This window comes from Triticum aestivum, chromosome 6A (genome assembly GCF_018294505.1).
Source record: "Triticum aestivum cultivar Chinese Spring chromosome 6A, IWGSC CS RefSeq v2.1, whole genome shotgun sequence".
In the NCBI taxonomy this organism is placed as follows: Eukaryota; Viridiplantae; Streptophyta; class Magnoliopsida; order Poales; family Poaceae; genus Triticum; species Triticum aestivum.
Genome location: NC_057809.1, coordinates 178,575,442 through 178,647,530, shown reverse-complemented (window position 1 = coordinate 178,647,530; position 72,089 = coordinate 178,575,442).

Sequence of the window (72,089 nt, the reverse complement as noted above, 5' to 3'; positions counted from 1 at the left end):
GCAGGAGCAACGATGAGTGGGGGCGAATTGGTATGGGGGAGAAGCAACTCCCCCTGCCCCGACATAACCCCCCGCCGCCCGCCCCGTAGCGGTAGTACCGCTTGGGTGGGCGGTAGTACCGCTTGACGCTTGTCAGCGGTAGTACCACTCACGAAGCGGTAGTACCGCTCTGCCGCCAAAAGGGCCGACCAAACCGGGCAGAACACAGGAGAAGAAACTGAGACAAAACGAGAACACACACACAAAACTGACAAAAAGAAAGAGGACACACACCTCTCCAAGAGAGGACGGTGGCCGAGGCCACCTATGTTTGAGTTCAGAGGTATGGCGCCGCGAAGATTTTAACCTTGGGCCCATGACCAACACTCATCTTTGAAGAACAAGTACCATAAAAATGACTAATGTGAAAGAGTTTGGTTAGTTTATGCATTATGTGGGGAGGGAAAGTTCATTGAGAGAACAACACTCCCCCTATGTCCATGCCTACACCTAAACTAGACAACAAGTTGAGTGAGGTGGGGTGTGCGAGGGTTCAAGTCACATTGCTCGAATCAATGATATTTAGCTCACGCCTTAACTCGTGAAATCTTGCTTCATCCAAAGGCTTCGTGAAGATATCTGCAAGGTTATCATGAGTGTTGACATAGTTAAGCTCGATCTCCCCTCGCCTAATGTGATCCCGGATGAAATGATACCTAATCTCAATAAGTTTTGTCTTGAAGTGTTGCACTGGGTTGAGAGAAATCTTCATGGCACTTTCATTGTCACACCAAAGAGGCACTTTGTCACAAGTGACACCATAATCCTTTAAAGTTTGCCTCATCCATAAAAGTTGTGCACAACAACTACCGACGGCCACATATTACGCTTCCGTGGACGAGAGAGATACACAACTTTGCTTCTTGGAAGACCAACTCACCAAAGAGCAACCAAGAAATTGGCACCCTTCGGAAGTGGACTTCCTATCCACTTTTCTCCCGCCCAATCCGAGTCCGAATAACCTACAAGCTTAAAGTTTGCTCCTCTTGGGTACCAAAGGCCAAAGTTTGGGGTATGTGCCAAATATCGAAAGATTCGCTTGACCGCCACAAAGTGACTTTCCTTAGGTGCAGCTTGAAACCGTGCACAAATTTGCACACTCAACATGATATCCGGTCTAGATGCACAAAGGTAAAGCAAGGAGCCAATCATGGAACGATATGCCTTTTGATCCACCGCTTTACCATTGGGATCAATGTCTAGTTGGCACTTGGTGGGCATGGGAGTGGAAGCCGGATTGACATCACTTAGCTTGAATCGCTTGAGCATGTCTTGAGTGTATTTGGCTTGGTTGATGAAGGTTCCTTCTCTCCTTTGCTTCACTTCGAACCCGAGAAAGAACTTCAAATCTCCCATGGAAGACATCTCGAACTTTGAGGTCATGAGAGCGGCAAATTCCTCATTGAAAGCTTTGTTAGGGGAACCAAAGATAATATCATCAACATATAATTGGCACGCAAACAACTCCCCTTTGACCTTCTTGGTAAAAAGAGTGGGGTCGATTAGCCCAACTTCAAAACCACGGTCTTGTAACAACTTGGTAAGGTGGTCATACCACGCACATGGGGATTGTTTAAGGCCATAGAGTTCCTTATCGAGTTGATACACGTGATCGGGAAAGTAGGGATCCTCGAACCCGAGGGGTTGCTTGACATAAACCAATTCATTAATAGGACCGTAAAGAAAAGCACTCTTCACATCCATTTGTTGTAACTTAAAGTTATGATGAGAAGCATATGCAATCAACATGCGAATGGATTCAAGATGAGCAACGGGAGCAAAGGTTTCACCGTAGTCGATACCCTCAACTTGGGAGTAGCCTTGTGATACCAAACGAGCCTTGTTGCGAATGATAATCCCATGAGCATCTTGCTTGTTCTTGAATATCCACTTGATTCCAATGACATTGTGGTTACCCGTTGGCCTTGGCACCAATCTCCACACTTCGTTGCGCTCGAAGTTGTTGAGTTCTTCATGCATGGCATTGAGTCAATCCGGATCTTCGAGCGCCTCATAGACCTTTTGGGGTTCAACACAAGATACAAACGCGTGATGTTCACAATAGTTTGCTAATTGTCTACGAGTGCTTACCCCCTTTCGTAAGCTTCCAAGCACATTCATCATGAGATGATCCTTGGTGGAGAGCTTGGAAGCAACCTTGGCGGCACGACGCTCCAATTCCTCCTCAGTGGTGAGATGAGGAGTGGTCACTTGATCATCTTGAGCATCGTCTTGAGCTTGTTCTTGATCTCATGGAAGCTCTTGATCTTGAACTTGCTCGGAGGAGGGAGCTTGACCTTGGGTATCACTTGATGTTACAACACCATCTTGAGATTGATCTTGCCCTTGGTCTTGTTCTTGAGGTTGAGGGGCCTCACTTTGTTCTTCCGAAGCGTGTGGGTCTTGGGTTTGTGAAGATTCCACTTGAGTAGAACATTGTCCTTCTCCTTCGGCCACAAGGGGTTCCTCAATGGGTAGGATATGACCAATACCCATTCTTCTTATGGCTTGGGGAGGAATTTCATCACCTACATCACAAGTACCACTTTGCTCCACTTGGCAGCCGTTATTCTCATCAAACTCCACGTTACACGTTTCCTCAATATGTCTCGTGGACTTATTGAGAACACGGTAGGCATGAGAGTTTGTAGCATAACCAACAAATATGCCCTCATAAGCTCTAGCCTCAAATTTAGACAAACAGACACCTTTCTTGAGAATGAAACACTTACACCCGAACACCTGGAAGTACTTGAGGTTGGGCTTGTTACCGGTGAGTATCTCATATGGAGTCTTGTTCAAGCCTTTGCGGAGGTAGAGCCGATTAGATGCATGGCACGCGGTGTTGATGGCTTCGGCCCAAAAGTTGTAGGGAGACTTGAACTCCGCCATCATGGTCCTTGCCGCATCCATCAACGTCCGGTTCTTCCTCTCCGCTACACCATTTTGTTGAGGGGTATAAGGTGCGGAATATTGATGCTTGATTCCCTCATCACTCAAAAACTCATCCAAGGTGTAGTTCTTGAACTCGGAGCCGTTGTCACTTCTTATTGTCAAGATCTTTGCATTGTGTTGTCGTTGAGCTTCATTTGCAAAGTCGATGACGATTTTTTGGGTCTCGCTCTTCCTCTTGAAGAAATATACCCAAGTGTATCTTGAATAGTCATCTACAATCACCAAGCAATACTTTCTACCCCCAAGACTATCAAAGGATGGAGGTCCAAAGAGATCCAAGTGAAGGAGCTCCAAAGGCCTCTTCGAGTAGATGATAGTCGTGGGAGGGTGAGCCTTCTCATGTAGCTTTCCTTCGATGCAAGCACTGCAAGCACGATCTTTGGCAAAACTAACATTTGTTAGTCCACGGACATGGTCCCCCTTGAGAAGACTTTGCAAAGATCTCATATTGACGTGGGCTAAACGGCGATGCCAAAGCCATCCCACGTCAACTTTAGCCATTAGGCATGTCGCGGTCTTAGTGGGTCGCTTCGAAAAGTTAATCACATAGAGACCGTTCTCGACATGCCCAACAAAGGCTACTTTAAGAGTCTTGCTCCACAAGAGGGCCACGGAATCAATATCAAAGAAAGTGGCAAAGCCCATGAGTGCTAGTTGACGAACGGAAAGTAAATTGTATGCAAGGGACTCAACAAGCATGACCTTCTCGATCGTAAGATCATGAGAAATGACAACTTTGCTGAGTCCCAATACCTTAGAAGATGAGGCATCACCCCACTCGACATTGGTGGGCATGGATGGAATCTTTTGCACGTCCACCACCAAGTCCTTGCTTCCGGTCATATGATTAGTAGCTCCACTATCGAGCAACCATGATCCCCCACCGGAAGCAAACACCTACAAGAGATCAATGCTTGGTTTTAGGTACCCATTTTGTAATGGGTCCTTTGATGTTAGTAACAAGGGTCTTAGGAACCCAAATAGACCATTCAATGTACTCATAAGGAGAACCAACAAATTTGGCATAAACATGCCCATCTCTAGCGCGACACAACACATAGGAAGGGTTAAAGTTGCCGGCTTTGTTGGGAAGGGGAGTTTTTCTCCTTCTCCTTAGTAGCACCCTCACCCTCCTTCACAAAGGTTTGCTTGAGAGGAGGAGGTCGTTTGGCCTTGTCATTCTTCTTCTTGTTCTTGGACTTGGGCACGTACCCAATCCCTTCCTTGCCCACAACTCCCTTTTGGTTGGTCAAGAGGTCGTTGAGGCTCTTCTCGCCTTGTATGCAAGACACAAGACCTTTCTCAAGTTGCACCTTTAGCTTAGCGTTCTCCTCAACAAGATGCACATGCTCACAACACGGGTTAGTAGCATTTGCATTATCAATTAACATCATACGAGGAAAAGTGGCTTTCTCCTTGCTTAGCTTTACTTGAAGTTGATAATGAGACTCTTTGAGGCCAGCATGAGCACCCTTCAAGACCTTGTGAGCCTTGTCAAGTAGATCAAAATCCTCTTTGAGTCTAGCAAGATCAACCCCAAGTTTGGCCTTCTCGGAGTTTAGCACACGAGAAACAACAAGAGCATGATCCAAATCTTTCTTTAACTTAGCATGATCAACATTGTGTGACTCCTCAAGAGCCAAAAGAAGACCATGCTTTTCCTCAAGAGCATTGGAAAGATCCGAAATCTCATCGGCATATTCATGACTATGCCCCTCCATCTTGGAGATAGTAGCTTCGTGAGCCTTGATCACGTCATTGGCTTCACCAAGTTGTTCCAAGAGAGCAACAAAATGCTTCTTGGTTTTACCCTTGAGTTTACCCATAAAGGACTCAAACTCATTTTCCTCCACATTAGGTCCCTCACATTCATCAATGCAATCCGTCAAGGAAGGATTATTAATGATGGTAGCTTTGATGTTGGGAGTTACCTTGTTGGTGGCTTTAGCCATGAGGCACTTGGCGGTGATGTTCTCATTGGGTGAGTCGAAGAGAGATATTCGTGGAGTTTTTGCAATGGCAACGGAGGCCATGGCAACCGACTCACCATCTTCATCATCATCATCATCCTCATGGTACTCTTCTTGAACCACCAACACCTTGTGAGGGGTTTTCTTGGTGAAGTTGCTCTTGTTGGGGAAAGACTTGGCTTTGTCCTTTCGAATGAGCTTGCCACCATTGTCTTCCCTCTTCTCATACGGGCACTCCACAACAAAATGAATCACATTGCCACAATTGTAGCAAGTCCTTACATGTTGCTTGCTCTTCGTGCCACTTGAGTTGTTCTTGTTGAAGTTTGGCCTTGAGTTTTTCTTGCTCCAAAATTGCCTTGAAGCAAGTGCCATGTGTTCATGATAGGCATACTTTGTATCTTCGGGGTTCCTTTCCTCTTCTTCCTCTTCTTCTTCTTCAACGCAAACCTTGGACTTCAATGCAAGGTTGGGCTTCTTTGCCCTTTGAGAGTGAAGCACCGCATTGTCGGCGGTCTTGTCCAAGATGTTCATAGCCACAAACTCATCCAACACTTCACTTGAGGTCAAAGTGTGGAAGTCCGGCCTTCGACGAAGACGGAGGACATGGCCTTGTGGTAAGGCATCATCGCCTTGAGGAATTTGCGCTTCATCCAATTGTCATCCATGTCCTTGCTCCCGTGATCTCGGAGTGAGACTGCGAGTTTGGTTACTCTCCGATAAAGCTCACGAGGTTCTTCATCTTCTTTCATTGCAAACTCATCGGCTTCATATTGTACTACTTCATAGTTGGAGTGTTGAATGCTTGCGCTTCCCCAGTAGAGAGAGACAACACAAAGCCATGCATCTTTGGCCAAGGAGAAGGGCCGAAGTTGAGGTAGATCTTCGGGTGGAATTGCATCTTGAATGATGAAGAGAGCATTCTCATTGAATTGATTATCCGCGGCTTCTCGAGGAGTGAAGTTGCTTGGATCATGCGGATGGAAACCTTCTTCAATGATTCTCCAAAGATTATTGTTCACATGATTTAAATGATGCTTAAAGCGATAAACCCAAGAATCAAAGTCCTCATTTTTCACATCTTAGGGGGAGGACTGGCATGATTCAAATGAGTGGAAGGAATCGGTCCACCATAAACAAGTGGTGGTTCCACATGGGCAAAGATGTCGGTGCCATTTTTACCACTAGAAGAAGGAGCCTTTTCACTACTAGCTTCCCCCTTGTCGGAGATAGCATCCATCACCTTGTCGGTGGGATCACCCACTTTCAACGGTGTGGTGGATAGTTTAAGCCCTTCAATGAATTTAGTAAACATGCTTTCAACCTCGGTCGTCATTGAGGTTTTCAATATCTCCAAGGCCACATTGAATTCCTCACGGGAGATCGAGGTTCCCCCATCACCCGTAGACGAGATCGGATTTACACCGGAGTGCTCCTCCACACCGTCTATGCTGTCAACCATACTCTTCAGATGGCAAAGTCCTTAGTAAAGAGACGAGGCTCTGATACCAATTGAAAGGATCAATATGGTTGACTAGACGGGGGGGGGGGGGTGAATAGGCAACTAACAATTTTTAACTTTTCTTTACCAAATTAAACTTTGCATCAAAGTAGGTTGTCTAGATGTGCAACTAGGTGATCAACCTATATGATGCAACAACAATGAATATACATGCAAGCAAGAGAAGTAACACTAATAAGCTTGCACGAGTAAAGGTAAGAGATAACCAAGAGTGGACCCGGTGAAGACGAGGATGTGTTACCGAAGTTCCTTCCTTTTGAAGGCAATTACGTCTCTGTTAGAGCGGTGTGGAGGCAAAATTCTCCCCAAGAAGCCACTAGGGCCACCGTATTCTCCTCATGCCCTCACACAATGCAAGATGCCGTGATTCCACTATTAGTGCCCTTGGAGGCGGCGACCGGACCTTTACAAACAAGGTTGGGGCAAACTCCACAACTCAATCGGAGGCTCCCAACAACACCACGAAGCTTCACCACAATGGACTATGGCTCCGTGGTGACCTCAACCGTCTAGGGTGCTCAAACACCCAAGAGTAACAAGATCCGCTAGGGATTAGTGGGGGAATCAAATATCTCTTGGTGCAAGTGTAGATCGGGGCCTTCCCAACTACTCCTGAGAATATCAACAAGTTTGGTTGGCTAGAGAGAGAGAGAGATCGGGCGAAAATGGAGCTTGGAGCAATAATGGAGCTTTTGGGGGAAGAGGTAGTTCAACGAAGAAGAAGGGGACCCCCTTTTATAGTTTGGGGAACAATCCAACCGTTACCCCACTAAACTGCCCCGCAGAGGGCGGTACTACCGCAATGGTCAGTGGTACTACCGCTGGACCCAGCAGTATTACCGCTCCCCCTTACGGTACTACCACCCAGCTAGAGAGGGCCTGAAGATAGAGGAGGGACTGGCCCAGCGCGGTACTGCCGGACAGGCCCAGCGTGGTACTGCCATGGTGGCAGGGCGGTACTATCGCTTTCGAGCGGTACTACTGCACCTACTACTGCTGCAAGTGCCGCTCAACACAACACGAGAAGTGCCCCCCTCGAGTCGAGGCGGTAGTGGCCCGGCACCGCTGCGGTACTGCCGCTGAGGACACACAAGCAGTACTACCGCTGGGCACCGCGGTACTACCGCTGGGGCTAAAGACTGCCCAAACAGTAGGGAATAAGACCTCCAATGACGCGGGAAGGCCCAAAGGGTGTGAAACGAAAGTGTACGTGATGGTTCCACCCTAGCCATACCAAAGCAGACCCCCTCTTGATAGTACGGTGACTCCTACGAAACTAATCCACCAACAAGAAAGGAAAGAGTTACACCGTCTTGAAAAACACTTCGAGGGGAAAGAAATCGTCTCGAGCCAAAGGATCTCTGAAATGCTCAAACCACAAGGTTAGTCCGCAAATATGTTGTCATCAATCACCAAAACTACATCGAGAGAGATATGCCTTAAAGATAGACCCCCTATACTTGTGGGTCATCAAGACTCTTTTCTGGCGCCGTTGCCGGGGAGTGAAGCGCCGTTGGTAGGTGGAATTTGGTAAGGAAAAATTTATATAATGTGGTGAAATTTACTGTCACTTGTTACTATGGAAAGTAATCCTCTGAGGGGCTTGTTCGGGGTATCTTCACCCCGACCAGTAGAGCAAAGAGTTGCTCCTCAACCTATTGAACCTACTAAAAATGAAAATGTCTACTTTGAGATTCCTTCAGGTATGATAGAAAAACTGCTAGCTAATCCTTTTGCAGGAGATGGAACAATGCATCCTGATGAGCACCTAATATATGTGGATGAAGTTTGTGAATTAAGCTTGCAGATGTGCCCGATGATGTTATTAAGAAGAAGGTCTTCCCTTTATCTTTGAAGGGAGATGCATTGACATGGTATAGGCTATGTGATGATATGGGATCATGGAACTACAAATGATTGAAATTGGCATTTCATCAGAAGTTTTATCCTATGCATCTTGTTCATCGTGATCGCAATTATATATATAATTTTTGGCCTCGCGAAGGAGAAAGCATGGCTCAAGCTTGGGGGAGGCTTAAATCAATGTTACATTCATGCCCCAATCATGAGCTCTCAAGAGAAATGATTATCCAAAAAATTTATGCTCGGCTTTCTGATAACAATCGCACTATGCTCAATACTTCTTGTGCTGGCTCTTTTATGATGAAGACTATTGAATTAAAATGGGATTTATTGGAAAGAATTAAACACAACTCTGAAGATTGGGACCTCTGATACGTCTCCAATGTATCTATAATTTTTGATTGCTCCATGCTATATTATCTACTGTTTTGGACTATATTGGGCTTTATTTTCCACTTTTATATTATTTTTGGGACTAACCTATTAATCGGAGGCCTAGCCCAGAATTGCTATTTTTTCCTATTTCAGTGTTTCGAAGAAACAGAATATCAAACGGAATCCAAACGGAATGAAACCTTCGGGAACATGATTTTCTCACCGAACGTGATCCAGAAGACTTGGACCCTACGCCAAGGCATCAGATAGGCGGTCACGAGGGTGGGGGCGCCCCCCCTAGGGCGTGCCCCCTGCCTCGTGGGCCCCTCGGTGCTCCACCGACATACTCCTTCCTCCTATATATACCCACGTACCCCCAAACGATCAGAACAGGAGCCAAAAACCTAATTCCACCGCTGTAACTTTCTGTATCCACGAGATCCCATCTTGGGGCCTGTTCCGGAGCTCCGCCGGAGAGGGCCGTCATCACGGAGGGCTTCTACATCATCATAGCCCCTCCGATGAAGTGTGAGTAGTTTACCTTAGACCTTCGGGTCCATATTTAGTAGCTAGATTGCTTCTTCTCTCTTTTTGGATCTCAATACAAAGTTCTCCCCCTGTCTTGTGGAGATCTATTCGATGTAATCTTCTTTTTGTGGTGTGTTTGTTGAGACTGATGAATTGTGGGTTTATGATCAAGTCTATCTATGAATAATATTTGAATCTTCTCTGAATTCTTTTATGTATGATTGGTTATCTTTGCAAGTCTCTTCAAATTATCAGTTTGGTTTGGACAACTAGATTGGTAGTTCTTGCCATGGGAGAAGTGCTTAGCTTTGGGTTCGATCTTGCGGTGTCCTTTCCCAGTGACAGAAGGGGAAGCAAGGTACGTATTGCATCGTTGCCATCGATGATAACAAGATGGGGTTTATTTCATATTGCTTGAATTTACCTCTCTAAATCATGTCATCTTGCTTAAGGCATTACTCTGTTTTTAACTTAATACTCTAGATGCATGCTGGATAGCGGTCGATGAGTGGAGTAATAGTAGTAGATGCAGAATCATTTTGGTCTACTTGTCACGGACGTGATGCCTATATACATGATCATGCCTAGATATTCTCATAACTATGCTCCATTCTGTCAATTGCTCAACAGTAATTTGTTCACCCACCGTAGAATACTTATGCTCTTGAGAGAAGCCACTAGTGAAACCTATGGCCCCGGGGTCTATTCTCATCATATCAATCTCCATCACTTTAATCTTGCTTTGCTTTTTTACTTTTCCTTTTACTTTTCACTTTGCATATCTATACCAAAAATACAAAAAATATTATATCTATCAGATCTCAATCTCGTAAGTGACCGTGAAGGGATTGACAACCCCTAATTGCATTGGTTGCGAGTAGCTATCGTTTTGTACAGGTACGAGGGACTTGAGCGTGGCCTCCTACTGGATTGATACCTTGGTTCTCAAAAACTGAGGGAAATACTTATGCTACTATGTTGCATCATCCTTTCCTCTTCGGGGAAATCCAACGCAAGCTCAAGAGGTAGCAAGAAGAATTTCTGGCGCCGTTGCCGGGGAGTCTACGCAAAAAGTCAACATACCAAGTACCCATCACAATCCCTATCTCTCGCATTACATTAGTTGCCATTTGCCTCTCGTTTTCCTCTCCCCCACTTCACCCTTGCCGTTTTATTCGCCCTCTCTCTCTATCCTCCCTCTCTTTCTCTATTTGCCCCTTTTTGTCCGCTTGCTTCTTGTTTGCTCGTATGGTTAGAATAGTTGTTTATTTATTACTAAACAGAGAACCTAAGATCTATGGATCCTCATCCGCTTGCTAATCTTTTTAAGAGGTCCAATTATGATAAACCAATTGCTAGTGAGTTTTGTGCACTAGATTATCTTTCTGAAGTTTTTCTTGAAATTCATGAATTTACAAAGTGTGATGAATTACTTTATGAAGCAATTCATGATAGATCTTTGAATAAAAAGCATGATTGCAATGATTTTACTATAAATTCTCTTGATGTCAATTGTGCTAATAATATGCAAAACCCTAAGCTTGGGGATGCTAGTTCTGCTATGTCTACTACTTGTTGTAATGATCATGATTGGGGTGATTCTTCTCATGATATGGAAAATTTATTTAAGCCCCATGATGAATATGAGATTGATAATAGTGTTTGCAATATTATTGAAAGTGGGTTTGGAAGAATGTCAACTTTAGATCCCACATATTTAGAGAATGTTCAATCTTATGGACTTTTTGATAAAAGTGGGTTTGGAAAGGTCATGACTTTAGTTAATGTTAATCCCACTATTTTGGAAGAGTGTAAACTTTGCATGCATATGGATCGTGTTGAAAATGTTTTGTGTGATAGCTATTTTGTTTAATTTTCTTATGATCCCTCATGCAATTATTATGAGAGATGAAAATATGGTGGTAGAAATTTTCATGTTACTAAATTACCTCTCGTTATGTTGAGATTGCTATTGTCTCTTTCCGCTTCCTTGCATATGCTAGTTTTTGCTTGCCTTGACAATTTGTTTTCCTATAAAATGCCTATGCATAGGAAGTATGTTAGACTTAGATGTGTTTGTCACCTGTTTTATGATGCTCTCTTTGTGCTTCAATTCTTGTCTTTCATGTGAGCATCATTAAAATTATCAATGCCTAGCTTTAAGGATTTAAAGAAAAACGCTTGTTGGGAGACAACCCAATACTATTCCTTGCTGTTATTTAATAAATAAATTATTTAGCCTCTATTTTGGTTATATTTTTTTGTGTTTAATTAGTGTTTGTGCCAACTAGAATGATGACCCAAAAGTATAGGGGATCTATATTAGTCCTTTCGATAAGTAAGAGTGTCGAACCCAACGAGGAGCAGAAGGAAATGATAAGCGGTTTTCAGCAAGGTATTCTCTGCAAGTACTGAAATAAGTGGTAACAGATAGTTTTGTGATAAGATAGGTTGTAACGAGCAACAAGTAACAAAAGTAAATAAAGTGCAGCAAGGTGGCCCAATCCTTTTTGTAGCAAAGGACAAGCCGAAACAAACTCTTATAATAGGAAAAGCGCTCCCGAGGACACATGGGAATATCGGCAAGCTAGTTTTCATCACGTTCATATGATTCGCGTTCGGTACTTTGATAATTTGATATGTGGGTGGACCGGTGCTTGGGTGCTGTCCTTACTTGAACAAGCATCCCACTTATGATTAACCTCTATTGCAAGCATCTGCAACTACAACAAAAGTATTAAGGTAAACCTAACCATAGCATGAAACATGTGGATCCAAATCAGCCCCTTACGAAGCAACGCATAAACTAGGGTTTAAGCTTCTATCACTCTAGCAACCCATCATCTACTTATTACTTCCAAATGCCTTCCTCTAGCCCCAAATAATGGTGAAGTGTTATGTAGTCGATGTAACACCACTAGAGGCTAGACAACATACATCTTATCAAAATATCAAACGAATACCAAATTCACATGACTACTCATAGCAAGACTTCTCCCTTGTCCTCAGGAAGAAACGTAATTACTCACAAAGCATATTCATGTTAATAATCAGAGGGGTAATAATATGCATATAGGATCTGAACATATGATCTTCCACCAAATAAACCAACTAGCATCAACTACAAGGAGTAATCAACACTACTAGCAACCTACTAGCACCAATCCCGGACTTTGAGACAAGAATTGGATACAAGAGATGAACTAGGGTTTGGAGATGAGATGGTGCTGGTGAAGATGTTGATGGAGATTGCCCTCTCCCGATGAGAGGAGCGTTGGTGATGACGATGGTGATGATTTCCCCCTCCCGGAGGGTAGTTTCCCTGGCAGAACAGCTCTGCCGGAGCTCTAGATTGGATCCGCCAAGGTTCTGCCTCGTGGCGGCGGAGTCTCGTCCCGAAAAGTTCCTCCCTATTTTTTTCTCATCGAAAGCCTTCATATAGGAGAAGATGGACGTCGGAGAGCCACCAGGGGGCCCACGAGGTAGGGGGCGCGCCTTAGGGGGGCGCCCCCCACCCTCGTGAGCAGGGTGTGGCCCCCTGGCCTTCATCTTTGGCATGGATTTTTCTTTATTTATTTTAAGATGTTCCGTGGAGTTTCAGGACTTTTGGAGTTGCGCAGAATAGGTCTCTAATATTTGCTCCTTTTCCAGCCTAGAATTCCAGCTGCTGGCATTCTCCCTCCTTATGTAAACCTTGTTAAATAAGAGAGAATAGCCATAAGTATTGTGACATAAAGTGAAATAACAGTCCATAGTGCAATAAATATCGATATAAAAGCATGATGCAAAATGGACGTATCAACTCCCCCAAGCTTAGACCTTGTTTGTCCTCAAGCGAAAAGTCGATAACAATAAATATGTACTCATGTTAGAGGTAGAGGCCTCGATAAAAATAAAATACGGACATGAAGGCATCATGATTATTCTCATAACAGCAACATATATAGATTTTGTCATATGATTACTTATGTTCAATTGATGATCTATTCGCAATGCAAAAGTATAAATCGTAAACCTTATTGGGCTCCGACAAACTATAATCTCAGTCATTGAAGCAATTGCAATTTATCATAACATCGGAAAGAGTCTATGTCAGAGCTAAAAAGCAAGTCCACATACTCAACTATCATTTAGTCCTCCATAATTGCTAACACTCACGCAATACTTGTGGTTACGGAGTTTTAATCGGACACAGAGAAAGATAGGGGCTTATAGTTTTGCCCCACAACCTTTTACCTCAAGGGTAATGTCAACAATAATGGTTCATGCTCCCCTACATCCAATTAGATATATATATATATATATATATATATATATATATATATATATATCATGTTCCTTCCAACATGCTGAGCTTGCCAAAGGATAAAATGAAAAATAAAAGGTGAAGATCACCATGACTCTTGCATAAGGTAGAAGATAATAATAAAATATAGGCCCTTCGCAAAGGGAAGCAGAGGTTGCCATGCGATTTTATGGTTGGATGCACAAAATCTCAATGCGAAAGAACATCACTTTATATTGCCCCTTGTGATATGAACCTTTATTATGCAGTCCGTCGCTTTTATTACTTCCACATCACAAGATCGTATAAAGCTTATTTCTCCCACACCAATCAATCATACATATTTAGAGCAATTTTTATTGCTTTGCACCGATGACAACTTATTTGAAGGATCTTACTCAATCCATAGGTAGATATGGTGGACTCTCATGGCAAAACTGGTTTAAGGGTATTTGGAAGCACAAGTAGTATTTCTACTTGGTACTGAGAATTTGGCTAGCATGAGGGGGAAAGGCAAGCTCAACAAGTTAGAGGATCCATGACAACATACTTTATCTCAGATATAAGAAAGACATAACTCATTACGTTGTCTTCCTTGTCCAACATCAACTCTTTAGCATGTCATATTTTAATGAGTGATCCCAATCATAAAAGATGTCAATGATAGTATATCTCTATGTGAAAACCTCTCTTTCCTTATTACTTCCTATTAATTGCAACAATGACCAAAGCTATGTCTGCCAACTCCCAACAACTTTTAATCATCATACTTTTCTATGTGAAGTCATTACTCTCAATAAGATCAATATGAACTTTTTGTTTCTTTTTGTTCTTTTCTACTTTCTTTTATTCATCCAAGATCATGGCAAAATAATCAAGCCCTTGACTCAACACTAATCTTTATTATATATAGCTCACGGACTCGATTACATAGGGAGATCATAAAGCAAAACTCAAAACTAGATCATGCCATAAACTTTATTCTACTACATCAAGATACTACTAATAGGACCGAACTAAGAAAAATGGTAAAGATAAGAGTTGTGATTGTGATACGATACCGGGGCACCTCCCCCAAGCTTGGCAGTTGCCAAGGGGAGTGCCCATACCCATGTGATTATATCTCCTTGGTTGGTGAAGAAGGTGGTGGTGATGTAGGCTTAGTTGATGGCTTAGGCTTCTCCCTTAATTTGCGCTTGAGGACGGCATTTTGATCCCTCGGATCATCAATCTCCCACTCCAGGGTTAATATCTTTTTGCATAGGTCCTGCTTATTTTCCTGCAAGAGACAAAAAGGGATAAACTCGAACTTGGGTTTCTTTACCCTATCAAGGAGACTTGACTTTTTGAACTCCATGTGCATGTCCCCAGGTTGAGGTAATGGTGCTTCATCTTCATCTGAGCTTGTCTCCTCCTTCCCCTTGGGTTCATAGTCCTCTTCTTCCTCCGTGGTCCATCCATCATGTTCCACATCTCCATAGACCTTTGGATTTGCTAAGTAATCATCCACATAGCTTTCTCCTTCCGAATCCTGGGAACACAGGTTGATTTAATCTGCAATGGGACAGCTCGAAACAAAAATAGAGGATATTCGCGTGATACAGGAGTCAAAACCTTTGGGAGAATATATAATGAATTTTTACCGACCAAAATACGTAACGTGCAAGAAAATGGAGTCCGGAAGGCACACAAGGTGCTCACGAGGTAGGGGGCGCGCCCAGGGGGTAGGGCGCGCCCACCACCCTCGTGGGGCCCTCGTGTCCTTCCCGGACAGCTACTTATTTTTCTATTTTTCTAAATATTCCAAAACGGAGAAATATTGCCTTAAAAATTGTTTTGGAGTTGGTTTACTTACCGTACCACATACCTATTCCTTTTCAGAGTCTGAAACGTTCCGGAAAGTGTCCCTTATGTATTCCTCCGGGGTTACAGTTTCAATAATACTGGTTTCAACATTTATGGGATTACCTGAGATATAATGTTTAATTCTTTGACCGTTTACCACCTTCGGATTTGTGCCCTCGAAGTTGTTGATTTTTATGGCACCAGAACGATAGACCTCTTCCATAACATAGGGGCCTTCCCATTTAGAGAGAAGTTTTCCTGCAAAAAATCTTAAACGAGAGTTGTATAGCAATACATAATCACCTACATTAAACTCACGCTTTTGTATCCTTTTGTCATGCCATCTTTTAACTTTTTATTTAAACAACTTGGCATTTTCATAAGCTTGGGTTCTCCATTCATCAAGTGAGCTAATATCAAATAACCTCTTCTCACCGGCAAGTTTAAAATCATAGTTAAGCTCTTTAATAAGCCAATATGCCTTATGTTCTAGTTCGAGAGGTAAGTGACATGCTTTTCCATAAACCATTTTATACGGAGACATACCCATAGGATTTTTGTATGCAGTTCTATAAGCCCATAATGCATCATCAAGTTTCTTGGACCAATTCTTTCTAGACCTATTAACAGTCTTTTGCAAAATTAATTTGAGCTCTCTATTGCTCAACTCTACTAGACCACTAGACTCTGGGTGATAAGGAGATGCAATTCTATGATTAACATCATATTTAGCAAGCATTTTACGGAAAGCACCATGAATAAAGTGTGAACCACCATCAGTCATTAAGTATCTAGGGACTCCAAACCTCAGGAAAATAACTTCTTTAAGCATTTTAATAGAAGTGTTATGATCAACACCACTAGTTGGAATAGCTTCTACCCACTTAGTAACGTAATCAACAGCAACTAAAATATGTGTGTATCCATTAGAGGCAGGAAAAGGTCCCATATAATCAAAGCCCCAAACATCAAACGGATCAATAACAAGAGAATAATTCATAGGCATTTCTTTACGTCTACTAATATTACCAATTCTTTGACATTCATCACAAGACAAGACAAACTTACTGGCATCCTTGAAGAGAGTAGGCCAATAAAAACCAGATTGCAATACCTTATGTGCAGTTCTATCTCCAACGTGGTGTCCTCCATAAGACTCGGAGTGACACTTGCGTAGGATCTGTTCTTGTTCATGCTCAGGTACACAACGTCTAATAACACCATCTACTCCTTCTTTATAAAGATGTGGGTCATCCCAAAAGTAATGTCTTAAATCATAGAAAAACCTTTTCTTTTGTTGGTATGTGAAGCTAGGTGGTATAAACTTAGCAACAATATAATTAGCATAATCAACATACAATGGAGTACTACGAGAAGTACTTATAACATTTAATTATTCATCAGGAAAGCTATCATTAATAGGTAGTGGGTCATCAAGAATATTTTCTAACCTAGACAAGTTGTCTGCAATGGGGTTCTCAGCTCCCTTTCTATCAACAATATGCAAATCAAATTCTTGTAGCAAGAGAACCCATCTAATAAGTCTAGGTTTAGCATCTTTCTTTTCCATAAGATATTTCATAGCAGCATGATCAGTTTGAATAGTTACTTTAGAATCAACAATATAAGATCTGAACTTATCACAAGCAAATACAACTGCTAAAAGCTCTTTTTCAGTAGTAGCATAATTTCTTTGAGCATTGTCTAGAGTCTTACTAGCATAATGAATAACATTTAATTTCTTATCAACTCTTTGCCCTAGAACAACACCTACAACATAATCACTAGCATCACACATAATTTCAAAGGGTAGTTTCCAATCAGGTGGCTGAACAACAGGTGCAGTGACTAATGCTTTCTTAAGTATTTCAAATGCTTCTACACAATCATCATCAAAGACAAATGGTATATCTTTTTGCAATAAATTATTCATAGGCCGAGAAATTTTTGAGAAGTCCTTAATGAACCTCCTGTAAAATCCGGCATGACCAAGGAAACTTCTTATACCTTTGATGTCCTTGGGACATGTCATCTTTTCAATAGAATCAACCTTGGCTTTATCAACTTAACATAGCTCTTTCAGAAACTTTGTGCCCCAAGACAATACCTTCATTAACCATAAAGTGGCACTTTTCCCAATTCAAGACAAGATAAGTTTCTTCACATCTCTGCAAAACTCGAACAAGATTGCTCAAGCAATCATCAAAAGAGGAACAATAGACGGAAAAGTCGTCCATGAAAACCTCACAAATATTTTCATAAAAGTCAAAGAATATAGCCATCATGCATCTTTGAAAGGTAGTAGGTGCATTACATAAACCAAAAGGCATACGTCTATAAGCAAAAGTACCAAAAGGGCATGTAAAAGTCGTCTTTGATTGATCTCTGGCCGACACAGGTATTTGAGAGAAACCAGAATAACCATCTAGAAAGCAATAGTGTATATGTTTGCATAATCTTTCTAGCATTTGATCAATAAAAGGTAAGGGGTAATGATCTTTCTTAGTAGCTTTATTTAATTTGTGGAAATCAATTACCATCCTATAACCTGTGATAATTCTTTGTGGAATCAATTCATCTTTATCATTAGGAACAACAGTAATACCTCCCTTCTTAGGGACACAATGGACAGGACTTACCCACTCACTATCAGCAACGGGATAGATTATACCTGCCTCCAGAAGCTTTAGTATTTCTTTTATTACCACTTCTTTCATTTTAGGATTCAGACGTCGTTGAGGATCACGAACTGGTTTGGCATCTGCTTCCAAATTTATTTTATGTTGACACAGAGTGGGACTAATGCCCTTAAGATCATCAAGAGTATATCCAATAGCAGCACGGTGCTTCTTCAGAGTTTTCAATAATCTTTCTTCTTCATGCTCTGAAAGGTGAGCACTAATAATAATAGGATATATCTTCTTTTCATCAAGATAAGCATATTTAAGATTATCAGGCAAAGGTTTAAGCTCAAACACGGGATCTCCCTTGGGTGGAGGAGGATCCCCTAAAATTTCAACAGGAAAATTATGTTGCAGAATAGGTTCCTATTTAAAGAATACTTCATCTATTTCCCTTCTTTCATTCATGAACATAACATTTTCATGGTCTAGCAAATAGTGTTCTAAAGGATCACTAGGGGGTACAACAATAGAAGCAAGACCAATAATTTCATCCTTACTAGGTAATTCTTCCTCACGATGTTGTTTACTAAATTTAGAGAAATTAAACTCATGAACCATATCATCCAAGCCAACAGTAACAACATTCTTTGTGCAATCTATGGTAGCATTAACAGTGTTCAAGAAGGGTCTACCAAATATAATGGGACAAAAGCTATCTTGCAGAGAAGTAAGAACAAGAAAATCAGCAGGATATTTAGTTTTCCCACACAAGACTTCAACATCTCTAACAATTCCAATTGCTGAAATAGTATCTCTATTGGCAAGTTTAATCGTGACATCAATACCTTCTAACTCAGGAGGTGCAATTTCATTCTTAATTTCTTCGTATAAAGTATGCGGTATAACACTAGCACTTGCACCCATATCACATAAGCCATGATAACAATGATCTCCTATTTTAACAGAAATAACAGGCACGCCTACCACATGTCTATGTTTATCTTTATCACAGGGTTTAGCAATTCTAGCAGTTTCACCTTCGAACTGAATAACATGCCCATCAATATTATCAGACAAGAGATCTTTAACAATAGCAATATTAGGTTCTACTTTGACTTGCTCAGGAGGTGTATAAGTTCTAATATTGCTTTTACGAACAAAAGTTGAAGCTTTAGCATGATCCTTTATTCTAACAGGGAAAGGTGGTTTCTCAATATAAGAAGTAGGAACAATAGGATCATTATAAGTGACAGTCTTTTCTTCAACTTTAATAGGTGTAGCTACTTTTACTTCTATGGGAGGATGATATTTAAACCACTTCTCCTTAGGGAGATCAACATAAGTAGCAAAAGATTCACAAAAAGAAGCTACTATCTCAGAGTCAAGTCCATATTTAGTGCTAAACTTACGGAAAATATAGGTATCCATAAAAGATTTAACACAATCAAACTTAGGTGTCATACCTGACTCTTTATCTTCGTCGAGGTCCCAATATTCAGAGTTGCATTTAATTCTATCCAATAAATTCCATCTGAATTCAGTAGTCTTCATCATAAAAGAGCCAGCACAAGAAGTATCAAGCATGGTGCGTTGTTATCAGAAAGCCGAGCATATAAATTTTGAATAATCATTTCTCTTGAGAGCTCATGATTGGGGCATGAATATAACATTGATTTAAGCCTCCCCCAAGCTTGAGCGATGCTTTCTCCTTCGCGAGGCCAGAAATTATATATATAATTGCGATCACGATGAACAAGATGCATAGGGTAATACTTTTGCTGAAATTCCAACTTTAATCTTTTATAGTCCCATGATCTCATATCATCACATAGCCTATACCATATCAATGTGTTTCCCTTCAAAGATAAAGGGAAGACCTTCTTCTTACCAACATCATCGGGTATACCTGCAAGCTTAAATAATCCACATACTTCATCCACATATATTAAGTGCTCATCAGGATGCTTTGTTCCATCTCCTGTAAAAGGGTTAGCTAGCAGTTTTTCCATCATACCCGAAGGAAATTCAAAAGGAGTTTCATTTTCAATAGGTTCAGTAGGTTGAGGAGCAACTCTTTGCTCTACTGGACGGGGTGAAGATACCCCGAACAAGCCCCTCAGAGAATTACTTTCCATAGTAGCAAGTGACAGTAAATTTCAGCACACTATATAAATTTTTCCTTACCAAATTCCACCTACCAAAGGCGCTACACTCCCGGCAACGGCGCCAGAAAATAGTCTTGATGACCCACAAGTATAGGGGATCTATCGTAGTCCTTTCGATAAGAGTGTCAAACCCAACGAGGAGCAGAAGGAAATGATAAGCGGTTTTCAGCAAGGTATTCTCTGCAAGTACTGAAATAAGTGGTAACAGATAGTTTTGTGATAAGATAGGTTGTAACGAGCAACAAGTAACAAAAGTAAATAAAGTGCAGCAAGGTGGCCCAATCCTTTTTGTAGCAAAGGACAAGCCGGAACAAACTCTTATAATAGGAAAGCGCTCCCGAGGACACATGGGAATATCGTCAAGCTAGTTTTAATCACGTTCATATGATTTGCGTTCGGTACTTTGATAATTTGATATGTGGGTGGACCGGTGCTTGGGTGCTGTCCTTACTTGAACAAGCATCCCACTTATGATTAACCTCTATCGCAAGCATCTGCAACTACAACAAAAGTATTAAGGTAAACCTAACCATAGCATGGAACATGTGGATCCAAATCAGCCCCTTACGAAGCAACGCATAAACTAGGGTTTAAGCTTTTGTCACTCTAGCAACCCATCATCTACTTATTACTTCCAAATGCCTTCCTCTAGGCCCAAATAATGGTGAAGTGTTATGTAGTCGATGTAACACCACTAGAGGCTAGACAACATACATCTTATCAAAATATCAAACGAATACCAAATTCACATGACTACTCAAAGCAAGACTTCTCCCTTGTCCTCAGGAACAAACGTAATTACTCACAAAGCATATTCATGTTCATAATCAGAGGGGTAATAATATGCATATAGGATCTGAACATATGATCTTCCACCAAATAAACCAACTAGCATCAACTACAAGGAGTAATCAACACTACTAGCAACCTACTAGCACCAATCCCGGACTTTGAGACAAGAATTGGATACAAGAGATGAACTAGGGTTTGGAGATGAGATGGTGCTGGTGAAGATGTTGATGGAGATTACCCTCTCCCGATGAGAGGAGCGTTGGTGATGACGATGGTGATGATTTCCCTCTCCTGGAGGGAAGTTTCCCTGGCAGAACAGCTCTGCCGGAGCTCTAGATTGGATCCGCCAAGGTTCCGCCTCGTGGCGGTGGAGTCTCATCCCGAAAATTTCCTCCCTATTTTTTTCTCATCGAAAGCCTTCATATAGGAGAAAATGGACGTCGGAGAGCCACCAGGGGGCCCACGAGGTAGGGGGCGCGCCCTAGGGGGGGGGGGCGCCCCCACCCTCGTGAGCAGGGTGTGGGCCCCCTGGCCTTCATCTTTGGTGTGGATTTTTCTTTATTTATTTTAAGATGTTCCGTGGAGTTTCAGGACTTATGGAGTTGCGCGGAATAGGTCTCTAATATTTGCTCCTTTTCCAGCCCAGAATTCCAGCTGCCGGCATTCTCCCTGCTTATGTAAACCTTGTAAAATAAGAGAGAATAGCCATAAGTATTGTGAGATAAAGTGAAATAACATTCCATAATGCAATAAATATCGATATAAAAGCATGATGCAAAATGGACGTATCATAGAACCATTGGGAAGACTTGGGGAAAGTCTTGTTGAACTTGCTGTAAAAAACAGAAACTTTAGCGCTCACGAGAACTGCTGTAATTTTTACTTGAAGAGTGCTATTTAGTTAATTCTTTTTGCAGATGATTAATAGATAAATTCCTCACGTCCAGCATTTTATTTTAGAATTTTTTGGGTTCCAGATCTTGCGCTAACTACAGATTACTACAGACGGTTCTGTTTTTGACAGATTCTGTTTTTTGTGTGTTGTTTGCTTATTTTGATGAATCTATGGTTAGTAAAATAGTTTATAATCCATAGAGAAGTTGTAATACAGTAGGTTTAACACCAATATAAATAAATAATTATTTCATTACAGTACCTTGAAGTGGTTTTTTGTTTTCTTTCGCTAACGGAGCTGACGAGTTTTCTACTTTAAGTTTTGTGTTGTGAAGTTTTCAAGTTTTGGGTGAATTCTTGTGATGGATTATGGAATAAGGAGTGGCAAGAGCCTAATCTTGGGGATGCCCATGGCACCCCCAAGATAATCCAAGGACACCAAAAAGTCAAAGCTTGGGGATGCCCCGGAAGGCATCCCCTCTTTCGTCCACTTCCATCGGTAATTTACTAGGAGCTATATTTTTATTCACCAACATGATATGTGTTTTGCTTGGAGCGTCTTGTATTATTTGTGTATTTGTGTTTTAGTATGCCACAATGAACCTTGCTGTACACACCTATTGAGAGAGCCATACATGAATTAAAATTTGATAGAATACTCTATGTGCTTCACTTATATCTTTTGAGCTATGTAGTTGCTCTATGTGCTTCACTTATATCTTTTGAGCTATATAATTTTGCTCTATGTGCTTCACTTAGATCTTTTAGAGCACGGTGGTGGATTTGTTTTAAAGAAACTATTGATCCCTCATGCTTCACTTAATTATTTTGAGAGTCTCTTAATAGCATGGTAATTTGCTTAATAATAATATGCTTGGTATTCAAGATTTGTGAAACTTTCTTTTGAGTGTGTTGAATACTAAGAAAAGATTGAAGCATGATAATTGTTTTGAGATATGGAGGTGATAGTATTAGAGTAATGCTAGTTGAGTAGTTGTGAATTTAAAGAATACTTGTGTTAGAGTTTGTGATTCCCGTAGCATGCACGTATGGTGAACCGTTATGTGATGAAGTCGGAGCATGATTTATTTATTGATTGTCTTCCTTATGAGTGGCGGTCGGGGACGAGCGATGGTCTTTTCCTACCAATCTATCCCACTAGGAGCATGCGCGTAATACTTTGCTTTGATAACTTGTAGATTTTTGCAATAAGTATATGAGTTCTTTATGACTAATGTTGAGTCCATGGATTATACGCACTCTCACCCTTCCACCTTTGCTAGCCTCTCTAATACCGCGCACTTTTCGCCGGTATCATACACCTACCAAATACCTTCCTCAAAACAGCCACCATACCTACCTATTATGGCATTTCCATAGCCATTCCGAGATATATTGCCATGCAACATCCCACCGTTCCATTTATTATGACACACTCCATCATTGTCATATTGCACATCCCGGTACACCGCCGGAGGCATTCATATAGAGTCATATTTTGTTCTAAGTATCGAGTTGTAATTGTTGAGTTGTAAGAAAAATAAAAGTGTGATGATCATCATTATTAGAGCATTGTCCCAGTGAGGAAAGGATGATGGAGACTATGATTCCCCCACAAGTCGGGATGAGACTCCGGACGAAAAATAAATAAAAGAGGCCAAAGAAGCCCCAAAAAAAGAGAAAGAAAAAGGCCAAAAAAGGAGAAAAGGCCCAAATAAAAAATATATATATAAATAAATAAATGAGAGAAAAAGAGAGAAGGGACAATGTTACTATCCTTTTACCACACTTGTGCTTCAAAGTAGCACCATGATCTTCATGATAGAGAGTCTCTCGTTATGTCACTTTCATATACTAGTGGGAATCTTTCATTATAGAACTTGGCTTGTATATTCCAATGATGGGCTTCCTCAAGTTGCCCTAGGTCTTTGTTAGCAAGCAAGCTGGATGCACGCCCACTTAGTTTCTTTTGAGCTTTCATATACTTATAGCTCTAGTGCATCCGTTGCATGGCAATCCCTACTCACTCACATTGATATCTATTGATGGGCATCTCCATAGCCCGTTGATACACCTAGTTGATGTGAGACTATCTTCTCCTTTTTGTCTTCTCCACAACCACCATTCTATTCCACCTATAGTGCTATATCCATGGCTCACGCTCATGTATTGCGTGAAGATTGAAAAAGTTTTGAAAAAGTTAGAGTATGAAACAATTGCTTGGCTTGTCATCGGGGTTGTGCATGATTTAAATACTTTATGTGGTGAAGATAGAGCATAGCCAGACTATATGATTTTGTAGGGATAACTTTCTTTGGCCATGTTATTTTGAGAAGACATAATTGCTTTGTTAGTATGCTTGAAGTATTATTATTTTTATGTCAATATAAACTTTTGTCTTGAATCTTTCGAATCTGAATATTCATATCACAATTAAGAAGATTTGCATTGAAATTATCCCAAGTAGTACTCCGCATCAAAAATTCTCTTTTTATCATTTACCTACTCGAGGACGAGCAAGAATTAAGCTTGGGGATTCCTGATACGTCTCCAACGTATCTATAATTTTTGATTGCTCCATGCTATATTATCTACTGTTTTGGACTATATTGGGCTTTATTTTCCACTTTTATATTATTTTTGGGACTAACCTATTAACTGGAGGCCCAGCCCAGAATTGCTGTTTTTTATCAAATGGAATATCAAACGGAGTCCAAACGGAATGAAACCTTCGGGAACGTGATTTTATCACCGAACGTGATCTAGGAGACTTGGACCCTACGCCAAGGCATCAGAGAGGCGGTCATGAGGGTGGGGGCGCGCCCCATGCCTCGTGGGCCCCTCGGTGCTCCACCGACATACTCCTTCCTCCTATATATACCTACGTACCCCCAAACGATCAGAACAGGAGCCAAAAACCTAATTCCACCGCCGCAACTTTCTGTATCCACGAGATCCCATCTTGGGGCCTGTTCCGGAGCTCCGCCGGAGAGGGCCGTCATCACGGAGGGCTTCTACATCATCATAGCCCCTCCGATGAAGTGTGAGTAGTTTACCTCAGACCTTCGGGTCCATAGTTAGTAGCTAGATGGCTTCTTCTCTCTTTTTGGATCTCAATACAAAGTTCTCCCCCTCTCTTGTGGAGATCTATTCGATGTAATCTTCTTTTTGCGGTGTGTTTGTTGAGACCGATGAATTGTGGGTTTATGATCAAGTCTATCTATGAATAATATTTGAATCTTCTCTGAATTCTTTTATGTATGATTGGTTATCTTTGCAAGTCTCTTTGAATTATCCGTTTGGTTTGGACAACTAGATTGGTAGTTCTTGCCATGGGAGAAGTGCTTAGCTCTGGGTTCGATCTTGCGGTGTCCTTTCCCACTGACAGAAGGGGCAGCAAGGCACGTATTGCATCGTTGCCATTGAGGATAACAAGATGGGGTTTATTTCATATTGCATGAATTTATCTCTCTACATCATGTCATCTTGCTTAAGGCGTTACTCTGTTTTTAACTTAATACTCTATATGCATGTTGGATAGCGGTCGATGAGTGGAGTAATAGTAGTAGATGCAGAATCATTTCGGTCGACTTGTCACGGACGTGATGCCTATATACATGATCATGCCTAGATATTCTCATAACTATGCTCAATTCTGTCAATTGCTCAACAGTAATTTGTTCACCCACCGTAGAATACTTATGCTCTTGAGAGAAGCCACTAGTGAAACCTATGGCCCCCGGGTCTATTCTCATCATATCAATCTCCATCACTTTAATCTTGCTTTGCTTTTTACTTTGCATTTTACTTTTCACTTTGCATCTCTATACCAAAAATACAAAAAATATTATATCTATCAGATCTCACTCTCGTAAGTGATCGTGAAGGGATTGACAACCCCTAATCGCGTTGGTTGCGAGTAGCTATCGTTTTGTGCAGGTACGAGGGACTTGAGCATGCTCTCCTACTGGATTGATACCTTGGTTCTCAAAAACTGAGGGAAATACTTACGCTACTCTGCTGCATCATCCTTTCCTCTTCGGGGAAATCCAACGCAAGCTCAAGAGGTAGCAACCTCGACGAAGGTAACAAGTCAGGTATGACACCTAGGTTTCATTGTGTTAAATCTTTTATGGATACCGATGTTTTTGGTAAATTTAGCAGTAAATATGGACTTGACTCTGAAATAATAGTTTCTTTCTGTGAATCTTTTGCTACTCATGTTGATCTCCCTAGGGAGAAGTGATTTAAATATCATCCTCCCATAGAAGTAAAAGTAGTTGCACCTATTAAAGTTGAAGAAAAGACTGTCACTTATAATGATCCTATTGTTCCTACCGCTTATGTTGAGAAACCACCTTTTCCTGTTAGGATACAATATCATGCTAAAGCTTCAACTGTTGTTCGTAAAAGCAATATTAGAACCTATACACCTCCTGAGCAAGATAAAGTTGAACCTAATATTGCTATTGTTAAAGATCTCTTGTCTGATAATATTGATGGGCATGTATTCATTTCTGTGATGAGACTGCTAGAATTGCTAAACCTTGTGCTAAAGATAAACATAGACCTGTGGTAGGCATGCCTGTTATTTCTGTTAAAATAGGATATCATTGTTATCATGCCTTGTGTGATATGGGTGCTAGTGCTAGTGCAATGCCTATTGATATGTACAACGAAATTATGCATGATATTGCACCTGCTGAGATAGAAGATATTGATGTTACCATTAAGCTTGCCAATAGAGATACCATATCACCCGTTGGAATTGTTAGAGATGTTGAAGTCTTGTGTGGGAAAACTAAATACCCTGCTGATTTTCTTGTTCTTGGTTCCCCACAAGATAGCTTTTGTCCCATTATATTTGGTAGACCCTTCTTGAACACAGTTACTGCTAAGATAGATTGTGAAAAGGATGTTGTTATTATTGGTTTAGCTGATATGTCTCATGAATTTAATTTCTCTATATTTCATAGACAACACCATGAAGAGGAATTGCCTAGTAAAGATGAAATTATTGGTCTTGCTTCTATTGCCGTGCCTCCTAGTGATCCCTTAGAACAATATTTGCTAGACCACGAAAATGATATGTTTATGAATGAAAGAAGGGAAATAGATGAAGTATTCTTTAAACAGGAACCCATCCTGAAACACAATTTGCCTGTCGAAATCCTAGGGGATCCTCCTCCACCCAAGGGTGATCCCGTGTTTGAGCTCAAACCGTTACCTGATACTCTTAAATATGCTTATCTTGATGAGAAAAAGATATATCATGTCATTATTAGTGCTAACCTTTCAGAGCATGAAGAAGAGAGATTATTGAAAAATCTGAAGAAGCACTGTGCTGCTATTGGATATACTCTCGATGATCTTAAGGGCATCAGTCCCACACTATGTCAACACAAAATAAATTTGGAGAAAGATGCCAAACCAGTTCGTGATCACCAAAGACAATTGAATCCTAAGATGAAAGAAGTGGTAAGAAAGGAAATAGTAAAGCTCCTTGAGGTAGGTATAATTTATCCCATTGCTGATAGTCAGTGGGTAAGTCCTGTCCATTGTGTCCCTAAAAAGGGAGGTATTACTGTCGTTCCTAATGATAAAGATGAATTGATTCCGCAAAGAATTATTACAGGTTATCGGATGGTAATTGCTTTCCGCAAATTAAATAAGGCTACTAAAAAAGATCATTACGCCTTCCCTTTTATTGAGCAAATGCTAGAAAGATTATCCAAACATACACATTTTTGCTTTCTAGATGGTTATTCTGGTTTCTCTCAAATACCTGTGTCAGCTGATGATCATTCTAAGACCACTTTTACTTGCACGTTCGGTACTTTTGCTTATAGACGTATGCCTTTTGGTTTATGTAATGCACCTGCTACTTTCCAAAGATGCATGATGTCTATATTCTCTGACTTTTGTGAAAAGATTTGTGAGGTCTTCATGGACGATTTCTCCATCTATGGATCCTCTTTTGATGATTGCTTAAGCAACCTTGATCGAGTTTTGCAGAGAGGTGAAGAAACTAACCTTGTCTTGAATTGGGAGAAGTGCTACTTTATGGTTAATGAAGGTATTGTCTTTGGGCATAAAGTTTCTGAAAGAGGTATTGAAGTTAATAAAGATAAGGTTGACGCTATTGAAAAGATGCCATGTCCCAAGGACATCAAATGTATAAGAAGTTTCCTTGGTCATGCCGGTTTTTATAGGAGGTTCATTAAGGACTTCTCAAAATTTTCTCGGCCTCTGACTAATTTATTACAAAAAGATATACCATTTGTTTTTTATGATGATTGCGTAGAAGCATTTGAAATACTTAAGAAAGCATTGATCTCTGCACCTATTGTTCAGCCACCTGATTGGAATTTACCCTTTGAAATTATGTGTGATGCTAGTGATTATGTTGTAGGTGTTGTTCTAGGACAAAGAGTTGATAAGAAATTAAATGTTATTCAATATGCTAGTAAAACTCTAGACAATGCTCAGAGAAATTATGCTACTACTGAAAAAGAATTTTTGGCAGTTGTATTCGCTTGTGATAAGTTCAGACCTTATATTGTTGATTCTAAAGTAACTATTCACATGGATCATGCTGCTACTAAATACCTTATGGAAAAGAAAGATGCTAAACCTAGACTTATTAGATGGGTTCTCTCGCTACAAGAATTTGATTTGCATATTATTGATAGAAAGGGAGCTGAGAACCCCATTGCAGACAACTTGTCTAGGCTAGAGAATGTTCTTGATGACCCACTACCTACTGATGATAGTTTTCTCGATGAACAACTAAATGTCATAAATGCTTCTCATACTGCTCCATGGTATGCTGATTATGCTAATTACATTGTTGCTAAATTTATACCACCTAGGTTTACATGCTAGCAAAAGAAAAAGTTCTTCTATGATTTGAGACATTACTTTTGGGATGACCCACATCTCTATAAAGAAGGAGTAGATGGTGTTATTAGGCATTGTGTACCTTAGCATGAACAGGAACAGATCCTACGCAAGTGCCATTCCGAGGATTATGGAGGACACCACGCTGGAGATAGAACTGCACATAAGGTATTGCAATCCGGTTTTTATTGGCCTACTCTCTTCAACGATGCCCATAAGTTTTTTGTATCTTGTGATGAATGTCAAAGAATTGGTAATATTAGTAGACATCAAGAAATGCCTATGAATTATTCACTTGTTATTGAACCATTTGGTGTTTGGGGCTTTGATTATATGGGACCTTTTCCTGCCTCCAATGGATACACACATATTTTAGTTGCTGTTGATTATGTTACTAAGTGGGTAGAAGCTATTCCAACTAGTAGTGCTGATTATAACACCTCTATTAAGATGCTTAAAGAAGTTATTTTTCCAAGGTTTGGAGTCCCTAGATATTTAATGACTGATGGTGGTTCACATTTTATTCATGGTGCTTTCCGTAAAATGCTTGCTAAATATGATGTTAATCATAGAATTGCATCTCCTTATCATCCAAGTCTAGTGGTCAAGTAGAATTGAGCAATAGAGAACTCAAATTAATTTTGCAAAAGGCTGTTAATAGATCTAGAAAGAATTGGTCCAATAAACTTGATGATGCATTATGGGCCTATAGAACTGCATATAAAAATCCTATGGGTATGTCTCCGTATAAAATGGTCTATGGAAAAGCATGTATCTTACCTCTCGAACTAGAACATAAGGCCTATTGGGCTATTAAGGAGCTCAACTATGATTTCAAACTTGCCGGTGAGAAGAGCTGATAACCCACAAGTATAGGGGATCACAACAGTTTTTGAGGGTAAAGTATTCAACCCAAATTTATTGATTCGACACAAGGGGAGCCAAAGAATACTCTCAAGTATTAGCAGCTGAGTTGTCAATTCAACCACACCTGGAAATTTAGTATTTGCTGCAAAGTATTTAGTAGCAAAGTAATATGATAGTAGTGGTAACGGTAACAAAAGGTAACATTAGTAAAAGTGATGTTTTTGGTATTTTGTAGTGATGATAGCAATAGCAACGGGAAAGTAAATAAGCGAAGAACAATGTATGGAAACCTCGTAGGCAATGGATCGGTGATGGAGAATTATGCCGGATGCGGTTCATCATGTAACAGTTATAACCTAGGGTGACACAGAACTAGCTCCAGTTCATTGATATAATGTAGGCATGTATTCCAAACATAGTCCTACGTGCTTATGGAAAAGAACTCGCATGACATCTTTTGTCCTACCCTCCCGTGGCAGCGGGGTCCTTACGGAAACTAAGGGATATTAAGGCCTCCTTTTAATAGAGTACCGGAACAAAGCATTAACAAATAGTGAATACATGAACTCCTCAAACTACGGTCATCACCGGTAAGTATCCCGATTATTGTCACTTCAAGGTTAACGGATCATAACACATAATAGGTGACTATAGACTTGCAAGATAGGATCAAGAACACTCATATATTGATGAAAACATAATAGGTTCAGATCTGAAATCATGGCACTCGGGCCCTAGTGACAAGCATTAAGCATAGCAAAGTCATAGCAACATCAATCTCAGAACATAGTGGATACTAGGGATCAAACCCTAACAAAACTAACTCGATTACATGATAGATCTCATCCAACCCATCACGGTCCAGCAAGCCTACGATGGAATTACTCACGCACGGCGGTGAGCATCATGAAATTGGTGATGGAGGATGGTTGATGATGACGATGGCAACAGATTCCCCTCTCCGGAGCCCCGAACGGACTCCAGATCAGCCCTCCCGAGAGATTTTAGGGCTTGGCGGCGGCTCCGTATCGTAAAACGCGATGAATTATTCTCTCTGATTTTTTTCTCCCCGAAACACAATATATAGAGTTGGAGTTGAAGTCGGAGAGGCCCCAGGGGGCCCACGAGGTAGGGGGCGCGTCCCCCACCCTCGTGGACAGGTGGTGGGCCCCCTGGCCTTCATCTTTTGCAGGTATTTTTATATTTTCCAAAAAGTTGCTCCGTGAAGTTTCAGGTCATTCCGAGAACGTTTGTTTCTGCACATAAATAACACCATGGTAATTTTGCTGAAAACAGCGTCAGTCCGGGTTAGTTCCATTCAAATCATGCAAGTTAGAGTCCAAAACAAGGGCAAAAGTGTTTGGAAAAGTAGATGCAATGGAGACGTATCAACTCCCCCAAGCTTAAACCTTTTCTTGTCCTCAAGCAATTCAGTTGACAAACTGAAAGTGATAAAGAAAAACTTTTACAAACTCTGTTTGCTCTTGTTGTTGTAAATATGTAAAGCCAGCATTCAAGTTTTCAGCAAAGATTATAACTAACCACATTCGCAATAACGTTAGGTCTCAAGATTACTCATATCAATGGCATAATCAACTAGCGAGCAATAATAATAAATCTCGGATGACAACACTTTCTCAAAACAATCATAATATGATATAACAAGATGGTATCTCGCTAGCCCTTTCTAAGACCGCAAAACATAAATGCAGAGCACCTTTAAAGACTAAGGACTAACTAGACATTGTAATTCATGGTAAAAGAGATCCAGTCAAGTCATACTCAATGTAAAGTAACAGTAATGAATGCAAATGACAGTGGTGCTCTCCAACTGGTGCTTTTTAATAAGAGGATGATGACTCAGCATAAAAGTAAATAGATAGGCCCTTCACAGAGGGAAGCGGAGATTTGTAGAGGTGCCAGAGCTCGATTTTGAAACAGAGGTGAATAATATTTTGAGCGGTATACTTTCATTGTCAACATAACAACCAAGAGATGGCAATATCTTCCATGCTACACACATTATAGGCGGTTCCCAAACAGAATGGTAAAGTTTATACTCCCCCTTCCACCAACAAGCATCAATCCATGGCTTGCTCGAAACAACGAGTGCCTCCAACTAACAAGAGTCCCAGGGGGAATTTTGTTTGCAATTATTTTGATTTAGTTTGCATAAAGTAGGGGACTGGGCATCCCGGTGACCAGCCATTTATCTCATGAGTGAGGAGCGGAGTCCACTCCTCTTGAGAATAACCCACCTAACATGGAAGATACAGACAGCCCTAGTTGATACATGAGCTATTTGAGCATACAAAACAGGATATTTATTTGAAGGTTTAGAGTTTGGCACATACAAATTTACTTGGAACGGCAGGTAGATACCGTATATAGGTAGGTATAGTGGACTCATGTGGAATAACTTTGGGCTTTAAGGGATTGGATGCACAAGCAGTATTCCCGCTTAGTACAGGTGAAGGCTAGCAAAAGACTGGGAAGCGACCAGCTAGAGAGCGACAATAGTCATGAACATGCATTAAAATTAATCACCACCGAATGCAAGCATGAGTAGGATATAATCCACCATGAACATAGATATCGTGAAGACTATGTTGATTTTGTTTCAACTACATGTGTGAACATGCGCCAAGTCAAGTCGCTTAAATCATTCAAAGGAGGATACCACCCTATCGTACCACATCATAACCATTTCAATAGCATGTTGGCACGCAAGGTAAACCATTATAACTCATAGCTAATCAAGCATGGCACAAGAACTATGATCTCTAGTTGTCATTGCAAACATGTTTATTCATAATAGGCCAAATCAGGAACGATAAACTAATCATATTTACAAAACAAAAGAGGTCGAGTTCATACCAGCCTTTCTCATCTCAGTCAGTCCATCATATATCATCATAATTGCCTTTCACTTGCATGACCGGACGATGTGAATAACAATAATAGTGCGCGTGCATTGGACTAAGCTGGAATCTGCAAGCATTCAATAAACAGGAGAAGACAAGGCAATATGGGCTCTTTTGTCAGATCAACAATAATGTATATAAGAGCCACTTCAACAAATTAATCATGGTCTTATCCCATCGACCCCAAAGAAAAGAAAAGAAATAAAACTATTTACACGGGAAAGCTCCCAACAAGTAAAAAGAAGAACAGGAAATGTTTTTGGGTTTTCTTTTTAATTACTACTACAAGCATGGAAATTAAAACTCGCTAAAAGCTACAACTAATTTTTTTATTAAGGTTTATTAAAAACACAAGAAGAAAGCATAAAAAGGAAAATAAACTAGCATGGATGATACAATGAAAAAGTATGAGCACCGACATCTAACAATGAGTGTGTGAACATAAATGTAATGTCAGTGAGAAATACGTACTCCCCCAAGCTTAGGCTTTTGGCCTAAGTTGCTCTATGGCTACGGCTGGCCTGGCGGATATCCATAATAATAGTTGGGGTCGTACTGCGATGCAGCAGCTATCGCCTGCTGAGCTGGAGCGTGGCGACGAGCGGCCTCCGCTCTCCTCTCGTACTCATGTGCCTCCTCTCTGGTAATAGTATATCTTCCTTTTGCCTGATGATCAAAGAAGGCAGGAGCAGGGAGAGTAATATGGATAGCACGGCGTCTGTCAAAGATTAGTCGATACTTGAGAGGTGATTCATTCCTCTCGACAAACTGGTGGTGAACCATAGCATTAAAGTCTAGGTAAGCAGGAGGTAATTCAATATCATCTTCGCGTATGGCTATACCAAGAAAATTAGCTATGCGGGTTGCATAAATTCCTCCAAAGAAATCTCCATTAAATCTATTAAGCAACCTACGTGCAACAATGGCTCCCAAATTATAAGATTTATCTCCTAACACAGCACTCCTAAGAATACTGAGGTCAAGAACACACATGTTACATGCCTCATCTTTACCATTAATGCATCTAGCTATGAAGAGAGCAAAATAATGTATAGCAGGAAAGTGAATGCTCCCTATGGTGGCTTGTGTTATATCTCTAGATTCTCCCACAGTTATGCTAGCAAGAAAATCTCTAAATTCAGATTTGCGAGGATCCCTTATACTACCCCATTGTGGAAGTTTGCAAGTAGTGGTAAAATCCTCTAAGTCCATAGTATAAGAATTTTCATAAAGATCAAACAGGACGGTTGGAGAATTACGTGAAGATGAAAATTCAAACCTCCTCACAAAGGTACTAGTGATATTGTGATACTGACTGCACTTCTCTTCCTCGAAGCTCACAAGATCGGTGTTACGCAAATATGCGTTGAATTTTTCCTTAATTCCTTCTCGATCCATAAAATTTTTAGAAGGCCACTCACAAGGATGCACTGGAGCGTCTCTTGGTGGCTCTTCATCAGCATCACACATTGCAAGCCTGGGTCCTTGCTTCCTTGAGGAACCACATTGGAACATTTTCCTAAGCATTTTTCTTCCTCTGAAGAATTCTGAATTTTTTTAGTAACTTCAAAGTAAAAGTGAACCAAACTCAATAATATTGATAGCAACTACTCCTACAAGTGCCTAGGGCCTATATCATGCATCAAAACTACTTTGGACCATATAAATTTGACATGTAAGCTCAAGAACAGGGTCACCTAAGCAGCAAAAATTTGCAATGAATAAAGCACTATAACAAAAACTAATTGGAAAAATGGAGGAGTCACATACCAAAGAACAATCTCCCCAAGCAGTTTTGTGAGAGGTGCTTGGAGCAAGGAGATCGAAAATGGCAGCAAAACGAGCTTGGACTCAGGTTTGAGTTGGTTATTCGTGTTTGGGGGAGGAAGAAGGAGTGTGTGGGTGAAAGGATAAGTGGGGGAGGGCCACCGTGGGCCCACGAGGCAGGGGGCGCGCCCAGGGGGTAGGGCGCGCCCTCCACCCTCGTGGGCAGGTGGTTGACCCCGCTGCTGTGTTCTCAGTGCCAAATATTCTCAAATATTCTAGAAAAAATCATATTTAAATTTCAGGGCATTTGTAGAACTTTTATTTTCGGGGTATTTTTATATTGCATGGATAATCAGATAACAGACAGAAAAATATTTATTTTTATTTTATTTAATATAAATAACAGAAAGTAAAAGTGGGGTACAAAAGGTTGTGCTTTCTAGTTTCATCCATCTCATGCTCATCAAAAGGAATCCACTAACAAGGTTGATCAAGTCTTGTTAACGAACTCATTCCGAATAACATGGAACTGGAGAAATTTCGAATAACACTATGTTACCTCAACGGGGATATGAACATCCCCAATAATAAGAATATCATATTTCTTCTTGACGGTAGGAAGAGGAAATTCAAAACTTCCCAATATAATCGATGGAATCTATCCAATAGAGTTGATACTGTGGACTTGAGGTTGTTTCCTCGGAAAGTGTACCGTATACTCATTACCATTAACATGAAAAGTGACATTGCCTTTAGTGCAATCAATGACAGCCCCTGCAGTATTCAAAAAGGGTCTTCCAAGAATAATAGACATATTATCGTCCTCGGGAATATCAAGAATAACAAAGTCCATTAAAATAGTAACGTTCGCAACTACAACACGCACATCCTCACAAATACCGACATGTATAGCAGTTGATTTATCACCATTTGCAAAGATATTTCAGTAGGTGTCAACTTATTCAAATCTAGTCTACGATATAAAGAGAGAGGCATAACACTAACAGCAGCTCCAAGATCACATAAAGCAGCTTTAACATAGTTTCTTTTAATGGAGCATGGTATAGTGGGTACACCGGGATCTCCTAGTTTCTTTGGTATTCCACCCTTAAAAGTATAATTAGCAAGCATGGTGGAAATTTCAGCTTCCGGTATCTTTCTTTTATTTGTAACAATTTCTTTCATATACTTAGCATAAGGATTCATTTTGAGCATATCAGTTAATCGCATACGCAAAAAGATAGGTCTAATCATTTTAGAAAAGCGCTCAAAATCCTCATCATCCTTTTTCTTAGATGGTTTGGGAGGAAAAGGCATGGGTTTCTGAACCCATGGTTCTCTTTCTTTATCGTGTTTCCTAGCAAAAAAATATTTCTTATCATAACGTTGATTCTTTGATTGTGGGTTATCAAGATCAACAACAGGTTCAATTTCTATATCATTATCATTACTAGTTGAGTATCATCATGAACATTATCATTAACATTATCACTAGTTTCAGGTTCATTACCAGATTGTGTTTCAGCATCAGAAATAGAAATATCATTTAGATTCTCAGGTGTTTCAGTAATAGGTTCACTAGAAGCATGCCAAGTCCTATCATTTTTCTTTTTCTTCCTTTTAGAAGGACTAGGTGCATCTACATTATTTCTCTGAGAATCTTGCTCAATTCTCTTAGGGTGGCCTTCAGGATACAAAGGTTCCTGAGTCATTTTACCACCTCTAGTCATAACTCTAACAGCATTATCATTATCCTTACTATTCAATTCATTGAGCAAATCATTTTGAGCTTTAAGTACTTGTTCTACTTGAGTGGTAACCATAGAAGCATGTTTACTAATAAGTTTAAGTTCACCTTTAACATTAGCCATATAATCACCCAAGTGTTCAAGCATATTTGAATTGTATTTCAATTGTCTACCAAAATAAGCATTAAAGTCTTCTTGCTTAGCCATAAATTTATCAAAGTCATCTAAGCATGGGCTAGCAAACTTAGTAAATGGGATTTCAGCTTTACCATATCTATAGAGAGAATTTACCTTTACTACATGTGCCGGGTTATCAAGACCATGAGTTTCTTCAATAGGTAAAGGATTAAGATCATATGTTTCTTCAACAGGCGGTAAATTAAGACCATATATTTCTTCAATAGGAGGTAAATTCTTAACATATTTAGCTTTAATACCTTTTTTTTTCATAGATTTCTTTGCCTCTTGCATATCTTCAGGACTGAGAAATAGAATACCCCTCTTCTTCGGAGTTGGTTTAGGAATAGGCTCAGGAATTGGCTCCGGAGGTGTCCAATTATTTTTATTTGTCAACATATTATTCAATAGAATTTCAGCTTCATCCAGTGTTGTTTCCCTGAAAACAGAACCAGCACAACTATCCAGGTAATCTCTGGAAGCATCGGTTAGTCTATTATAAAATATATCAAGTATTTCATTTTTCTTAATAGGATGATCAGGCAATGCATTAAGTAATTGGAGAAGCCTCCCCCAAGCTTGTGGGAGACTCTCTTCTTTAATTTGCACAAAATTATATATATCCCTTAAAGCAGCTTGTTTCTTATGAGTAGGGAAATATTTAGCAGAGAAGTAATAAATCATATCCTGGGGACTACGCACACAACCAGGATCAAGAGAATTAAACCATATCTTAGCATCACCCTTTAATGAGAACGGAAATATTTTAAGGATATAAAAGTAACGAGTTCTCTCATCAGTCGTGAACAGGGTGGCTATATCATTTAATTTAGTAAGATGTGCCACAATAGTTTCAGATTCATAACCATGAAAAGGATCAGATTCAACCAAAGTAATTATATCAGGATCAACACAGAATTCATAATCCTTATCGGTAACACAGATAGGTGAAGTAGCAAAAGTAGGGTCAGGTTTCATTCTAGCATTTAGAGATTGCTTGTTCCATTTAGCTAATAACATCTTAAGTTCGTATCTATCTTTGCAAGCTAAAATAGCTAAAGAGGCTTCTTGATAAAAACATAACCCTCGGGAATAACAAGTGATTCTTCATCATCACTTTCATCAGTATTATCAGATTCAATATTTTCTATCTCTCTAGCCCTAGCAAGTTGTTCATCAAGAAATTCACCAAGTGGCACGGTAGTATCAAGCATAGAAGTAGTTTCATCATAAGTATCATGTATAGAAGAAGTAGCATCATCAATAACATGCTACATATCAAAACGAATAGCAGAAGCAGTCTTAGGTGTCGCAAGCTTACTTAAAACAGAAGGTGAATCAAGTGCAGAGCTAGATGGCAGTTCCTTACCTTCCCTCGTAGTTGAGGGATAAATCTTGGTTCTTGGATCTTTCAAGTTCTTCATAATGATAAGAAGATATAAATCCCAAATGCCTCAAAGAATAGAGCTATGCTCCCCGGCAACGGTGCCAGACAATAGTCTTGATAACCCACAAGTATAGGGGATCGCAACAGTTTTCCAGGGTAAAGTATTCAACCCAAATTTATTGATTCGACACAAGGGGAGCCAAAGAATACTCTCAAGTATTAGAAGCTGAGTTGTCAATTCAACCACACCTGGAAACTTAGTATCTGCTGCAAAGTATTTAGTAGCAAAGTAATATGATAGTAGTGGTAACGGTAACAAAAGGTAACAGTAGTAAAAGTCATGTTTTTGGTATTTCGAAGTGATGATAGCAATAGCAATGGGAAAGTAAATAAGCAAAGAAAAATGTATAGAAAGCTCGTAGGCAATGGATCGGTGATGGAGAATTATGCCGGATGCGGTTCATCATGTAACAGTCATAACCTAGGGTGACACAGAACTAGCTCCAGTTCATTGATATATTGTAGGCATGTATTCCGAACATAGTCATATGTGCTTATGGAAAAGAACTTGCATGCCATATTTTGTCCTACCCTCCCGTGGCAGCGGGGTCCTTAGAGAAACTAAGGGATATTAAGGCCTCCTTTTAATAGAGTACCAGAACAAAGCATTGACACATAATGAATACATGAACTCCTCAAACTACGGTCATCACCGGTAAGTATCCCGATTATTGTCACTTCGGGGTTAACGGATCCTAACACATAATAGGTGACTATAGACTTGCAAAATAGGATCAAGAACACTGATATATTTATTAAAACATAATAGGTTCAGATCTGAAATCATGGCACTCGGGCCCTAGTGACAAGAATTAAGCATAGCAAAGTCATAGCTGAAGGAAATATGCCCTAGAGGCAATAATAAAACTATTATTTATTTCCTTATATCATGATAAATGTTTATTATTCATGCTAGAATTGTATTAACCGGAAATAAAATACATGTGTGAATACATAGACAAACAGAGTGTCACTAGTATGCCTCTACTTGACTAGCTCGTTGATCAAAGATGGTTATGTTTCCTAACCATAGACATGAGTTGTCATTTGATTAACGGGATCACATCATTAGGAGAATGATGTGATTGAATTGACCCATTCCGTTAGCATATCACTTGATCATTTAGTTTGTTGCTATTGCTTTCTTCATGACTTATACATGTTCCTATGACTATGAGATTATGCAACTCCCGTTTACTGGAGGAACACTTTGTGTGCCACCAAATGTCACAACGTAACTGGGTGATTATAAAGGTGCTCTACAGGTGTCTCCGAAGGTACTTGTTGGGTTGGCGTATTTCGAGATTAGGATTTGTCACTCCGATTGTCGGAGAGGTATCTCCGGGCCCTCTCGGTAATGCACATCACTTAAGCCATGCAAGCATTGCAACTAATGAGTTAGTTGCAGGATGATGTATTACAGAACGAGTAAAGAGACTTGCCGGTAACGAGATTGAACTAGGTATTGAGATACCGACAATCGTATCTCGGGCAAGTAACATACCGATGACAAAGGGAACAATGTATGTTGTTACGCGGTCTGACCGATAAAGATCTTCGTAGAATATGTGGGAGCCAATATGAGCATCCAGGTTCCGCTATTGGTTATTGACCGGAGACGTGTCTCGGTCATGTCTACATTGTTCTCGAACCCGCAGGGTCCGCACGCTTAACGTTACGATGACAGTTTCATTATGAGTTTATATATTTTGATGTACCGAAGGTTGTTCGGAGTCCCGGATGTGATCACGGACTTGACGAGGAGTCTCGAAATGGTCGAGACATAAAGATCGATATATTGGACGACTATATTTGGACACCGGAAAGGTTCCGGATGAGATTGGGACAATACCGGATCACCGGGAGGTTATCGGAAACCCTCGGGAGGTATATGAGCCTTATTGGGCCTTAGTGGAAAGGAGGGGAAAGGAGCAAGGGAGGGGGTGCCTCCCCCCCCCCAAGCCCAATCCGAATTGGGAGGGGGCCGGCCCCCCTTTCCTTCCTCCCTCCTTCCTCTTCCTTCCCTCTCCTACTCCTAATAGGAAAAAGGGGAGTCCAACTCCTGGTGGGAGTTGGACTCCCCCCTTGGGCGCGCCACCCTCTTGGCCGGCCCCCTCCTCCACTCCTTTATATATGGGGGCAGGGGGGCACCCCATAGACACAACAATTGATCATTGATCTCTTAGCCGTGTGCGGTTCCCCCATCCACCATACTCCTCGATAATATTGTAGCGGTGCTTAGGCGAAGCCCTGCGACAGTAGAACATCAAGATCGTCACCACGCCATCGTGCTGACGGAACCCTTCCCCGACATTCTGCTAGATCGGAGTCCGGGGATCGTCATCGAGCTGAACGTGTGCTAGAACTCGGAGGTGTCGTAGTTTCGGTGTTTGATCGGTCGGGCCGTGAAGACGTACGACTACATCAACCGCGTTGTGCTAACGCTTCCGCTTTCGGTCTACGAGGGTACGTCGACAACACTCTCCTCTCTCGTTGCTATGCATCACCATGATATTGCGTGTGATTAGGAAAATTTTGAAATTACTACGTTCCCCAACAGTGGCATCCGAGCCAGGTTTTATGCGTTGATGTTATGCACGAGTAGAACACAAGTGAGTTGTGGGCGATATAAGTCATACTGCTTACCAGCATGTCATACTTTGGTTTAGCGGTATTGTTGGATGAAGCGGCCCGGACCGACATTACGCGTACGCTTACGCGAGACTGGTTCTACCGACGTGCTTTGCACACAGGTGGCTGGCGGGTGTCAGTTTCTCCAACTTTAGTTGAACCTAGTGTGGCTACGCCCGGTCCTTGCGAAGGTTAAAACAACACCAACTTGACAAACTATTGTTGTGGTTTTGATGCGTAGGTAAGAACGGTTCTTGCTAAGCCCGTAGCAGCCACGTAAAACTTGCAACAACAAAGTAGAGGACGTCTAACTTGTTTTTGCAGGGCATGTTGTGATGTGATATGGTCAAGACGAGATGAGATATAAGTTGTTGTATAAGATGATCATGTTTTGTTGAAGTTAGCGACAACTGGCAGAAGCCTTATTGTTGTCTCTTTATTGCATAAGATGCAAGCGCCAAATAATTGCTTTACTTTATCGCTATGCGATAGCAATAGTTGCAAGAGCAATAGTTGGCGAGACGACGATGTGACAACGCATTGATATAGATCAAGATGATGGAGATCATGGTGTCATGCCGGTGACGATGGAGATCATGACAATACTTTGGAGATGGAGATCAAAGGCGCAAGATGATCATGGCCATATCATGTCACATATTCTGATTGCATATGATGTTTATCTTTTATGCATCTTATTTTTCTTAGTTCGACGGTAGCATTATAAGATGATCCCTCACTAAAATTATCAAAGTATAAGCGTTCTCCCTGAGTATGCACTGTTGTGAAAGTTCTTCGTGCTGAGACACCACGTGATGATTGGGTGTGATAGGCTCTACGTTCAAATACAACGGGTGCAAAACAGTTGCACACGTGGAATACTCAGGTTAAACTTGACGAGCCTAGCATATAACAGATATGGCCTCGGAACACGGAGACCGAAAGGTCGAGCGTGAATCATATAGTAGATATGATCAACATAGTGATGTTCACCATTGAAACTACTCCATCTCACGTGATGATCGGACATGGTTTAGTTGATTTGGATCACGTGATCACTTAGACGATTAGAGGGATGTCTATCTAAGTGGGAGTTCTTAAGTAATATGATTAATTGAACTTTAATTTATCATGAACTTAGTCCTGGTAGTATTAGCATATCTATGTTGTAGATCAATAGCTCGCGTTTAGCTCCCCTGTTTTATTTTTGATATGTTCCTAGAGAAAACTAAGTTGAAAGATGTTAGTAGCAATGATGCGGATTGGATCCGTGATCTGAGGTTTATCCTCATTGCTGCATAGAAGAATTATGTCTTTGATGCACCGCTAGGTGACAAACCTATTGCAGGAGCAGATGCAGATGTTATGAACATTTGGCTAGCTCAATATGATGACTACTTGATAGTTTAGTGCACCATGCTTAAACGGCGTAGAATCGGGACTTCAAAGACGTTTTGAACGTCATGGACCATATGAGATGTTCCAGGAGTTGAAGTTAATATTTTAAGCGAATACCCGAGTTGAGAGATATGAAGTCTCCAACAAGTTCTATAGCTAAAAGATGGAGGAGAATAGCTCAAGCAGTGAGCATGTGCTTAGATTGTCTGGGTACTACAATCGCTTGAATCAAGTGGGAGTTAATCTTCCAGATAAAATAGTGATTGACAGAATTCTCTAGTCACCATCACCAAGTTAGTAGAACTTCGTGATGAACTATAATATGCAAGGGATAACGAAAATGATTCCAAGCTCTTCGTGATGCTGAAATCAGTGAAGGTAGAAATCAAGAAAAGCATCAAGTGTTGATGGTAAAGAAAACCACTAGTTTCAAGTAAAGGGACAAAGGGAAGAAAGGGGAACTTCAAGAAGAACGGCAAGAAAGTTGTTGCTCAAGTGAAAAATCCCAGTCTAGACCTAAGCCTGAAACTGAGTGCTTCTACTGCAAAGGGACTGGTCACTGGAAGCGGAACTACCCCAAGTAATTGGCGGATAAGAAGGATGGCAAAGTGAACATAGGTATATTTGATATACATGTTATTGATGTGTACTTTACTAGTGTTTATAGCAAACCCCTCAGTATTTGATACTAGTTCAGTTGCTAAGAGTACTAACTCGAAACGGGAGTTGCAGAATGAACAGAGACTAGTTAAGGGTGAAGTGACGATGTGTGTTGGAAGTGGTTCCAAGATTGATATGATCATCATCGCACACTCCCTATACTTTCGGGATTAGTGTTGAACCTAAATAAGTGTTATTTGGTGTTTGTGTTGAGCATAAATATGATTGGATCATGTTTATTGCAATACGGTTATTCATGTAAGTTAGAGAATAATTGTTGTTCTGTTTACATGAATAAAACCTTCTATGGTCATACACCCAATGAAAATGGTTTGTTGGATCTCGATCGTGGTGATACACATATTCATAATATTGAAGCCAAAACATGCAAAGTTAATAATGATAGTGCAACTTATTTTTGGCACTGCCGTTTAGGTCATATTGGTGTAAAGCGCATGAAGAAAATCCATGCTGATGGGTTTTTGGAATCACTTGATTATGAATCAGTTGATGCTTGCGAACCATGCCTCATGGGCAAGATGACTAAGACTCCGTTCTCTGGAACAATGGAGCGAGCAACAGATTTGTTGGAAATCATACATACTGATGTATGTGGTCCGATGAATATTGAGGCTCGTGGCAGGTATCATTATTTTCTGATCTTTACAGATGATTTGAGCAGATATGAGTATATCTACTTGATGAAACACAAGTTTGAAATATTTGAAAAGTTCAAAGAATATCAGAGTGATGTGGAGAATCATCGTAACAAAAATAAAAGTTTCTACGATATGATCGCAGAAGTAAAATATTTGAGTTACGAGTTTGGCCTTCAGTTAAAACAATGTGAAATAGTTTCACTACTCACGCCACCTGAAAGACCATAGTGTAATGGTGTGTCCGAACGTCATAACCGTACTTTATTAGATATAGTGTGATCTATGATGTCTCTTACCGATCTACCACTATCGTTTTGGGGTTATGCATTAGAGACAGCTACATTCACGTTAAAAAGGGCACCATCTAAATCCGTTGAGACGACACCGTATGAACTGTGGTTTGGCGAGAAACCTAAGCTGTCATTTCTTAAAGTTTGGGACTGCAATGCTTATGTGAAAAAGTTTCAACATGATAAGCTCGAACCCAAATCGGAGAAGTAAATCTTCATAGGATACCCAAAAGAAAATGTTTGGTACACCTTCTATCACAGATCCGAAGGCAAGTTATTCATTGCTGAGAATGGATCCTTTCTAGAGAAGGAGTTTCTCTCGAAAGAAGTGAGTGGGAGGAAAGTAGAACTTGATGAGGTAACTGTACCTGCTCCCTTATTGGAAAGTAGTTCATCGCAGAAATCTGTTCCTGTGACTACTACACCGATTAGTGAGGAAGATATTGATGATGATCATGTAACTTCAGATAAAGTTACTACCGAACCTCGTAGGTAAACCAGAGTGAGATCCGCACCAGAGTGGTACGGTAATCCTGTTCTGGAGGTCATGTTACTTGACCATGACGAGCCTACGAACTATGAGGAAGCGATGATGAGCCCAGATTCCGCGAAATGGCTTGAGGCCATGAAATTTGAGATGAGATCCATGTATGAGAACAAAGTATGGACTTTGATTGACTTGCCCAATGATCGCTGAGCCATTGAGATTAAATGGATCTTCAAGAGGAAGACGGACGCTGATAGTAGTGTTACTATCTACAAAGCTAGAATTGTCGCAAAAAGTTTTTCGACAAGTTCAAGGTGTTGACTATGATGAGAGTTTCTCACTCGTATTTATGCTTAAGTCTGTCCGAATCATGTTAGCAATTGCCGCATTTTATGAAATCTGGCAAATGGATAAACAAAACTGCATTCCTTAATGGATTTATTAAAGAAGAGTTGTATATGATGCAACCGGAAGGTTTTGTCAATCCTAAAGGTACTAACAAAATATGCAAGCTCCAGCGATCCATCTATGGACTGGTGCAAGCATCTCGGAGTTGGAATATACGCTTTGATAAGTTGATCAAAGCATATAGTTTTATACAGACTTGCGGTGAAGCCTGTATTTACAAGAAAGTGAGTGGGAGCACTACAGCATTTCTGATAAGTATATGTGAAAGACATATTGTTGATCGGAGATAATGTAGAATTATTCTGCAAAGCATAAAGGAATATTTGAAAGGAGTTTTTCAAAGAAAGACCTCGGTGAAGCTGCTTACATATTCAGCATCAAGATCTATAGAGATAGATCAAGATGCTTGATAAGTTTTTCAATGAGTACATACCTTGACAAGATTTTGAAGTAGTTCAAAATGGAACAGTCAAAGAAGAAGTTCTTGCCTGTGTTACAAGGTGTGAAGTTGAGTAAGACTCAAAACCCGACCACGGCAGAAGATAGATAGAGAATGAAAGTCATTCCCTATGCCTTAGCCATAGGTTCTATAAAGTATGCCATGCTGTGTACCAGACCTATTGTATACCTTGCCCTGAGTTTGGCAAGGGAGTACAATAGTGATCTAGGAGTAGATCACTGGACATTGGTCAAAATTATCCTTAGTGAAATAAGGATATGTTTCTCGATTATGTAGGTGACAAAAGGTTCGTCGTAAAGGGTTGCGTCGATGCAAGTTTTGTCACTGATCCAGATGACTCTAAGTCTCAATCTGGATACATATTGAAAGTGGGAGCAATTAGCTAGAATAGCTCCATGCAGAGCATTGTTGACATAGAAATTTGCAAAATACTTACGGATCTGAATGTGGCAGACCCGTTGACTAAACTTCTCTCACAAGCAAAACATGATCACACCTCAGTACTCTTTGGGTGTTAATCACATAGCAACGTGAACTAGATTATTGACTCTAGTAAACCCTTTGGGTGTTCGTCACATGTCGATGTGAACTATGGGTGTTAATCACATGGTGATGTGAACTATTGATGTTAAATCACATGGCGATGTGAACTAGATTATTGACTCTAGTGCAAGTGGGAGACTGAAGGAAATATGCCCTAGAGGCAATAATAAAGCTATTATTTATTTCCTTATATCATGATAAATGTTTATTATTCATGCTAGAATTGTATTAACCGGAAACATAATACATGTGTGAATACATAGACAAACAGAGTGTCACTAGTATGCCTCTACTTGACTAGCTCGTTGATCAAAGATGGTTATGTTTCCTAACCATAGACATGAGTTGTCATTTGATTAACGGGATCACATCATTAGGAGAATGATGTGATTGACTTGACCCATTCCGTTAGCATAGCACTTGATCGTTTAGTTTGATGCTATTGCTTTCTTCATGACTTATACATGTTCCTATGACTATGGGATTATGCAACTCCCGTTTACCGGAGGAACACTTTGTGTGCCACCTAACGTCATAACGTAATTGGGTGATTATAAAGGTGCTCTACAGGTGTCTCCGAAGGTAATTGTTTGATTGGCATATTTCGAGATTAGGATTTGTCACTCCGATTATCGAAGAGGTATCTCTGGGCCCTCTCGGTAATGCACATCACTTAAGCCTTGCAAGCATTGCAACTAATGAGTTAATTGCAGGATGATGTATTACGGAACGAGTAAAGAGACTTGCCGGTAACGAGATTGAACTAGGTATTGAGATACCGACGATCGAATCTCGGGCAAGTAACATACCGATGACAAAGGGAACAACGTATGTTGTTATGCGGTCTGGCCGATAAAGATCTTCATAGAATATGTGGGAGCCAATATGAGCATCCAGGTTACGCTATTGGTCATTGACCGGAGATGTGTCTCGGTCATGACTACATTGTTCTCGAACCCGTAGGGTCCGCACGCTTAACGTTACAATGACAGTTTCATTATGAGTTTATATATTTTGATGTACTGAAGGTTGTTCGGAGTCCCGGATGTGATCACGGACTTGAAGAGGAGTCTCGAAATGGTCAAAACATAAAGATCGATATATTGGACGACTATATTTGGACACTGGGAAGGTTCTGGGTGAGATTGGGACAATACCGGATCACCGGGAGGTTATCGGAACCCCCCGGGAGGTATTTGGGCCTTAGTGGAAAGGAGGGGAAAGGAGCAAGGGAGGGGTCGCCCCCCCCCAAGCCCAATCCGAATTGGGAGGGGGGCCGGCCCCCTTTCCTTCCTCCCTCCTTCCTCTTCCTTCCCTCTCCTACTCCTAATAGGAAAAGGGGAGTCCTACTCCCGGTGGGAGTTGGACTCCCCCCCTTGGGCGCGCCACCCTCCTTGGCCGGCCCCCTCCTCCACTCCTTTTTATACGGGGGCAGGGGCACCCCATAGACACAACAATTGATCATTGATCTCTTAGCCGTGTGCGGTGCCCCTTCCACCATAATCCTCGATAATATTGTAGCGGTGCTTAGGCGAAGCCCTGCGACAGTAGAACATCAAGATCGTCACCACACCGTCGTGCTGACGGAACTCTTCCCCGACATTCTGTTGGATCGGAGTCCGGGGATCGTCATCGAGCTGAACGTGTGCTAGAACTCGGAGGTGCCGTAGTTTCGGTGCTTGATCGGTCGGGCTGTGAAGACGTACGACTACATCAACCGTGTTGTGCTAACGCTTCCGCTTTCAGTCTACGAGGGTATGTAGACAACACTCTCCTCTCTCATTTCTATGCATCACCATGATCTTGCGTGTGCGTAGGAAAATTTTGAAATTACTACGTTCCCCAACAATAGCAACATCAATCTCAGAACATAGTGGATACTAGGGATCAAACCCTAACAAAACTAACTCGATTACATGATAGATCCCATCCAACCCATCACCATCCAGCAAGCCTATGATGGAATTACTCACGCACGGCGTTGAGCATCATGAAATTGGTGATGGACGATGGTTGATGATGACGATGGCGATGGATTCCCCTCTCCAAAGCCCCGAACGGACTCCAGATCAGCCCTCCCGAGAGGTTTTAGGGCTTGGCGGCAGCTCCATATCATAAAACACAATGAATTCTTCTCTCTGTTTTTTTCTCCCCGAAACACAATATATAGAGTTGGAGTTGGAGTCGGAGAGGCACCAGGGGGCCCACGAGGTAGGGGGCGCGCCCTAGGGGGGCAGGCACGTCCCCCACCCTCATGGACAGGTGGTGGGCCCCTGGCCTTCATCTTTTGCAGGTATTTTTTATACTTTCCAAAAAGTTGCTCTGTGAAGTTTCAGGTCATTCCGAGAACGTTTGTTTCTGCACATAAATAACACCATGGTAATTTTGCTGAAAACAACGTCAGTCCGGGTTAGTTCCATTAAAATCCTGCAAGTTAGAGTCCAAAACAAGGGCAAAAGTGTTTGGAAAAGTAGATACGACGGAGACATATCAAGAGGTTATTTGACATTAGCTCACTTGATGAATGGAGAACCCAGGCCTATGAGAATGCCAAATTGTTTTAAGAAAAAGTTAAAAGATGGCATGACAAAAGAATACAAAAGCGTGAGTTTAATGTAGGTGATTATGTATTGCTATACAACTCTCGTTTAAGATTTTTTGCAGGAAAACTTCCCTCTAAATGGGAAGGTCCTTCGTTATCGAGGAGGTCTATCGTTCCGGTGCCATAAAAATCAACAACTTTGAAGGCACAAATCCGAAGGTGGTGAACGGTCAAAGAATTAAACATTATATCTCGGGTAATCCTATAAATGTTGAAAGCAATGTTATTGAAACCGTAACACCGGAGGAATACATAAGGGACACTTTTCGGAACGTTTTAGACTCCAAATAGGTATGTGGTACGGTAAGTAAACCGACTCCAAAATAGTTCTAATGGCAATTTTTCTCCGTTTTGGAATATTTAGAAAAATAGAAAAATAAGAAGCATTCCGGGAAGGACACGAGGGCTCCACGAGGGTGGAGGGCGCGCCCTACCCCCCTGGGTGTGCCCCCTACCTCGTGGGCACCTCGTGTGCTCTCCGGACTCCATTTTCTTGCACGATACGTATTTTGGTCGGTAAAAATTCATTATATAATCTCTCAGAGGTTTTGACTCCCATATCACGCAAAAGTCTCATGTTCTTGTTTCGAACTGTTTTCTGCACAGCTTGTCAAAGCCAAGCATCATGTCGTCTCCCTCCTCCTCCAACAATGAGGGCAATGATGCTTGGCTAATGAAGATAGAGCTGAAGAGAGAAGAACCCACGGAGATCAACAAGGATGAAGGGATCAAGAAGGCCACGGAGGACCAAGTTCCGGCAACAGAAGACATCCTTCAACTTGATCACAATCTTCTTACCCCAACTGAGATCAAAGCTTTCAAGATGATTGAGTTAGCTCATATACAAAATAAGTATCTCACACATGAAAATATTTTGTTGAAGGAGCATGTCATCGCACTCAAAGGCATTATCCGCAAGTTAGAAGACCTCCTACGCTCGATGTGCGACTATCCATCATCACCATCAACTCCTTCACCGGCAAAAGAGATATAATCACATGGGTATGGGCACTCCCCTTGGCAACTGCCAAGCTTGGGGCAGTGCCCCGGTATCGTATCACCATCACTTTTATCTTTACCATTTTTCTTAGTTCGACCCTTTTGATAATATTTTGAGCTAGTAGAATAAAAGTTTTTAGTATGATCTAGTTGTGAGTTTTGCTTTATGAACCTTCTATGTAATCGAGTCTGTGAGCTATATATAATAAAGATTAGTGTTGAGTCAAGGGCTTGATTATTTTGCCATGATCATGAGTGAATAAAATAAAAGAGAAAGAATAAAAAGAGATCTTATGGATCTTATGGAGAGTAATGAGCTCACATAGAAAAAGTATGATGAATAAAAGTTGTTGAGGGTTGACAAACATAGTTTTGGTCATCGTTGCAATTAATAGGAAGTAATAAAGAAAGAGAGGTCTCCACATATAAATACACTATCTTGAACATCCTTTATGATTGTGAGCACTCATTAAAATATGACATGCTAAAGGGTTGACGTTGGACAAGGAAGACAATGTAATGGGTTATGTTTTCTTACATCTAAGATAAATTATATTGTCATGGATCATCCAACATGATTGAGCTTGCCTTTCCCCCTCATGCTAGCCAAATTCTTTGCACCAAGTAGAGATACTACTTGTGCTTCCAAACACCCTTAAACCAGTTTTGCCATGAGAGTCCACCATACCTACCTATGGATTGAGTAAGATCCCTCAAGTAAGTTGTCATCGGTGCAAGCAATAAAAATTGCCCTCTAAATATGTATGACTTATTAGTGTGGGAGAAAATAAGCTTTATACGATCGTGTGATATGGAAGAAATAAAAGCGACAGACTGCATAATAAAGGTCCATATCACAAGTGGCAATATAAAGTGACGTTCTTTCGCATTAAGATTTTGTGCATCCAACCATAAAAGCGCATGAAAACCTCTGCTTCCCTCTGTGAAGGGCCTATCTTTTACTTTTATCTCCTACCTTGCATAAGAGTCATGGTGATCTTCACCCTTCCTCTTTAAATTTTATCTTTTGGCAAGAACAACATGTTGGAAACATCCTGGTATATATGGCTAATTGGATGTGAGTTTTCATGAACTATTATTGTTGACATTACCCTTGAGGTAAAACGTTGGGAGGCAAAACTATAAGCCCCTATCTTTCTCTGTGTCTGATTAAAACTCCATACCCATAACTATTGCATGAGTGTTAGCAATTGTGAAAGACTATATGATAGTTGAGTATGTGGACTTGCTGAAAAGCTCTTATATTGACTCTTTCCTATGTTAGGATATATTGTAATTGCTCCAATGACTGACATTATAGTTTGTTAGTTTTCAAATGATTCATACTTGAAATTGTGATTTAATTGTTACTCTAGCATAAGAGATCATATGACAAGAATTATATAAGTTGATGTTCCAAGAATGATCTTGATGCCCTCATGTCCGTATTTTATTTTTATCGACACCTCTATCTCTAAACACGTGGACATATTTTTCGATTTCGGCTTTCGCTTGAGGACAAGCGAGGTCTAAGAGGGGAGTTGATACGTGCATTTTGCATCATGCTTTTATATCAATATTTATTGCATTATGGGCTATTATTACACATTATGTCACAATACTTATGCCTATTCTCTCTTATTTTACAAGGTTTACATAAAGAGGGAGAATGCCGGCAGCTGGGATTCTGGGCTAGAAAAGGAGCAAATATTAGAGACCTATTCTGCACAGCTCTAAAAGTCCTGAAAATTCACGGAAGTCATTTTTAGAATATATAAAAAATACTAAGAGCAAGGAGTTCCGGAGGGGGGCCACACCCTGCCCACGAGGGTGGGGGGTGCGCCCCCTGCCTCGTGGCCCCCCTGGTGGCCCTCCGATGCCCATCTTCTGCTATATGGAGTCTTTCGATGAGGAAAAAATCATAAGCCAGCTTTCGGGATGAGACTCCGCCGCCACGAGGCAGAACCTTGAAGGAACCAATCTAGGGCTCTCGCGGAGCTGCTCTGTCGGGGAAACATCCCTCCGGGAGGGGGAAATCATCGCCATCGTTATCGCCAACGATCCTCTCATCGGGAGGGGGTCAATCTCCATCAACATCTTCACCAACACCATCTCCTCTCAAACCCTAGTTCATCTCTTGTATCCAATTCTTGTCTCCAAGTCTGGGATTGGTACCTGTGGGTTGCTAGTAGTGTTGATTACTCCTTGTAGTTGATGCTAGTTGGTTTATTTGGTGGAAGATCATATGTTCAGATCCTATATGCATATTAATACCCCTCTGATTATGAACATGAATATGCTTTGTGAGTAGTTACGTTTGTTCCTGAGGACATCGGAGAAGTCTTGCTATTAATAGTCATGTGAATTTGGTATTTGTTCGCTATTTTGATGAGATGTATGATTTCTCTCCTCTAGTGGTGTTATGTGAATGTCGACTACATGACACTTCACCATTATTTGGTCCTAGAGGAAGGCATTGGGAAGTAATAAGTAGATGATGGGTTGCTAGAGTGACAGAATCTTAAACCCTAGTTTATGTATTGCTTCGTATGGGGCTGATTTGGATCCATATGTTTCATGTTATGGTTAGGTTTGCCTTAATACTTTTGTTGTAGTTGCGGATGCTTGCAATAGAGGTTAATCATAAGTGGGATGCTTGTCCAAGTAAGGACAGTACCCACATACCAAATTATCAAAGTACCGAACGCGAATCATATGATCGTGATGAAACCTAGCTTGACGATAATTCCCATGTGTCCTCGGGAGAACTTTCCTATATAAGAATTTGTCCAGGCTTGTCCCTTGCTACAAAAGGGATTGGGCCACCTTGCTTCACTTTATTTACTTTTGTTACTTGTTGCTCGTTACAAATTATCTTATCACAAAACTATTTGTTACCTATAATTTCAGTGCTTGCAGAGAATACCTTGCTGAAAACCGCTTATCATTTCCTTCTGCTCCTCGTTGGGTTCGACACTCTTACTTATTGAAAGGACTACGATAGATCCCCTATACTTGTGGGTCATCAGGTACCAGTGCGTCGTGGTGTTTCTCCACCAGGTTGGGTTTCACTCTACCCGCTCGGACGCCTCCCTATCCGTCTATCATCAGGGCTCCGACACGGCCTACTTGTTGCTCTATGTCGACGACAACATCCTGACGGCATGTACGGCTGGTCTCCTCGGTCAGCTCATGGCTAGTCTTCGCTCTTAGTTCGCCATCAAGGACTTGGTTCATTTGCACTACTTCCTTGGTGTCAAGGTGGTGCGCCGTCCGGATGGCTTCTTCCTTCATCAGCGGAAGTACGCTCATGAGCTCCTGGAGCACACCGGCATGCTTAACTACAAGCCCGCCGCTATGCATGTTGATACGAAGGCCAAGCTTTCTGCCACGGATGGTTCTCCTGCTTCGGATGCTGCTTTCTATCGGTCTATCGTTGGTGCTCTTCAATACCTCACCCTGACTTGGCCGGAGATCAAGTATGCCATGCAGCAGGTTTGTCTTCATATGCATGCTCCTCGAGGCGTCCACTGGGCTGCCATCAGCAGATTCTCCGCTATGTCTGTGGCACTATGGATCTTGGCGTCACGCTTCACGCCTCCGCCGACACCGCCCTCACCGCCTACTCCGATGCAGACTAGGTGGGCTGTCCTGACACTCGTCACTCCACTTTGGGCTATTGTGTCTACCTTGGACCCTCACTTATCTTGTGGTCGTCCAAGCGGCAGCCTACGGTCTCTCGTTCCAGTGCTGAGGCTGAGTATCGTGCGGTGGCCAACGCCGTCGCCGAGTGTTCGTGGCTTCACCAGCTGCTTCAGGAGCTTTCATGCCATGTTGATCATGCCACAGTGGTCTACTGCGACAACGACTCGGCGGTCTACATCTCCGCTAACCTGGTCCATCATCGCCGAACCAAGCATATTGAGTTGGATATTCACTTTGTTCGGGAACAGGTGGCTCTTGGCCATATTCGTGTTTTACACGTCCCTACTTCCCAACAATTTGCAGAAATCATGACCAAGGGCTTGCCTACGGCATCTTTTGAGGAGTTCCGGTCCAGTCTTTGCGTCAGCCGCAGTGCCGCTTCGACTGCGGGGGGATGTTGAGTATGTTATTTGTGCATGTATATTGACTAGGCCCACCTCTCTAGTTTGTTCTATAGATTGAGGTAGAGGTCCCACTGTCAGTGTGAAAACTGGCGGATCTCGGGTAGGGGGTCCCGAACTGTGCGTCTAGGATCGATGGTAACAGGAGACAGGGGACACAATGTTTACCCAGGTTCAGGCCCTCTCTATGGAGGTACTACCCTACTTCTTGCTTGATTGATCTTGATGAATATGAGTATTACAAGAGTTGATCTACCACGAGATCGTAATGACTAAACCCTAGAAATCTAGCCTATGCATATGGTAATGAGTATATGTGGTGTCCTTTCCGGACTATCCCCTTCGGTTTATATAGACACCGAGGGGATCTAGGGTTTACATGGAGTCGGTTACATAAGAAGGAATCTTCAGTCGCCAAGCTTGCCTTCCACGCCAAGTAGAGTCCAATCCGGACACGGTGCATTCTTCGGCCTTTATGTCTTCAAAGCCCATCATTCCGGCCCATAGATAACAGGCCAGACGCCCGAGGACCCCTTAGTCCAGGAATCCCTCAGTAGCCCCCGAACCAGTCTTCAATAGCGAGGTTCTCGGCACAGATATTGTCTTCAGCATTGCAAGGCAGGTTCTCCCTTTGAGGATCTCCAAGTAATGTATTCGGCCATTGATCCAATGTCACCTCCTTGGCTTCTACGCGTTGAATAATCTTTGTCCTCCACATGTCGAGTGAATGTGGAAAGTCAGGCTATTTTTGCGAATAACACCCCATCCATGCGAGGAAGAGCGCCTACTTAAAGAGATTGGATCCTAGATCCATGCAGCGCTACGCAGAAGAAATCCCCAGAGACTGCTTAGGAGAAACCATTCCAGCATGGCCAGTGCTCCCAGCTCCTCCGCTCGTCCCGGCCCAGAGAAAGGCGAGTGGGAGAGGTGTCCGTGTCTCATAGCCGATTGACGAAGTTGCAAACGCATGGATTCCTTCCCCATGCAGATATAGTCCCTGTTCGAACAGGGCTAGCGTCCTTCAATGAGGGGACTCAGGCAGAGGACTTCCCCAATCCGTCCGGGGGGGAGCGAGTGTGTTTTGTCCCCTACCTGCTAAGAGGTGTTGGATTTCCAATCCACCCGTTCCTCCGAGGGCTTCTGTAATACTACGGCCTCCAGCTGCACAACTTCACTCCGGCCTCTATTCTGCACATTGCGTGTTACGTCCCTTTATGCAAACTTTTCCTGGGCATCAAGGCTCATTTCAAGTTGTGGAGGAAGTTGTTCTGTCTCGTCCCGCGCAACCACGAAGGGTCAATATTTGAAGTGGGCGGAGCCGAAATATGGCGAGTCGCCGATACCGGATATCCATCCGGCACACCAAGGAAGGAACCTGATGAATGGCCCTCCTAATGGTTTTATATAGAGGATGTTGCGCTTCCTGAACCGATTCGAAAGGGTCTTCCTGAATTTGTGTGTGTCCCGCTTAAGAAATGCCACAGTTGGCGTCCCCAGAGTCTTGAAGAGGAAGACAGCGCGGTGGTTCGTCAGCTGATGAGCAGGATAAGAGAGCTCACCCAGTCCAGACTCACAATAATCGAGGTTATGTCGATTTCCATAGCGCGAGGGGTTCAGCCACTCCAATACAGAGGGCTTCCCATGTGGCAATACAATGGGGAGGATGACGCCTCTCGCTGCGGCCGTAAAGGTCCAGATACCCCTGTCGCTTTGGCTAAGATATTAGCCGAACTGTTCAAAGGGGAGGAAAAGGAATTCTCCGCGTCAAATCTAGAGACGGGTACTCTATGTATAACCCTCCCAGCTGGGTAAGGTCCGACCCCTCCGTTTTTGCTTCTTCCATCTCCGAATTACCTTTGATAAACTTCTAGCTTGTTTGCTTATGACAGCACTGGCAAAAGATCACCGAGGGATTTTATAGTCCCTCCCCATAGCCAGAGGACCACAACCGGGAGCTCAATCCCAGGTTCGAAGAGGATCCGGATATATTTGTGGTGCTTGCGGAGGGGGTATTTTACCAGATGAGCTACGATGGCACAGAAGTGGCCATCATTGCCGACTACCCCGGTCTTCTCCCGGCTTCACACGTAAGTGATCCCAACAGACCTTATTCAAAAGAGATCTCTCCTTCCTTCTTACCCACCGCACTGTCTTGTGCTCAAAAGGGGAAGGGTTCGGCGCGCCGTACTACTCCAGAGGTACCTCCGAAGAGAGTGTCCCCCACTCCGGGCGAGCCTTCCAAGAGGAAAGCGAACGAAGATACGGTCGTGCCCTCATCAAAGAGGTATGAATTCGCCAACCTGCACCTAAGCAGTCATGTCCAACCGTGACCCTCCTGTTATTCATTTGTCAGGAGAAAAAGGCATCGGACCTTACTCAGAGACTCAAGCGGCCGTACTTCCCACAGCCAAGATTCAAATCCTGCCATGAAGACGGGGGCCGATACGGAGGCGAAGCCGGACTATCCTCCGACCGAGGACTCGGATGATTTATTCGTCACCAACTCGGAAGTGGAAAGTGCGATGAATCATCGGCGCCGCCGGGCCATTTTACAAGACCCTGGCTTTTCAGAAGATTCTTTTAACGCCTTCAACTCGGCCGATAAGTACATCCAAGCTGCTCGAGATGGGATTAGTAGGGCCACAAAGCAACATTTGAAAGATGTGCAGGTAAATTTATTTTGTCTGACTATGATAACCATATGCGAGTAGCCCCCGAGACATAAAGGAGTTGAAACAACTGATTTAAGGATTATTGTATGACCAAGTGCTTACGGAGAAGAACACCCAGCTAGCTCAGGAGCAGGAAAAGTGTCAGCGCCGGCTGCTTGCTGCCAATGCCGAACTGGAGAAATATAAGGCGTCTCCCGGTAATGTTTCCTTCTATCGAAAATTCATAATGATACATCGATAGTGCGAATCTGTGTGCTAATATTTGTGTTCGGCCGTTAGACCAAGTACAAGAGCAGCTGGATGCCGCTCAAAGCGAAGAACGCGGAGACAAAAAGCTACTAGTAGCGGGCGAGCGTGTATTGACGAAAGTCGTTCAAGAGAAAAAAGAAACTCCAGGACTTGAACTCCAAACTGGGCGAAGAATTGAAAGATGTGCCAGCTAGCTGACTCTGTGTAGGAGAACAAGAAGTTGCGAGGCGGCATATTCAGTATGTAGCGACTTTTGTTTTATAACAGTTTTGGAGGTAATGGTAGCGTGATTGCAGGTGTTTTGACAAACCGCCCCGAAGAGGAGGTGTCCGGATCATTGAGTGATCTTCTACAAGGGCTGTCGCAGTTGCATGAGCAAGCTCGGCAGGTGATGCAGAGTGTAGCCCAGGCGTTATGGCCATCCGACCCCCCTCCAGGAAGCATGGAGCAGCTGGTAGAGCTGTTCAAGGGAGCGCGGCGGCGTATCTGGCTGTGGAAGATATCCTCATACCGAGAGGGTGCGCGAGAGGCCCGGGCCATGGTGAAGATGCGATATACCAAGCTGGATCCTAATCACATGGCTGGAGTTGGACCAGTAGGGTCGAATGGGGAAGAAATTCCCGTTAGTTTAGTATATGACCAAGTAGAGGTGGCCACCAAATATTCCCAACAGGATTGTAAGTTAGACTGCCTGTTGGAGGGTGTAGAGGAGGAGGTTTTCGAGTCCAAGTGACTGTGTACTTTCCTCATCTAGCTGAATTGTATATCATTTGTCATGGTAGACCTTTTCGCTTCAGCCTCCGATTTCGAAGGTGCAGAGTGTTTCCGAATACCATCGTAGCCGAATAGGCCAGGGTATGCCTAGAAAACTAGGTGTAGGGGTCATAATTGCTTGAACAAATAAGTTGTATCTGGCTAGCTATGTTATATTACATTGATATCGTAAGGAACATCTTCCAGAGAGAATAGTTCCGTTAAGGGTTCCTTTTCCTGGGTGTGCATGCATTTAATGCGCATGTCCGATTTGTGATGTGAGCACCACGGTTTGTATAATTTCTGGGGGTGCATGATGGAGTGAGCTTAAAAACATCTTTAATTCGCCGACCGAATATTCCCTTAAGAACGCTAGCTTTCGGCTTCACCCAGTCTAAGGTACACATCCGGATGACCCGGTGGTAACAACTGCAGAGGTGCTCCCTTTATGCCCTAGCCGAACTAACGGGAACTTAGGGCATAAGCACAGGAGCCAGGCAACCCAGCTTGGCCAAAACTTAAGTCATATCAATGCATATACTGGCAAAGAAAAGGTACATATGGAAAAACTCATATGTGAGGAGCTTGATGCTCAAGGAATGACCAGAACTTCTGTCCGAGAAGCCCCCAGGTACAAGTGGCGTACATGTTTGAAGATGTATGTGCCAATGGTGTGCGGTCTAGCCGCACTAAATCTTTAAAGCGAGAAAGAAGAAAGTAATCGAAGAAGAGAAAAAAAACAATGGAAACTATAGGGGAGGAGGAGAAGAACAAGGGGTTTAGCGCTAGGCGTAGAATCTCCGGAGTCTGGCCGCGTTCCAGGGGTTCGGCTCGAGGCGATTGTCTGATGCATCACGAAGACAGTATGCTCCTCCAGTGAGAACTTTGTCAATTATGAAGGGACCCTCCCATTTGGGCCTGAGTTTGTCCTTTTTCTTCTCCGGGAGCCGTAGAACGAGTTCGCCAACGTTGTAAGTCTTGGCCCGTACTTCTCTGCTTTGATATCTTCGAGCCTGATGTTGATAAACTACTGAACGGGCTTTTGCGACATCGCGTTCCTCCTCCAGGGCATCTAGGCTGTCCTGCCGATCGAGCTCGGCTTCTCTCTCTTCATATATACGCACTCTAGATGAGTCGTGAATAATATTGCAGGGCAATACGGCCTCTGCACCATACACCATGAAGAAAGGTGTGTACCCGGTAGTACGGTTGGGCGTGGTCCACAGCCCCCAGAGTATGGAGTCGAGCTCCTCAACCCAGTGATTTTCTGATTCTTTTAAAGACCGCACTAGTCTGGGCTTGATGCCGCTCATAATAAGACCATTGGCGCGTTCGACTTGATGGTTGGTTTGTGGGTGCTAGACGGAGGCGTAATCTAGTTTAATACCCAGATTAGTACACTAGGTTTTTACCTCGTTGGCTGTGAAATTGGAGCCGTTGTTAGTGATGATGCTATGTGCGACACCATAACAGTGCAGAACATCGGATATGAAGTCTATCACCGGGCCGGACTCAACCGTTTTGACCGGTTCAGCCTCTATTCACTTAGTGAATTTGTCCACCATAACCAGCAGCTATTTTTTCTTATGGCTTCCCCATTTAAGGGGTCCAACCATGTCGAGTCCCCAGACCATGAAAGGCTAAGTGATGGGGATTGTTTGTAGGGTAGTGGGGGGCATATGGCTTTGATTGGCAAAGAGTTGGCATCCGACACAACGTTGGACAAGGTCGTGTGCATCTGCTCGGGCCGTCGTCCAATAAAACCCTGTACGGAAAGCCTTGCTAACAAGGGCCCGAGCTGCGGCGTGGTGACCGCCGAGTCTGGCATGAATTTCAGCCAAGAGTTGCCGCCCCTCTTCCTCGGATATACATCGTTGAAGGACTCTGGTGGCGCTTTTCTTGTAGAGCTCTCCATCATGAACCTTGTAGGCCTTCGAGCGCCGGACAATGCAGCAGGCCTCATTCTGGTCCTCAAGAAGCTCCTTCCTATTAAGGTAGGCCAGGAAGGGTTCGGTCCATGGGGCAATGACTGCCATGATGAGATGCGCCGACAGTGTTATGTCGAAGTTTTCGGGGTCTGTGGTTATGTTTGGGTCCGGACTAGTATTGTCGTTTTCCCCCTGCCATACCACGGATGGCTTAAAGAGTCTTTCCAGGAAGATATTAGGTGGGACGAGGTCGTGCTTAGCGCCAATACGAGCAAGAACATCCGCCGCTTGATTACTTTCACGAGCCACATGATGGAACTCGAGCCCCTTGAACCGGGCCGACATTTTTATGACTACATTACGATACGCTGCCATCTTCGGATCTTTAGCGTCGAAATCTCCATTTATTTGAGATATTGCAAGGTTTGAGTCCCCGCGCACTTCTAGGTGTTGTATGCCCATGGAGACAGCTATCTGGAGACCATGCAATAAGGCCTCGTATTCGGCTGCATTATTGGAGTCTGTGTATAGTATTTGGAGAACGTACTAGACGATGTCTCCGGTAGGGGACGTTAAAACGACACCCGCTCCTAACCCTGCCAGCATTTTGGAGCCGTCGAAGTGCATGACCCAATTGGAGTATGCGCCGTACTCTTTAGGGAGTTCGGCCTTTGTCCATTCGGCGATGAAGTTAGCCAGTACTTGGGATTTGATAGCTCGACGTGGTTTATATGTAATGTCGAATGGCAGGAGCTCAATGGCCCATTTGGCAATCCGGCCCGTAGCATCGCGGTTGTTTATAATGTCGTTGAGTGGTACTTCGGAGGCCACCATGATCGAACACTCCTAGAAGTAGTGACGGAGCATTCGGGATGCCATGAAGACCGTGTATGCTATTTTTGATAATGAGGGTATCGAGATTTGCATGGTGTAAGGACAGTACATACGTAGTATACTGGCTTCTGAAGCGGGAATTTATGTCCGTCCTGTTCTCGTTCAACAACGAGTACGGTGCTCACCACCTGATGTGTTGCCGATATGTATAATAACATCAGTTCGCCGGAGTTTGGTGCGGCCAGGATTGGGTTCCTCACCAGAAGGGTTTTTATTTCTTCCAGTCCGGCTGTTGCCGCGTCCGTCCACTCGAAGTGGTCGGTTCGTCGTAGAAGGTGATAGAGGGGCAGTGTCTTTTCTCCTAATCTAGAGATAAAGCGGCTTAGAGCTGCCCCGCAACCTGGAAGTTTTTGAACTTGCTTCAGGTTTGCTGGCTTGGCCAATTGTGACAAAGCTCAGATTTTGGCTGGGTTTGCTTCGATTCCTCCACTGGAAATAATAAAGCCCAGCAGTTTCCCAGCGAGGATGTAACACCCCGGATGTAACTTTCCCAATTTGTACTCCAACTCTTGCCGTTTCTGGCGTTAAGTTATATTTATTTCTCGGGTTCAGGTCTTTGTCTCCATGTGTTGTTTTCGTTTTCATGCGTCTCATATCATGTCATCATGTGCATTGCATTTGCATACGTGTTCATCTCATACATTCGAGCAGTTTCCCCGTTGTCCGTTTTGCATTCTGGCGCTTCATTCTCCTCCGGTGGTCATTTCTAGCTTTCTTTCGTGTGTGGGGATTAAACATTTCCGGATTGGACCGAGACTTGTCAAGCGGCCTTGGTTTACTACCGGTAGACTGCCTGTCAAGTTTCGTATCATTTGGACTTCGTTTGATACTCCAACGGTTAACCGAGGGACCAAAAAGGCCTCGTGTGTGTTGCAGCCCAACACCCCTCCAATTTGGCCCAAAACCCACCAAACTCTGCTCCATCACCTAGAGCATTCGATCACGATCGTGTGGCCGAAAACAGCACCTCATTTGGACTCTCCTAGCTCCACTTATGCCTATAAATAGACCCCCTCCATTTTCGGATCTCTCCTCCCCCACGAAACCCTAAATTTCCCTCGCGCCGGCCGGACGTGTCCGACCCGGCCGGACTTTGTCCGCCCCGCCGCCGCAGCCAACCGCCTCCCGCCACGTGGCCCGCGCCACTCGCCTCTGCCGCCGGCCCGCCAGGCCCATCCCTGGCCCCCGCGCCGCCTCGTCCGGGCCGCCGCCTCCTCGCCCGAGCGCCGCCGCCTATCTCCTCTGTCCCCGCGCCCGGTGGCCGGAGCAGCCCCGCCACTCGATGCCGGCGACCGCGCACCTCGCCGCCGCCCCGCCCGGCGCCGAGCCCGCGCCGCCGAGCCGCCGCCCGGCCGCCACCGACCTCGCCATCGCCGCCGCTACCCCGCCGCGCCTCGGATCCGGCCGGCCCCGCCGTCCGGCCTCCTCCTCTCCAAGCTCCGGCGATCCCCGACGAACTCCGGCGAAGAATCCGGCGACCTCGAAGTCCATGCCCGTGAACAGTGATTCCAGATCTGGATCTGGAGATATTTTCGGTTGACTTTTCGTCCCTAACCCTAATTTTTTATGCAAACTTTGACCTGTCGTATCTCCGCATCCGTAGCTCCGATTTGGACATATAGTATATCAAAATGTTCGCCCCGACGATTACATAATTTCATTCCATTGTGTCATTTTCATTTGAGCTCATATTGATGCCCAAAATGCTATTAGAAGGAGGCTTCGTGAGTTAATTGTCAGGTCTGCTAGTTCATCTTAGACTTATGTCATTTTTGCCATGATTGTTGTGTGCATGATATGCCTGTGAGTCCTTCATATGTTTTGTTAAGGATTTTGTCTTATTTCCAGAGGTGCAACCCATGCATTTTTAGGATGTGTGTGGTGACTTGTGCAATCTTGCAAAGAGAGGCACCCGGGAAATCTGTTTTCAGAGACTTAGTTGTTTTCACTAAGTCTGGGATTATTTAGTTCATGATGCCATATGTTCAGCTTGTTTCCTAGTGATCCGTGCCTCTTTTGAGGATGATCAGTAAAGGAGTTTTGTTAATCTTGTTATGCTCTATCCATCCATGTCTTTGTTTGCAATTATGGAGCACCCTAGCTTGAGTCAATAGAGCTCTACTTTTGCTTCGTTGTGAATCTGGGCAGATCGTCAACTCGTTTGCGATTTTGCCGATGTTATTGTAGTTGATCCGTGTATGATATGCCATTTTTCTTGCCATGTCTAGCTAGCATTTTGTGTCTTCTTAATGGATGTATGCTTGTCTTGCCATGACTTGCACCATGGTGAGTGCATCGAGCTCGTTTACATGCCTTCGTGAGTTATATTTCAGCATGTCTCAGTTTTCACTAAGTCTGAAAACTGATTGTGTTTTAGCTATGTTCGTGTGCCCGTTAGTATATTTTATGAACCCTTTTGGCCCCAGGTCACTTTGGGTCTTTTGTTAATCTTGTTGAGTAGCTTCATGCCATGTTCTTAATTGTCTTAGTTAGGTCATGTATCATGTTGTTTTGCTGCTCTGAAGAGGGCTTCGTGATCTGCAATTTCAGACAAGTGTTAATTTCACTTAGTCTGGAATCTGTTATGCATTTGCGTTTTTGCCATGCTTGTTTGAACCTCATAATGAATGAATTGGCCGTGGCTCAGTGCTAGTCTTTTGTTAAGCATCTTGTGTGCATCCCTTCCATGTATTTTGTTGTCATGTTTGGTGGCTGTAGCATGTTCATCTCATTGCATTTAGATGCCTACTTGCTGTAAATCGTAGACCGGTGTCATTCTTAAAACGCTTGCCATTTCCAAACCGTAACTCCGATTCCGGCGTTCTTTATATCGTTTTCAAGCGATTTCATATCATATTTCCAGTGGCACACTTGGAATTCCAAGTTGAGGCCAGGTTCATGCTTTTCCTGTCATATCTTGCATTTTGCATCCCGCATCGCATCCCACATAGCATATCTTCATTTCATCATATTGCTTGGTCTTGCACGTGGTTGATTGTATCCTTGTTTCTTGTTTGTCTTGTTTGGGTAGAGCCGGGAGACAAGTTCGCTACCGAGGAGCCCGTTGAGTTCGCTTGTGAGGATCCAGTTAACTCTGACAACTGTGTAGGCAAGATGATCATACCCTCGAAATCACTACTATCTTTGCTATGCTAGTTTGCTCGCTCTTGCTATGCCAATGCTACGATGCCTACCTTTTGCTTGTCAGCCTCCCAATTGCCATGTCAAACCTCTAACCCACCATGTCCTAGCAAACCGTTGATTGGCTATGTTACCGCTTTGCTCAGCCCCTCTTATAGCGTTGCTAGTTGCAGGTGAAGATTGGAGCCGTTCCTTGTTGGAACATTTATTTACTTGTTGGGATATCATTATATTGCTATGTTATCTTAATGCATCTATATACTTGGTAAAGGGTGGAAGGCTCGGCCTCTCGCCTAGTGTTTTGTTCCACTCTTGCCGCCCTAGTTTTCCGTCATATCGGTGTTATGTTCCCGGATTTTGCGTTCCTTACGCGGTTGGGTTATAATGGGAACCCCTTGATATTTCGCCTTGATTAAAGCTTTTCCAGCAATGCCCAACCTTGGTTTTACCATTTGCCACCTAGCCTTTTCTTTCCCTTGGGTTCTGCAAACTCAAGGGTCATCTTATTTTAACCCCCCCCCCGGGTCAGTGCTCCTCTGAGTGTTGGTCCACCTGTCAGCTGCCGGTGGCCACCAGGGGCAACTCTGGGCTGGCCTACCCGTACCTAAGACAATCTGAGTGTGCCCTGAGAAAGATATATGTGCAGCTCCTATCAGGATTTGTCAGCACATTCGGGCGGTGTTGCTGGTCTTGTTTTAACCTGTCGAAGTGTCTTGAGTTATCGAGATACCGAGTCTGATCGGAACGTCTTGGGAGGAGGTCTGTTCCTTCGTTGACCGTGAGAGCTTGTCATGGGCTAAGTTGGGATTCCCTTGCAGGGATTGAACTTTCGAAAGCCGTGCCCGCGGTTATGGGCGGATGGGAATTTGTTAATGTCCGGTTGTAGATAATGTGAACCTTATTTAATTAAAATGAATCAACTGGGTGTGTTACCGTGATGGCCTCTTCTCGGTGGAGTCCGAGAAGTGGACACGGTGTTGGAGTAATGTTTGCGCAGGTTGCTCTCTAGTTTCTCGATCGCGCTTTGCCTCCTCTTCTCACTCTCTTTTGCGAATAAGTTAGCCACCATATATGCTAGTCGCTTGCTGCAGTTCCACATACATTTGCCTTTTCCTTCCTATAAGCTTAAATAGTCTTGATCACGAGGGTGCGAGATTGCTGAGTCCCTGTGGCTCACAGATACTATAACTCCAGATGCATGTCCAGGTGTTTCCACTCCAGGTGATGAGTACGAGCTGAAGTGGGAGTTCGAAGAGGACTCTGAGTGTTACTACGTGTCTTTTTCTGATGATCAGTAGTGGTGCCTAGTTGGGGTTCGATTCAGGGCCTTGTCGCATGTTGGGTTCTTTTCTATTTTTTGGCGCCGTAGTCAGGCCATGAGTGTTTGAATGATGGATGTTATTTATGTACTCTGATGTGACGTGGCGAGTGTAAGCCAACTATGTTCTCCCCTTTATTATTCATATTACATGGGATGTTGTGAAGATTGCCTAACTTGCGACATATGCCTTCAATGCGATTATGTCTCTAAGTCGTGCCTCGACACGTGGGAGCTATAGTCGCATCGAGGGTGTTATAGGGGACGCCGAAGACACACTTTTCCGGGTTGAGCTTAATGTCATACGCCCTGAGGTTGTCGAATGTAAGACGTAAGTCGTCTATTAGTATTTCCATGTGCCTGGTTTTGATGACGACGTCATCAACATAAGCTTCTACTGTTTTGCCAATCTTCTTCTCAAGGATTGTTTTAATCATGCGTTGGTATGTGGCGCCGGCGTTCTTGAGCCCAAAGGGCATGGTATTGAAGCAGAATGGCCCGTATGGGGTAATAAAATGCTATTGCAGCTTGATCGGATTCCTTCATTTTGATTTGATGGTATCCGGAGTATGCATCGAGGAAACACAATGAGTCATGTCCTGCGATGGCATCAATGATTTGATCAATGCGGGGGAGGGGGAAGGGATCCTTAGGGAAGGCTTTGTTGAGGTCTTTGAAATCGACGCACAGGCGCCAGGATTTGTCCTTCTTTGGTACCATCACCAGGTTTGCCAGCCAGTCCGGATGTTTGATTTCTCTAATGAATCTGGCCTCAATGAGTTTGGCCAGCTCCTCCCCCATGGCTTGTCGCTTGGGTTCGGAAAAGCGCCGCAGTGCTTGCTTAACCGGTTTAAACCCCTTTAATATATTGAGGCTATGTTCGCCAGCTTGTGTGGGATCCCTGGCATATCCGAAGGGTGCCAGGCAAGTATGTCCCAGTTTTCGCGCAGGAATTCTCGTAGTGCGGCGTCAACTATTGGGTTTAGTTGAGCTCCGATGGATGCCGTCTTCTTGGGGTCCGTTGGGTGGACCTGGAATTTGATTATTTCTTCTGCCGGTTTAAACAAGGTGGATTTGGAGCGTTTGTCGAGGATCACATCGTCCCTGTCCACTGTGGAGCATAGTGCGGTTAATTCTTCAGCTGCGAGGGCTTCGGATAGCGCCTCCAGGGCCAAGGATGCGGTTTTGTTTTCAGCACGGAGTGCTGTGTCCTGATCACTGACGAGAGTGATTATACCGTTTGGTCCGGGCATTTTGAGCTTCATATATCTGTAGTGAGGTATAGCTTGAAAGCGATTAAAAGCATCCCGCCCTAACAGGGCGTGATATCCGCTGCTGAAAGGGGCCACTTGGAAGGTTATTTCTTCGGACCGATAGTTCTCCGGTGATCCGAATACCACGTCAAGTGTGATTTTGCCCGTGCACCGCGCCTCCCGACTAGGAATAATTCCCCGGAAGGTTGTGTTACTTTGTTTGATGCGGCTCCTGAATATTTCCATTTTATGGAGTGTGTCCTCATAAATGAGATTTAGTCCGCTGCCGCCGTCCATGAGGACCTTAGTGAGTCGAAACCCATCCATGATGGGGGATAAGGACTAACGTGGTTGGTGCTCGTGTTGTTCTGTACTTTGGTTCGTCACCGGCATTGAATGTGATAGCTGTGTCATTCCATGGGTTTATTACAGCAATTTGGCAGACTTCGTTGAGCTCGCGAAGTGCCCTTTTGCGCTTGTTATTTGAAGCGAATGTCTCGAAGACTCTTGGGTCGTCGTCTTCTGGGGGTGTTGTTCCGGGGCGTCCTTGATAAGGATGTCCTCGCCGCTCTTGGCTACCTGTCGTAGTATCCAACATGCTCTAAGGCTGTGGGTTGCCACGACATTTGTTATTGCATGTATTTTGCATGGGCCATCGAGCCACCCTTCTAGAACGATGTCGTGCCGTATAGCGGCTTTGTGTTTTTTGACTGTTGGACTGGGCGTGCCCCAAGGGTACACCCTTTTCGCCTGTAGGGGGAGTGGGTTTGGGACTGGTGGTTCCCAGTGAGCTGCCTGAGTTTCCCAGGCGGTTCCATCACGCAGTACTTTTGTATGATGGTTGCTAAGTCAGCAAATTTTAGTATGCGATGTCGATTGATGGCATTGAGGATTCCTTCGTCCGCACAGTTTTTGCAGAATGCTGATATTGCGTCCTCATCGCGGCAATCTTTTACCTTGTCCTCGACAAGGAGGAATCTGGCCCAAAAAGTGGTGGACCTTCTCCTGAGATTGTTGTTTTATGCTCATGAGAGCCTCTATGTCCGGGCGGGTGGGTGGAATTAAATCCGAACCCCGACCTAACCGGTTGTCCGGAGTCCGACGACCTTCCGGACTAGACAGTTCGGGTTCCGAAATATCTTCTAATTGCTTGAAACCGTTGTCCGATACTATGTTCGGAGGGCTGGGTTGCGTCCTTTCTTGGGTGAGTATCCGGCTCTTTATGAACGGCGACCCAAACATAGTCCGTCTTCCATATAGAAGAAGACTCGCCGTCCTGCTCCAGGACTCCCGCGATCTGGTCGGTGACCGGAGGAGTTTCGGTTTCTCCCTGATCGGTTTTAGGCCCGATCTGATCATAATCTGTGGCGATTCCCAAAGCGGCATGTGATCCAGGAGCTCGTTTAAGGACGAAAACTCAACCGGATCCATCTGCTTGGAGTGCTCGGAGTTGACACGAAAGGGATTTTCGATGGCCCGAGAGGTCATCGTCGGTGCTGTGGCCGAACGGGCGATCATAGTAAAGTCGCCCTGCCGAAGGGTTTGGCCCGAGGCCAAAACTACCCCTGCGGTAATATTGTATTTAATGACAAGGCGAGCCATCGAGCCTTTCATCGACGACACAGTGGAACTCTCAATGAAAGCACCAATGTCGGTGTCAAAACCGGCGGATCTCGGGTAGGGGGTCCCGAACTGTGCGTCTAGGATCGATGGTAACAGGAGACAGGGGACACGATGTTTACCTAGGTTCGGGCCCTCTCTATGGAGGTAATACCCGACTTCCTGCTTGATTGATCTTGATGAATATGAGTATTACAAGAGTTGATCTACCACGAGATCGTAATGACTAAACCCTAGAAGTCTAGCCTATGCATATGGTAATGAGTATATGTGGTGTCCTTTTCGGACTATCCCCTTCGGTTTATATAGACACCAAGGGGATCTAGGGTTTACATGGAGTCGGTTACATAAGAAGGAATCTTCGGTCACCAAGCTTGCCTTCCACGCCAAGTAGAGTCCAATCCGGACATGGTGCATTCTTCGGCCTTGATGTCTTCACAGCCCATCAGTCCGGCCCATAGATAACAGGCCAGACGCCCGAGGACCCCTTAGTCCAGGACTCCCTCACCCACCTTGTACTTATATATACCGTGCACATTGCACCGAATACATACTTCGTGCAATTCATACCTCTACACAAGGAAAAAACAGAAACTGGCACTGAGCTCTAGGTTAATAGGTTAGTCCCAAAAATCATATAAAATAGCATACAAATGCATATAAAACATCCAAGGTTGATAATATAATAGCATGGGACAATAAAAAGTTATAGATACGTTGGAGACGTATCATCACCCTATCTCCTAACCCCGACGTGCTCCGGTGGAAGTGGACTGACTCGGGCGTCTACACTGCGAGTTCTTGCTACAGAGCCATGTTTGCTGGCTCCACTATCGCGCCCCACTGGAAGCTCATCTCGCGCACGTGGGCTTCCCTGCGAATCCGTTTCTTTGCGTGGCTCGCGGGTCAGGATTGTTGTTGGTCTGCGGCCCGCCTTGCGCGGCATGGCCTTCCGCATGATGAACGCCGCATCTTCTGCAACCAACTGCTGGAAACCATGGACCACTTTCTTTTCCATTGCCCATTTTCTGGTGCCATCGCAATGCAGGCATCTTCGACAACGTGCACCCCTCTACCACGAATCTTCTTCAAGTCATCAAGGACGACACTCGGGCACGGGCCACCGCCGGGGCCAAGGACATCGTGAACTTTATGCCTCCTTGATCCCTAGATAGATTGGGGCTGAGCATTCCCGCTCTGTCTTATTCATGTACCACCTTACCTCGCCAGCTTTTTGTACGTCGTAAGGTTGTTCGCACACAAACACGTCACGTGTACCCTTGACGCCAGGGGTGATGCACCGCAGCTCACGTCGAAGGAGTCTCACCGGAAGCATGGTTCGCAAGACGACCGGAGAGAACGTTTGAGGACCCGAAACCCCACACTCCCGGGAGGGACCCCATCGGGGCACGCGGCGGCTATGGGCTGCCCTAGGTCAACCTGATTGCCCCTAGGGCCTCGAGGTTCGCCGCCCTGCAAACGAAGAACGAGGAAGAAGAAGAACAAGGGAGAGAGATAAAGGTAAAGGTAAAAAGTGATATATTGATAGATCGATTGTGTGTTGTTCAATCGGCCGTCACCCCTTACATATATATGAGGCGGCTGGACTTCCCGTACAAGAAAAGGACTCAAATCTAGTCCAAATCATCAAAAGTTACCCTAACTTGGACTACGAGGTCCGGAACTTCCGGGCTGAAATTATATCAAGTAGCCCTCTTGCACTGAATTTGCAGGTCGCATACCACATCGGATGACAATGGTCCCAAAAGCAAAGTTGTAGATCTTGCAATGGAGAGAAACTCATCAGTTGGTCACTTTTTCATCCGAGGTCATCTTGATGTCGAAATCAGCCCCGCAAATCTGCAAACAATGTTAAAATTCTAGTTTTTGGGGCGCACCGCGTGCAAACTTTCGGTTTAGCCCGGAACCTCCCCGGAAGTTTTGCCCGGAACTTCCGGGGCAAACTTATGCAGCACACTGTTTTGGCTTTAACTTTTGCATACGAACTCCGATTTAGACGTTTTATATATCGAAATCGATCATCTCGACGAGACGAAGACAATTAGTGTAGAAAAATGTCTCATATGGGGTCATCTTGGGGGCGTAATCAGCCGAATAGTGTTCTGAATACAAAATCTAAGTACTTCAAACACAACTTCGGCCTTAGGGATGAGACCAGATGGCTATGGCCCAAATATGAAAGTTTCTCCTTTTGACGATACGAAACTTTCTCACTTTGAGCACTTCTCCATTTGAGGCTATCTTAATTAAGTTTTTGGCCGTGTCAAAATCTGGTGTCAACACATGCCCCCCTATTTTTCGGCAAACTTGTGTGCTGAAAAATAACTTCCACAATGTTTTTTCTAAGGATGATGTCAACACTCAATCGGCCATTTTGCATGTTCTTAGGACGATAAGTATATATCGGCCATTGCTTGTTTGAACCTCTTGATGCAAACTTGGGTGAAAACTTCTTAGCTTCTATAACAATCCAGTGGTAAGGTTCCATAGACCAAAACCATCCTCCGAACCATATTCATCCCCCTTTCGCTAGGATTTTGCAGATAATCAAGAATGAACTTCCTTCAATCCTTACTTCGTCTGCATAAAATTTTCATTAGTGGCCGAGATGGTGAGCTCCAATTCGGCCTTACCTATGTTGGCAAGAATAAGCATCGGCTATTGATAGATGTGCAATACACCATGACCAACATGGTAGCCGAATGCTTGCTATGCCAACTCTCTCCAATTGTCATGTCTAGATATATGAAGAATATCAAAACAACCCAAGGTAAATTTTATGTCTAGACATACCTCAACATAAGCTAAAAGTGATTAGTCAAAACATCGATAACCATTGAATATTTGTTGCACTACCAATAACGAATCACCGAAAGCCTCAATATGTATAGCACCTATAGCAAGGAAAATCTATAATCTGAATAACAATGCATATTCGTCTTTGATCATTTGTGCATAAATATTTCAAGCGGCATGAGGCTTCACAAAATAGCACCATAAGGAGATATATAAACAACACCAACACCTTGGCCATTGCTACAAATTTAACCATCAATATATAATCTCCATGGTACTAGAGAGATCAAGTTAAAATCAATATTATGCATGATGTCAATATGATGCTTAATAATAAAATCAACCATGATTTGGCCTTACGTAAATTCTGAAAACTAATAAGCCAAAGCACACCCAATCAAAATATAAGTTCACTTTGCAGTTTTGGTGAATGCATAATATCTTCAATGGCATCAATTTGACAAATTTCTATGCAAGCAGTTATCTCAATCTCTACTCAAACTAAGGGCGAAGTTAGAATACCACACCGGCCATTCTTAGATATATTCTCAGGGCGATAGATAAGTATCGACCATTACCATGAGGTCCATGTAGAATTCTGTAGGGGAACGTAGCAGAAATTCAAAATTTTCCTACGTGTCACCAAGATCTATCTATGGAGCAACTAGCAACGAGGGGAAGGAGAGTGCATATACATACCCTTGTAGATCGCTATGCGGAAGCGTTCAAGAGAACGGGTTGAAGGAGTCGAACTCGTCGTGATCCAAATCACCGGAGAACCTAGTGCAGAACGGACGGCACCTCCGCGTTCAACACACGTACAGCCCGACGATGTCTCCCATGCCTTGATCCAGCAAGGAGAGAGGGAGAGGTTGAGGAAGACTCCATCCAGCAGCAGCACAACGGCGTGGTGGTGGTGGAGGAGCGTGGTACTCCAGCAGGGCTTCGCCAAGCACCGCAAGAGACGAGGAGGGAGAGGGGTAGGGCTGCGCTAAGAAGGAGAGGAACTCGTGTGTATGGCAGCCCAAAACCTCAAGTATATATAGGGGAGGGGAGGGGCTGCGCCCCCACCTAGGTTTCCACCCCTAGGGGTGGCGGCCAGCCCTAGATCCCATCTAGGGGGGTGGCCAAGGGGGGAGAGAGGGGGGCGCTGTTGGGGAACGTAGCAGAAATTCAAAATTTTCCTACGTGTCACCAAGATCTATCTATGGAGAAACCAGCAACGAGGGGAAGGAGACTGCATCTACATACCCTTGTAGATCGCTAAGCGGAAGCATTCAAGAGAACGGGGTTGAAGGAGTCGTACTCGTCGTGATTCAAATCACCGGAGATCCTAGTGCCGAACGGACGGCACCTCCGCGTTCAACACACGTACAGCCCGGTGACGTCTCCCACGCCTTGATCCAGCAAGGAGAGAGGGAGAGGTTGAGGAAGACTCCATCCAGCAGCAGCACAACGGCGTGGTAGTCCTGCAAGGCTTCGCCAAGCACCTACAGGAGAGGAGGAGGTGTCACGGGAGGGAGGGAGGCGCCAGGGCTTCAGGTATGGATGCCCTCCCTCCCCTCCACTATATATAGGGGCAAGGGAGAGGGGGTAGGCGCAGCCTTGCCCCTTCCTCCAAGGAAGGGGTGCGGCCAAGAGGGGGGAGGAGTCCATCCTCCCCAAGGCACCTCGGAGGTGCCTTCCCCTTTGAGGACTCTTCCCTCCCCAAGTTTCCTTGGCGCATGGGCCTCTTGGGGTTGGTGCCCTTGGCCCATATAGGCCAAGGCGCACCCCCTACAGCCCATGTGGCCCCCCGGGGCAGGTGGACCCCCCCCCCCCCGGTGGACCCCCGGACCCCTTTCGGCACTCCCGGTACAATACCGATAACGTGCGAAACTTTTCCGGCGACCAAAACAGGACTTCCCATATATAAATCTTTACCTCCGGACCATTCCGGAACTCCTCGTGACGTCCGGGATCTCATCCGGGACTCCGAACAACATTCGGTAACCACATACAAACTTCCTTTATAACCCTAGCGTCATCGAACCTTAAGTGTGTAGACCCTACGGGTTCGGGAGACATGTAGACATGACCGAGACGTTCTCCGGTCAATAACCAACAGCGGGATCTGGATACCCATGTTGTTCCCACATGTTCCACGATGATCTCATCGGATGAACCACGATGTCAAGGACTCAATCGATCCCGTATACAATTCCCTTTGTCTAGCGGTATAGTACTTGCCCGAGATTCGATCGTCGGTATACCGATACCTTATTCAATCTCGTTACCAGCAAGTCTCTTTACTCGTTCCGTAACACATCATCCCGTGATCAACCCCTTGGTCACATTGTGCACATTATGATGATGTCCTACCGAGTGGGCCCAGAGATACCTCTCCGTTTACACGGAGTGACAAATCCCATTCTCGATTCGTGCCAACCCAACAAACACTTTCGGAGATACCTGTAATGCACCTTTATAGCCACCCAGTTACGTTGTGACGTTTGGTACACCCAAAGCATTCCT